This window comes from Zalophus californianus, chromosome 1 (genome assembly GCF_009762305.2).
Source record: "Zalophus californianus isolate mZalCal1 chromosome 1, mZalCal1.pri.v2, whole genome shotgun sequence".
NCBI classification, from domain to species: Eukaryota; Metazoa; Chordata; class Mammalia; order Carnivora; family Otariidae; genus Zalophus; species Zalophus californianus.
In genome coordinates, this window is record NC_045595.1 from 205,153,674 (window position 1) to 205,219,465 (window position 65,792).

General features: G+C 46.5%; 1 protein-coding gene across 1 annotated transcript; it reads left to right on the forward strand.

Moving 5' to 3' along the window:
* The first annotated feature begins 17,440 nt into the window (after window positions 1-17,440).
* On the forward strand, window positions 17,441-57,591 carry CLIC6 (chloride intracellular channel 6). Its single transcript, XM_027585143.2, has 6 exons — window positions 17,441-18,785; window positions 50,962-51,071; window positions 51,666-51,791; window positions 52,630-52,736; window positions 53,290-53,471; window positions 57,092-57,591. Exons 1-6 carry the CDS (start codon window positions 17,691-17,693, stop codon window positions 57,251-57,253), a joined length of 1,782 nt encoding a protein of 593 aa, XP_027440944.2. The 5' UTR covers window positions 17,441-17,690; the 3' UTR covers window positions 57,254-57,591.
* Window positions 57,592-65,792: the final 8,201 nt, after the last annotated feature.

Here is a 65,792-nt window from a genome sequence, read left to right on the forward strand (position 1 = left end):
TGACTTTCGATCTTGGGGTTGTAAGTTTGAGCCCCGCGTTGGGTGTAGAGATCACTTAAAAATAAATCTTTAAAATAGTATATATAAATATTTTATTCATAGATTTCATATATTAGTAAGAGAATGTTATACTATATAACATATGCAAAAATATGTATTAAAGAGTGTTGATGATAAAAAATGTCTTAATATGTGCTTATATTTACTTCCTTCACCCCTGGGGTGTGGACACCTTACTCCTTTGGGGACCACTGTCCCACTCTCGCCAGATCCCAGAAGTGAGTTCTAGATTGGCTGAAATTTCACCTTCCTAGACACTCCTTCATCTCATGTTCCAGACCTACAGGGAGGAGGTGGAGTGGAAAGGAGACGGATGTTTACTGAGTGTCTGTGATAGACCAGCATGCCATCAACTCATTTTGTCCCTGTTGCATGTGTCAGGTGAGGCTCGCAGTGGGGAGCAGGAGGGAAACCCCATGGTTGGCCTGCTGCAGGAAGTCAGGAAGCTGAAGACTGGACTTGGGGTCCAGCACAGGGGCAGGCTCATTTATTTTATGGTGTTCATTTTTCTGCTTGGAACATTTTTAGAGAATTGTTTTACTTTTTTGACTTTTTGAATTGAGCCTCTTGGGAGGGTCCTGTTCCTCCCTCATTGTCCCATGGGAAGCTTGCTCTGAATTGTTTACAAGTTGCTTTGTTTGGGTCATCTGTGCAGTAGTGCAGACTTTCTCAATGTGGGCACTACTGGCATTTTGGGCTGGATCATTCTTTGTGTGGGGGCTGTGTTGTGCCTTGTAGCACGCAACCCGGGTCTCTATCTGGTATACTCCCTCAAGCTATGACAACCAAAGATGCCTCCAGATTTTCCCAAATGTCCCCTGTGGGACACAGTTGCCCCCATTGGGAACTAGTGGTGGAAAATCACAGCCCTACAGTTGGGTGACCCCTTTTCAAATATCGCCAATCCCGTCACTCTTTGATGTTGAGCCCAGAACCACAGTCAGGGCCCCAGACTTCCAGGTTGGAGCTCTCCATGTACCAGGAAGCAGTTACATTAGACCTGTGGAGAGTGGACCCTATCCTGGACCATGGCCACCTCCTTCCAACCCGTTCCTGCAAGTGCTCTCTCTAGATGCATGTCAGTTCATGTTGCCCCCAGCAAACAATGCTTTGGGATGCTGCAATGCTCTTTGGATAAAACCCAGACTTTCTGATGGGGTTCACAGGGCCCTTCAATGCCTGATCCTTGCCTACCTTTGCACACCTCTCTGCCCTTCACCTGACTGGCCCATCCATGCTTAGCTCCATCCTCACTGTACTTCTTGCTCTGGGTTTTCTCTGCTCACTCCTTTGCCTGGAATGCTGTCTCCTACCTTTTTTTTTTGACCAGCTAAGTTTCTATTCCTCTTTCAGGTGTACCCTAGACCTGACCAAGCTTCACTCCACACCTTCCCAGTCCCAAGTCAGGGTTTGGCACCCCTCCTGCATGGTCCTAACAGAATATTTATTTCCTCTGTGTTGTAATGGCTTGGCTAATTGTCTGAGGCCTTCCAGGAGTGTGGCTCCACTTGGGCATGGGCCATGTGGCCTGGCTACCCCTATGTCCCCAGCCCTAGCACAGTGACTGGTACAGCGCAGGTCTCAGGGCATATCTCAGGGCTAAACACACGCCCACACTGTACAGTGCCTGGCACTAGGCACATGCTTCCCGAATTTTAAGAAGGGTTAAGATCATAGGGTTAAGTTCACAGACTCTGGAGCCAGGTTGTCTGGGTATGTTTCTGGGCTCTGCTGCTTTGTAACTGGGTGCCCTTGGGCAAATCACTTAGCCTCTCTGTTCTAGCCTCTCCATCTTTAGCATGGAGGGGTCATAACAGCATTTCCCTAGAAGATTATTGCAAGAATCACACGAGTTAATATATGTTATGTACTTAAAACAGTGCTCGGCATTCAGCCAGCACTATATGAGTTTGCTGTTGGTGCTTCCTAATGCTTTATTTTTTTTTAAGATTTTATTTATTTATTTGACACAGAGAGAGTCAGCGAGAGAGGGAACACAAGCAGGGGGAGTGGGAGAGGGAGGAGCAGGCTTCCTGCTGAGCAGGGAGCTTGATGCGGGGCTTGATCCAGGACCCCGGGATCATGACCTGAGCTGAAGGCAGACACATAGAACTTACCCACACTAAGAGGTAAGAGTTGAGGTTTGAGGGGGATGGTAGGTGGTTGGGATAAAGAGGGAAAGGTAGAAAGGGTGGGCTGGGAGTCCTCATGGTGTAGGAGAAAACCAAGAGCCTGAACTTCCCAAGAATAATGTTGGGACCTTGGAGAAGAGTGCAGGAGAGCATGGGAAGATTCTGGAAATGCATTCATTTTATCAGAATTTGTGGTAGGTTAATTCTGATCTGGGAAAGGAGAATGGAACTTCCTTTCTTCCTTCCCCCCTTCTTTGGCTCTCTCCCCAGGACTCATGTGAGGAAGCTTCTCTGGACACTGACTCTCAATTTATCACATCATTTCCATGGAAACATACATTTCACGTTCCTAGCTACTGGAGGTCAACATAATCACTAGAAAAGAGGGGACTGCCCGTTACATAAAACCATGATGGTTTCTTCCTATTCTCAAGCATTTGGATAAAATGGAAAAATTTAAACCTGCCTTGGAGGCATTTCTAACTCTCCAACCTATGCCCACTGGATAGAAGATGAAAACCTGAATTTTTCCATCCACCGTTTTCAGTTTGCACTCACAGGTCTGGAGTTACAGAGAAATAACCTGGTGTGGTGTCAAGACTGAGTTTTAAAATCTAGAAGGGAAATGACTTTGAACTTCAGAGCAAGGTCATCACGACTTGAGAACCAAGAATGGGAATGTTTTCTTGATTCCTAAGCCTGCGTTCATGAGCTCACACCGAAATTTACTGATTATTTAAGCTCCTGAGGTTTGAATGCAATGGAAATCACCAGGTTATTTGTCAGCTGCTGAGTTAATTTGGTTGTTTAAACAATTAAATCAAGCAAGAAGGTAGGCAGACACACGCAAACACGTGCCTGACATTGGCACTAGGTGCCCTTGGGTGAGGCAAGCTTAACTATGGCCAGATGTAGGAGTTTGCATGTTACCCATGCTGCCTGAGAGACCTGGTTTGGACTCCTGGCTCTGCCACTTACCAAGGATATTTGACACTTCTGAATCTCAACCTGCTCATCTTTAAAATGGGGATAGTCATTTCAGGTACCTCATGGAGGTCTCAAAGGTTGAAACGAGATGGTCCATTCTCATGGTGTGTTAGGTGTTAGTGTAATTGCCTCTGTTTTGGAGCTCAGGAGCAGAGAGACGGCTCCTATCAGGAGAAAGAGCTGATTCGCAGAAGCCTGTTGCTGGGCCTTTTTGGGACAAGTGTGAGCAAGCTAAGGGGGAGCATTCAGGGCGAGGTGGAGAGAGAGAGTGTTAGTTCTGCTATAAACAGCAGGTGTACCCAGCGACACCTTCTGGGGCCAGGAATGACCTAACGCCCTTAAGAATCCACATGTCAATTGTTTGGCATTTTTTTGGTCCTGTATTGCTCTGATGTCACCTACCGACTCACCCAGTGCCCATCATTAGCCCTGATTCTGAAGTAAACGTCTCCTGTGCCATGAAGCTGTGGGTCCTCATTTGCTGGGTCAGTCTTGTGGTTTACACCCGTAGCCCAAGCATAATCACCTTCACTTTTAAAAGTGCACAGGTTTGGGCTATAATTACGTCCTAACTATGCCAATTACCTTCTGTGCGGTGGTGTGTTTGGAAAATGAAGGAAAAGAGGCAGAGATGAGGAGAGGAGATGCAGCGGTGGAGACAGGCTGGGGGCAGGGCAGACATAGGAGCTGGGGGCCAGAGGGGACCTGGGGAGCCAGCTACATTGGGAGAAATGGGAGAGATGCATGGGTGCCCTCCATGCTCAGGATGGGGCTGCCAGCCACTTGCATCTTTAGGGAGAGCTGAAAGATAGGGGATATTAGGCAACTAGCAAATGGGTTGTATTTATAGCATTTTAAGGTAAATCTATATACATCAAAATACAAAAATTCCATCTCCAGAAATCCCCTTGCTCCTATGCCAGGAACACCCCCACTCCCTGCCCCCAGCCAACACTGATTTGTTTTCTGTCTGTATGGTTTTGGCTTGGAAAGAGTGTCAGATAAATGGAATGATATGTTATGGAGCTTTTTGAGTCTAGCTTCCTTCATTTTTTGTAATGCATTTGAGATTCATCTATGTGGTTGCATGTATTAATAGCTGGACCTTTTCATTACTGAGGTGTATTCCTTTGTACGGATATAACACAGTTTGTCTATCCATGTCTTGGTGTGCGGACATTTAGATTGTTTTCATTAACAATTTTGACAAATCAATATACCGGTGTAAGTGGTACCCCTCTTAAGATACACATATCGGTTTCATTTAAAATACCACTGAGAAACAAATTCTAGTTCAAGCCTTCTTGACCTTTTCTGAGCTATGGATCCCTTTGCTAGCTTGGTGAGCACTCTCCGAATGCTTTCAGTGCCTAAGATAAAATGCTTAGGATCTCAAAGGAAGCCAATTATACTGAAATGCAATTAGCAGACAATAAGAAGAAATGTGTGATTAAGAAGATATACAAGAAGAAATGAAGGAACAAGATATGTATTTCTTTATGAACTGATTACATAAACTCCAGAGGCAGGTCTGATAACTATTGAAATTTCCAAGTAGTGATGAACGGAAATGACACTTTATGATAACTCACTTCTGGAAGTGGATAAAAAATGTCTCTGATTTTTATTGGGGATAAAGCCCTGGCTACAATTACTGGAATAGTTTGTTCCTTACATTCATCCCTGGAAGAATTGCCAAATTTGACTGTCATGAATATAAAAATATGACTTTTCCTCAGGAACCTCCCGAATTCTATCCATGCGTCTTTTGGGGACTTCGATCATGGTGCCTTGTTGTAATTAGAACATCCAGCTAGCTCATTTTGTTGCTACAACCCTAAAAGGGAGATGGCGGGTCAACTTTTTTTTTTTTTTTTTTTTTTCAGACTTCTATATTCCCAGAGACAGAGCCTGGGTCTTTCTCTCTGCTGACTCCCAGCTGTTGACTGGTGCATAAGTGCCTATTTCAGGCAGATGCCTGGTCGCGACTTGCTTCTGTGACTTTAGAAACTGCTCAGCTTACAGCAGCATAACCATTATGCCTTTAAATCCCATGAAAGAAAACTGGAATTAAGCCCTCAGAGTCCTCAGGGAGGTGAAACATCTTTTTATCTCGACCTAGGAGAACTGCCACCTGAATTTATAGCAGTATACACACACTTAAAGCAGAAGCAAAAAACAAATGAACAAACAAAAAGGCAAGAATTGGTTAGCCGGGTTAGAAAAATACAACCCATAACCCACATTTTGTGAGCTCGGAGTTTCTATTGAAACATGAGCCAGTATGATTCCGGGAAAATTCAACTTCCTGGTGTAAAGACAGGCTTAGAAAACAGCTTTCAAGTTTGGTGTATATCGAATGCTCCGGCACTCACCCAACTGGATTTTTTCAGATGTAATGCACATAAGTGCACCAGAGACATGGAGACCAGTAATGTCTTATAAACCACCGAGATTTACAAGGTACAATAATTATATCCAAAAAATACGAAATCTTCTCCAAATAGGGTTGCTTTGAAATCTAGCTATTTAGCCTTTTTCTCACTCCTTCAAACAATCTAGAATTCCCTCCCACTCTGACTGCTGTATGTCTACATTTCTTTCACACCCACCAAGTCCCTTATTCACTCCTTCACTATAAACATCCATATGACCAACATAGACCTTCCTTTTATTCTTTCATCAAAGGTCCCAGGTGGGTTAACTTCAGGGAACTGTCAAAGACTCTCTACCTGAAAAATAGTTTCTCACTTGCTCTTGACATGTTCATGGGTGCAAAGCTTTTATTTCCCAAATAGAGGTAGGAACTTAAAGTATAAATGCTCTTTGGTGTGGTAGCTCATTGACCCAAGTTCACACGAAGGAGTAGATGTGTGATCCTCAAGGTGGTCTTCCTAAACCTGGAAGAACGTGAGACATTCCTACAGAAAGAATGGAACAGACACCAGGGCCTTCAGTCCAACCAGTTGGATAAATCATTTCTGGAGACAGGGCCAGGGGACCTTTCATTCTGACACACGCCCTGGGCACCCCTCTTATTGTAATGCACAGCTGGAGTTGGGCACCACTGCCTTTGAGCACTGACGGTCTGCTGTCGATGCTTTACCTTGGTTATGTCCACAGTTTCTGGGTTTTGTTTACACAAACTTCTTGTTTGGTCCCAAATAACCTTGTAAGGGCAGGGCAGGGACCTCTTCCCAATAGTAAGGTTGGGAAACTTGTCCAAAGACACCCAGAAACCAAGCACAAGTGAAAGAGGAAGAAAGTAGAGCTGGTCTGCCCTTGGCTTATTTTGAAATTTTGTTTAAAGACAATCTTGTATGTTAATAAATGCCATGAGTGTCATCTGTGAAACCAGGGACTTAAATATGAAATGGGCTTTTTAAGAAAAGCCTGTTTCCATTTGCAAATGGAGTTGGGAGCCCTCCAGAGGGAATCTTTCAGTCGGATGGTAAGGATGTATTTCTTTTTCTTTCTTTCTTTCTTTCTTTCTTTCTTTCTTTCTTTCTTTCTTTCTTTCTTTCTTTCTTTCTTTCTTTCTTTCTTTCTTTCTTTCTTTCTTTCTTTCTTTCTTTTTTTTCTTGGCGAGAAAGTTGCCATCCCTGTCCCAGTAGAGAAAGGGCTGGTCAATTATCTCGGACTTTCTTGATTTTTGGGTTACAAATATTGACAAGTATAAATGGGGTTGCGAATGTATACAAATAAAGATAAAAAGTTTTATGAAGTATTTGACTCCTCAGATAATGAGGATCGGCTATACTTTGTACAGATTGACTCATAACACTCCTAGTAGGAAGACCCATGTCCTTGCCCCAAGTTAGACAGCTAGGAAGAAGGAAGCCAGGGCTCCCCAGAGCCCCAACTGCTGCTTTTGGATAGGTGAAAAGTGCCAAGTGCCACGGAGACCCTCCACTCTGCCAAGAACACCTTGGGCACTGGGATCTTTCCAGAATATTTTATGGGTTTTGGGGCTACAGTACAGGGTCTGAGGAAGGCACTTGTGCCTCTCATCACTGCTTCTGGTGGGGCAATTGTTTACAAGCTAAAGAACAGGAAGGACCTCAGATTCCGGGCACTAATTGGCCCTATTTTCAAGAAGAAATAAACAAGAGAACAGAGAACAAGATTTAGCAGCAGTGTTGGGAAGGCTGGTAGGAATAGGGGTGGTATTTGGGCAGCAGCCTTCATGGCGAGCCTACAAGCTGGAGGCTGTGGCCTGAAGCCAACCACCTGCATGGAGAGGGAAGCAGGTTCCCAAAATAGAGTTCCACATTAAGGCGGAGCACAACCTCACTGAAACATAGAATCTACAAAAGCTGAACTCATAGAGACAGAGAAGACATTGGTGCTTTCCAGGGGCTGGGGTTGGGGAAATGGGGAGACACTGATCGTAGGGTACAAACTTTCAGTGATGAGATCAGTAAATTCTGCGGCGCTAACGTATAGCTGGGCGGTTACAGTTAACAAGACTGAAATATACTTGAACATATACTTGGAAGTATACTTGAAAGTTGCTAAGAGAGTAGATCCTAAATGTTGCTCACCGCACCAAAAAATGGTAATTAAGTGAGGTGGTGGAGGTATTAAGTAACCATGTTGTGGTGATCATCTTGCCATATATATATGTGCATCAAATCATCATGTCGTACATCTTAAATCTTACACAATGCGATATGTCACTTGGATCTCAATAAAGCTGGGGAAAAAAGTGGAACACAACATCTTATTTCACGACTGCCAAGGATGATTATTATGATTATATTTTTTATACAAGGGCCTGAAAGTGATCAAGCTATCCTCAGGGGAAATATTTCAGAAAAAAAATCATTTTAAAGAGTCAAATTCACAACTCATAATTTAATCCAGTTCAATCCCATGTCATTTCACTCTGTGGCATTCCCTATTTCTACTCCAGGACAGTGACCACTTCTCAGGGTTGATGAGATTATTAAGTGATTTAAAATAATATATTGTGTATAAAGAATACTCTGTATAGTGACATAATACATAACAATCTATTTAGAAGAGGGAACTAGACAGAACAATCTTTAAGGTCTTTGATCTTGCTCTCAGTAACCATACTTGCAATAGAATTATGGAAGAATTTTAAACCTAATTTAGACAGTCATAAAGGAAGTATAAAGGGCAGAAATTACCGTGCCATGTAAATTTCTAGTTAAATTTCTAATTGGCACTATAATGCTTTATTTGCAAGATGGATAATTATAATATATAATAAGTAGTTATATATAATGTATGTATATTAAATCACTGTACCTGAAATATTTAAATATGGGGCTTTGTTCCAATAATACTGTGCCATTTCATAAATAAATATAATAAAATAGAACCAAATGTCTATATTGTTTTTCCCCAACACATGCAACCACCAGTCTGCTTTTGAGATCTTGGTTCATTATTCTGTACTATGTGCTAGGCATATAGGGCTCTTCCTTCCTTTCTTTCCTTCCTTCTTTTCTCCCTTCCCCCCTCCCTCTTCCTTCCCCCTCCCCTTCCTTGGGTTCTTCCTTTCTTTCTTTCAATCAATACGTCATTTTCTTGGTTCATTTGAAATAAGGAAGTAAACCTCATTGCTAACTAAGACTTAAAACTGTAAGCACTTTTTTGCTTTTAATTTAAGCATTTTGTTTTCATGAAGATGACTGCTTCAGCCTTCCTAGTTTGCTGTTTGTGATGTGTTCTGGATTAAGATACCAGAAAATAGGTTAGATTGAATTTAGGATAGAGTCATGGGCTTGGAATGAAAGCTCAGTTGCTCATCCTTGGGGAAACCCTCACACTTTAAGAGACAAACTCAGTTATATTGTTTTTGGCTCGGGGAGACCTTTTCTGCTCACTTCCTGATTCTCAGCTTTGTTTTGCTCTGATTAGTGATTTCCAAGTATGTGAGATGTTAGATCATAGATTACAGATTACAGAACTGGAGTACTGAAGGAACCCCACAATCATCTGATTCAAGGTCCTCATTCAGGATGATGTCCCATCAAGTGAAAGGGACTTTCCAAGGTCACTGGATTCACCACTCTCCTGATCACACCGATGCATCTCTGGGGAGAGTGTGCCCACAGAGCTGAGGCTCAAGTAGACCCTCCTTCACAGCCTTTATCTCTTTCTGGTCCAATCAGATTAAACTCAACCAAATTAAAAAGGAAAGCTCAAATCTTGGTAAGATTTGGGAGGTGTTACAGTCATGAGCTAAATGATCTCATTCTAAGTGTGCTGAATAAATGAACAAAAATACATTTCAAACATTTGACTCCAAGTTTTTAAGAAATGTGTTTCAAAATATGAGCAGCAAAAATATTTTTACAAAGCATGGCCTTGGCATATTTGAGTTTATAGAGTGTGGTTAAAGATCTTCAAAATAAAAAATGCATAATCAAAGTTATTGATGAAGCAATAAGCCAGCATGAACATCAGCAGGTTTATAGTGTAGTAAGGTTTTTCCACAGCAGGGTGAGACCCTTGTTCCATTTGTGTTTATTTCTCCAACACTAGCTGAGTCTGTGCCACAGAAAGGTCCTCAGAAAAAAATTGTGGTGTGGTGGATGATGGATGGATGGATGGATGGATGGATGATGGATGGATGGAAGGATGATGGATGGGTGGATTGGATGTATTGGATGATGGATAGATGGGTAAGTTTTCTCAAAGCTCACTGTGAGTAGAATGGAAATGGTTTTTCTGAAGGACAATTTCATGACTATATTATACAGAGATGATAACTTAATTTTGTGATGTGGTATTCACTTTTTCATGAACCTGTAGTTAGGTAAAATGGTAAAAACAAAAGATTTGAAAGTCTCACAATGGCCAGGTTGTGCTTCACCTGGCTACTCAGAGCTTACCTGGTTCCCGGCAGATGAGAGGTATTTTTTTGATATGTGGGAACAAGGCATGCTTTAGTATCATCTTTTCTCTTTACCTCCATCTTTTTTCACTCTGACAGATAACTTTTATCCCCCAATGTTTCCTGAAAGGAATGGAAATTTGAAAAACTGAATTTTCTAAGCCCTTATGTGTCAGTGGATGCCCAGGGCCATGAAAGCTGGCTTTTTGACCAGTGTCAAGGGATTAATATTTTAGATAAATGTCCTGTGTTATAGAAGAAGTCCATTCCAATATCTGGACAGTGAAAAACAATGGGACCAGCCATTGGACCACCACCTGAAGGCAAATCAGTATCACTTGGTGATTGTGCAGAAACATCCAAGTTTACAAAACACTTTACACATTATCACTTTCAATGCTCAGAGGAACCCAGGGTGGTAGGTTTATCACCAAGAAGTGGCTTGCACAATACAACACAGCCAGTTAGCAGCAGAATTAGGTGTTGAGCCTAGACTTCTAGATGCAAATCTCATAATCTCTCTATCCTTTCGAAGAGCTTCTCATCAGGATTCATTAGTAATCTGTGAGGAGATGATTTGAGGAATGAACACCCCCGCCCCCGACACAACCCAGCACCCCCTCATCTACTGCCCACAAGCTCCTGGTAGAGTCAATATAGGAGATGAAGTAATTTTCTATAGAAAACCCTGTAATTAGGGGCCCGGAGGGAGGCTGGTCTGCCTCTTACCCAGCAATTGAGGTTATGAACTGGTTAATTCCTGGTGGTGGTGGGGCCGTCCTGTGCATGGGACAAGGTTTAGCGGCATCCCTGGCCTCTGTTCCCTAGATGCCCGGAGCAGCCTCTAATCACGACAACCCGAAAGTGTGTCCAGACATTACCAGATGTCCCACGGGGGGCATAATTGCCAGGATTTGAACCCACTGTTCCCACATACCTCCATCCATTGCCGTAGATTCCAGGGTTCTGGAGGACTGGAGGGAGGAGAAAGAAAACTTGGGAGTTTAGAGTTAAAAGAAAAGTGAGTTTCTACAAATGTAGAGAGCAATACAGAAGACTGGACAGTTCGAGGAAAATGCCAAAATGCTTAGGAAAAAAAAAAACTTTATAGATAGAAGTGGCAGGTTTAAAACTGGCTGTGAGTCTTGAGTTTTAGTGTTGTTTTTATCTGCAGTGGGATTGTTACTGCTCCTCCTGGGCTCAGAAGGGAAGGTGCTATGAGAATAAAGAGGCTCTGCTCCCAGGAGCCAGGTTGGCACAGGGGTCTGCACCCCTCCAGCCCTACCCTTCTCCCCAGACTGACCATGAGGCCTGCAACACGGCTTCGTCTTTTCCCTTCCAGACTGTAGGCTGCCTTTCCAGAAGGGCTTTCAGCGAGTGGTTTGTAATACAATTTTGGAGGCTTCTCTCCTCCTTCCCCTCCCCCTCCTCCTTCCCTTCCTTCCCCCCACCTTTTTTGTCAAAAATCTCTTCTCTCATCCAACAGGTATTTGTTCCAAATCTCATTTGTTTTGAGAACAGTGCAAGATCATGTGGAAAGAAAACAGAAAAAATCCTCACTAGCTAGGTGAGTTCATGGTAGGGTGACCATATGATTCATTGTCCACACTAAGATGCCTTTGAGAGTGACAGGGGGTGCTTTTGTGGTTATGCTCCTGAGTCAGCAGGATAACCCAGGACTGTCATGGGCTAAGTGGGATGAAGGGTTGTGGTTTTTCCCACACTTTAATACACTGTTCTATCAAGACGTGTCCTCTGAGACGATACTAACAGCGAGGTCACAGTGTCAACAACAATGCTGTGCTCCGTACGCTACAACATTGTCTGATTTATAATGGCCATGGTCCTATCACAATGTCTTCTGTTCTAGATGAAAAACTTAGTCAATCCCATGGTTAACACAAGATAAAGTGGGATTTAAATCAGGCAAAAATGTGACTTGAGAACCCACCCACTTCCCCACGGCATTATTCATGTTGATTTGCGTAATGTCCTTATTGACTTGTAAGACAGCCTATCTGTGCTCCAGTCCTCGCCTTCTAGTTTAGGCTGATTTTCAGCAACAACCGTCTTCTTTCTCTTCTTCTCCTTCCCCTTCCCCTTCCCCTTCCCCTTCCCCTTCCCCTTCCCCTTCCCCTCCTCCTCCTCCTCCTCCTCCTCCTCCCCCTCCTTCTTCTTCTTCTCCTCCTCTTCTTCTTCTTCTTCTTCTCCTTCTTCTTCTCCTTCTCCACCTTCTCCTCCTTCTCCTTCTCCTCCTTCTCTCTCTTCTTCTTCCTTTTCTTCTAGATTTTATTTCTTTACTACACCCACTATGGGGCTTGAACTCACAACCCCAAGATCAAGAGTCACGCTCCGCCGACTGAGCTAGCCAGGCACCCCAGTGATTGCCTTCTTTTAACCGAAATATACCTTTACAATTAATTGGGTAAATCCAGGGAAATTAAAGCAGGTTTGGGGCCACTCTAAGGTGAGGAGGAACAGTTGTTTGAAGAGAAATCAGTGCAAGGGGGACTTTCGCTCAGTCATAATGCATCCCGTGATCTGAATGTTATACATACATCGAAATCCCAAGGGTCCTTCTGAATGGAACAGACACCTGCTAGAGAAAGAGGAGATCTCTATGGAAGTGAGTCCTATTCATTCTGGAAAAACAGCAAAAGGACAAATCTTTACATTGTTTAGTTATAAGCCCTTGAGTTTTCCCTCATTAATCCCCGCGTTATCCTGCTTCATGATTCCTAGTAATATATGGTAGGCAAGCTCTGTAATTACTAAGAACTACTTAATTATCTATACATTTGCCTCTTGCCTCCCAGCCTCGAATCTGTCACCTCTGTCTAACCCTCCTTGGTATTTAAATAGCTAATCTGGTGCCGGCTGCCGAGTTAACGATGTGCAAACCTCTAAGCACCTTCACCTCGACCTTCACAATTGTGTTTCTTTGGTATTTCCTTTTGTGTTTCTGTGTATGAACTGACTTGGCCTTTGCTAATAATTAAAAGTATTTGCTGAAGTATTCACCAAAGTCAGTAGATAAGAATTGCTGTGGACAGTGTGTCTGTGACATTAGCTTGTCCCCCAAAGTATAAAACCAACTGAGGTGAGTATTTTTGAAAACTGGTTGGAGTCGATACATATGTATTTGAAAGCATCCATGTATTCATTACTCAGGGGGTATTAGGCTTCTGCTATGATGTGCTCAGTCCTGTTCTAGGCACTGACAACAAAAACCCCTGGCTTCATGCACCAGCATCCTAAGGGGGTGGGACTGGGGAGACAGATAATAAAGAAGCAAAATACATTATACGTCATGGGGAGATAACAACTATGGGAAAAATAAGGCCGAAAAGGCTGACAGAGAGTAGGAATTGAGCTTTAAAATAGGATGCTTATCCATTACTCACAATAGTCAGGATATGGAAACAATGTATATATCTTTTGATGGATGAACAGAGAAAGAAAACATGCTATATACACATGATGGAATATTATTCAGTTTTTATTTTATTTTATTTATTTATTTATTTTTAAGATTTTGTTTATCTATTTGAGAGAGAGAGAACGAGAGATAGAGAGCATGAGAGGGAAGAGGGTCAGAGGGAGAAGCAGACTCCCTGCTGAGCAGGGAGCCCGATGTGGGACTCAATCCCGGGACTCCAGGATCATGACCTGAGCCGAAGGCAGTCGCTTAACCAACTGAGCCACCCAGGCGCCCTATTATTCAGTTTTTAAAAAGAAGGGGAACCTGCCTTTTGTGACACCTACGGGACATTCTGTTAAGTGAAATAAGCCAGACGCAGAAAGACAATACTGCGTGACCTCACTTATATGTGGAATCTAAATAGTCAAATTCATATAAACAGAGAGTAGAATGGTGGTTAGCAAAGGCTGGGGAGAGGAGCAGGAAGTAGGTAGATGTTGGTCAAGGGCACAAAGTTTCAGTGATGCAAGATGAATACATTCTGGAGATCTAAGGTACCACAATGTCACCATAGTTAATATCGTATTGTATATTGCTAAAAGGGTAGATCTTAAATGTTATCACCACAAAAATAAGATAATAAAGTGAAATAGAGTGCTTAGAGGAAATAGCTTATGAAAATCTCAACAAGGTAAGGGGCGAGCTACAAGGATGTAGGGAGCATCCAGGCAGACGAATGCCCAGCAAATTCTGGCAACAGCAGAAAGACTGTGTAAGAAGCCAGTGAGACCAGAAAGAGTTTGGGGTGCCTGATTTTATAAGATACATACTTGATGTATAAGGATTTGACTTTTTCTTGGTGTGAGACAGGAAGCCTTTGAAAGGTTTCAAGCATAGGCATGCCCAGCTGGCTCAGTCGGTAGAGCATGTGACTCTTGATCTCGGGGTTGTGAGTTCAAGCCCCATGTTGGGTGTAGAGATTACTTAAGAAAAAAATCTTTAAAAAAAGAAATAAAAAATAAAAAAGGAAAGGATTCCAGCATAAAAGTGGCCTGGTGGACTTGTGATTTCAAGGGGGGTCATCTGATTGTGGGGTGGAGAACAGACAAGAAAAGCGAGGGGAAGCCAGCACCACATGGGAGGTAATGGTGGCTTGGTCCAGTGCGGAGCAGTGCGGGTAGAGAGAAGAGGTGAGAGTCTGGATATGTTTTAAAAAGCAGAGATAACAGGATTTATTGGCAGGTTGGATGAGGGGTGTGAGCGAAAGGAGTTCAGGTTTTCAGAATGTGCGTGTGTGAGTATAAGAGTGTAAGTCTATATAAAGCTGAACATTATCCAAAGGTGTCTGGCTTAATTGCTTGCTTATTTACTTTTGCTCCATCCCAAAGCCATGCAAGGCTTTGTTCGTTGCTGTATGCCCAGTGTCTAGAATAGTCTCTCTCTCTCAAAAATGAAGGAAGTATTTATTATAAGTAACGGAATTACAGAAAAATTGTAAAGAGTTCTGTTATTCTCCGTCTTCCCAATTTTTAGCTTGGAGTATTTAATGTATTTAAAAATAATACATTTGTTTAATTATAGAAAATAAAAAAAATTTGCAGAATTATGTGATGTAAACATTTAACAATTGTTTATTAAGATTATGATTAAAATGTGAAAGAGTCTACATTCTACAGATGGCCTGGTGTTATTTTGAAAGCCAATGTCAATGTGAGTAAATGAGTCTAAACAGTATACAGAAATAAATCCTAATCCTATAGAATAAAACAGCTTTGTTGGATATGCAGGATCAGTTGCTGGGACAGAATAGACTTTTTTATTGCTGTTTTTCAACAAGGACACTACCTGGGGCTAGCCTTCAGCCAGCCAGTCAACTGTACTGAGTTTGCATCCATGAGTTAATCGTCTCTTGATTATCGCTTGATTCAAAAGGAGTTTTTTTAGAGATGCCAACCTTCCCAAAACCAGGACATTTCTATAAACTTTGCTTGAGTTAAGGCTCATGGAGTATTGTTACTCACATACGTTAAGTGCCTTTAATTTGGTTCTTTGTGAAAACAGAGCACTGAAGACAGTTGGTTTGCTATTAAGAAGCAATGTATCGATATAACTAATCTTGGATGTTTCCAAGTAGAGCAAATAAACCTAGAGCCCTGCAGTGGGTCACAGGACCACACTACATGTTTACATTCTGAAATACAAAAAATTCTGAAAACTGCCAGCTTTTGGGGGGACCTCATCTGGAAGCAAAGCCAGACTGACCAGAACTCATTTGGTGGTGAACTTGACCTGCGGTGCCAGAAGCTATGTGTAGTTTTTACATATTGCATCTAATGTGAATGTTTGATGGTGCCACTGCAGAAATAATAATGTGTCTGATCATAGGGTCGTGTACCATGTTACATAATATACACTGGAAAGTATAATATACACTCAGCCATCTTTCTAATTCAAAGAATTCTGTTTTCTGAAACACATCTGGCCTCACAGGCTTTGCATCATCCTGGACTGTGTTTGCTGTCTGGGGCTGATGGTGCTGACTTTGTTCTTCCTTAAGAAATAAGGCTGTCTCGCTTTGCAAATGGTGCAGGATTTTCCCGGTGACAGGAGCATTTGCAAAGCAGGGTCTGTGTCTGACATTTCTGTCTAGTTTATATGTGTGAGTGCCGTGCTTTGTGGTGACGAAGCTTCTGGCCCCTTCCTTTCCTGACGGGGCATAAACTTGGAGAAAGGTAGCATGAATCTAGGTGACACTGGGCTCCTGTCTTGTCACCTGCCAGTGATGGAAAATGAGTATTAGAAGGAGGCATACTGGTGGTTGGCTAAATGGGTGACTCCAAGCCATATCAAAGATACCATCTGATCTTTTAGTGATGACAGAGCCCTCTGTGGACGTGATAGACTAACCTGTCTCAGGGCAGTGTCAAAGCCATTAAGAGCCTGACAACTCAAATCAGTCTTGAGTTGGGCTCCCTGCTCCATCACATTTAGACTGGGTCATCCGGGGCAGTGGGGTCCTCTCTGCAACCCATGTGATTCAGCCTAGCTTATAATAAACTTACTACATAATTTTCATCATAACTTCCTTTTCTTGGGGAAAAGGTGTCCAGTCTGGGATTCCGGGAGGTTCCTAATCCAGTGAATTCCACAGCTCCCCTCTTTAAATCTTGTATTTTCACCTCCCCATCCCCACCTCCCCAAGCCCTTAACACACAACTCAGGCTAAAACACTAGCCATGGGTTTATAATACCTAGAATCTGAAAGACTCTTAAAGGATCTAACCTTTCCCCAGTATAAGACCCCCATACTTGTCATACCTTGAGGAGGGGGCCCCTCATGCACAACAGAGCCCATCTCTGCTCAGAGCAGCTCAATTGACTCCTCTTGCTTCTATATGCGGGCCTCAGGAACTTTCAGAGAGGGCCTGCAATAATTGGAAGGTGGTCTCTCTTTCTCCTTTCTTCCAGGATTTACCCCCGTTGCTCTTGGACATTGAGGGAGGACATGGGCATCTGCGCTGGGTACTAGCTGAGAAGCTTAACGCTTGGGTCCCTGGGGAAAGTGGAGATTAGGTCTTTGGGTGTCCAGTGTGGGGTGTTTGGGGGGGGTGATTTAAACGGCTCTGGAACTTGATGCTGTTACAGAAAACACCCAAGCTGCCAGTAGAACCAGGATCTTTTCACTGAAATCCACAAGGGCCATGAGAAAGGCTGTCATTGGCCAGGCTCCCAGGCCACCCGAACAGGGAGAGAGGAGGGGGTGCAAACCCCGCCCAAGCCCCAGGGGGATGGCATTGGCACGGATGACTTCTGGTCAGCCCCAGAACGGCAGGCCAGGCATTTCAAAGGGTGCGGGAGCTAAGAGGCCACCCCCCGCCGCGCTCTGCTCCTCCGTGGCCCGCGCCGCCAGGGAACCCGGGTCAGAATTAGAGTCCGGGTGGGAAGCAGACGTGGAACCGGGGAGACGCAGTTACGGTGGAGGAAGATACCAGAAAGCTTAAACCGAGAGAACGGGCGCAGTGTGTTGGGGTCGAGCCCATTTTGCCCCCAGGTCCAGCGCTCCGCCCCGCCGGGCGGCCCCCTTCCCCCGAGCCCGGAGCGGGGCGTCCTCCTGGAGCGGACGCAGGGGGCCCCTGGCACCGAGCTCCTCGCCCAGGGCCACTTGCTCTATCAGCAGTGTCAAAGAAGGGTCTCCAGGGGAGGACAGGGATCTGCGGCCATGGCCGAGGCCGCGGAGCTGGAGGGAGGCCCCCCAGGTCCCCAGGGGCCGCCTGAGGCCCCCGCGCCTCGGGCGGAGAAACCTGGCGAGCTGGGGGCCGCGGGCCAGGAGGCGGAGCGGGAGGAGGCCAGCGAGGGCGCCGCGGAGGCGCCGAGGGGCGAGGGGGCGGGCGCAGCCGCGACGGCCGCGGTGAACCAGGCAGAAGGCCCGGATCCCGACGGAGGACGCCCCGGCGAGCCCGAGCCGGGTGCGGACAGTGGCCCGGGGGCCGAGACGCAAGGCGCGAGGGCAGCGCAGGGCGAGGCGGAGGCCGAGGAGGGCGCCCCGGGGTGCGCCGAGGTCCCCCAGGGAGAGGAGGCGAGCGGCGCCGAGCAGGTGGAGGAGGCGAGCCCCGGCCGCGGCGCGCAGGGCGAAGCCTCGAGGGAGGTTCAAGGGGAGCCCGGGGAGACCGAGGCCCCCGGGGAGAAGGAGAAAGCGGAGCAAGGGCCGGAGGAACCCGGAGGCGGCACGCCGGGGGCCAGCATGGAAGCCGCGGGGCAGGCGGGAGGGGCGCACGGGGCGGAGGGCGAACCCCGGGACGGAGGGGACCTCAGCCCCCAGCTTCAGGCCGAGGCCACGGAGGCCGCAGCGGCGGAGATTGGGGGGAACGGCCCCGGGGAGCCTGCAGGGGAGCCTCGGGGTGTAGCGGCGGGCGCCGCCGCCGACGAGGCGGGGGCCCCGGGGACAGAGGAGTCGGAGGGAGTGGCCGAGGGGGACGCGAGGGCGGAAGCTGTCGAGGACGGGGACCAGGGTGGACCCCAGGAGGAGATGGAGGAGGCAGAGGAGGATAGGCGAGAGCGCGGCCCAGAGGGGCCAGGCGAGCAGGCCGCAGCCGGGGGCGAGGAGGAGCCCCCAGACAGCAGCAGCGCGCCGGCGGAGGCGGCCGTGCCAAGCGGGGCCGCGGAGCCGGAGGCCGAGCTCAGCAACCACCTGGCGGAGGAGGGCAGCGTCGAGGGCGCGGATGAGACCGCGCGGGTGAACTGCCGCCGGGAGGACGGCGAGGCGTCGGAGGAGGGGGCCCCGCGGCAGGAGCACGACATCACCCTCTTCGTGAAGGTAAACGGAGCCGTCCCCCCAACTCGTAGCGCTTTTTGAGCCTTGGTCTTCCAGGTGTCCTGATTGTCCTTCTATTCACAGCCTAGGGGTCATGGGGAGTTTCAGGAGCGTTTTGGGGAGACAGGATGCTTTGGAAACAAAGAGGTTGGGTAAGGGTCGTAGGGGGACGTGGGGGTGCTGACCCAGCATCCCACTGTCCTTTGTTCTGAAAATCCTAACTGGCCCTTCTAGTCCGGAGATTACTGAAGAATCAATAAACGTAAATAAATAAAAGAAAGAAAGAAAGAAAGAAAGAAAAAGTGACACGCCCTCTTGATGTTCAAAGCAATTCTTGCCAAAGGAAGCTCTAATACTTGAAGTGGGAAAAAAGAACGCGAACAGGTTGTAATGTGAGAAGTCTCCCCGGGACTCAAACTTCAGAGGCCCAGAGCTGGCCAGTGTTTTCAGCTCCAAAAAAGTATCCCTCCTTAGTATTTGGAAGGAAAGTGGAAATTTATTTAAATATTATAATATTTGTTGAGCATTTTAACGTTGATTTTGGAAGAACACACAATGCTGGGTGACTTGAACATCATCTGCCTTTATATTGTATTTCAACCTTGCTTCAAATGGGAAGAAAGCAATGATTTTGTTAAAGAATCTGTAGGACACGACTGAGGAAGTTTGGAGTTTAAAGAGGCCTTTCTACAAGGCATCAAAAATAAGGGGCAAGGTCCAGCGGTAGCATACACACACGGGGATCTTTGTTTTTAAAAAAAAAAGCCCTTTCTGAGGACCTTTGGCCAGATCAGGAGAGCAGCAGATAATAAGGTCAAGAATGTGGATTGCATGTTCAATCATAATCCTTTCAAAATACTTTCAGGCTTATAGAAGCCAGTTAGGACCTAAAGCTCCTTGACGGGAATGTAAGCAAATTCTAATAAGCAAAAAGAGAAAAGTTTCCAAAGTGATTAACACTAGAATTTCAAGAATCATTTGGGGGGCAAGGGGGTTGGGGAAGAGAGGGCATGAGTTTGTTTCTTCACTAGTGGGAAGGTGCCGTTCTGAGCATTTTTGAAGACCCTGGAGCATATTAAGGTTAAGTGTTGGGATATAATCTAAGGGCACAGCCTCTAGGAAGGCCCCTGGGAGCTGGATGTCTGCAGGGAAGGCGAAGGGGAGTGGGAGGGGGGGAGGAAGGGGAGAGCTGAACACAGTGCTGGCTGTATGTACCCCAAATCTGCTCTTGATTGAAGCAATTCCCCGTTGCTTCGTCTCATGACCACTTGCTTCCAGCACATCTTTGCAGTTTCTTGTTATGGTTTTTGAAATACAGTAACATCTTCCTAACTCTTCTTCTTGCTTCCATTTCCCAGCTCTCCTGGCTAGGCCCTTGGTGATAGCCAGTGAGCTAGGAAATGAGATCCGATCACTTTGTTTCTGAAAGCAAAATTGCACCAGTTGCTTATTGTAGACTTTCAGACGAGTCCACCCTCCTTAGCCAGGCCACAGGCCACTCACGATGGCATCCCTGCCTCTGCGGTATTGCCTGGGTGTCTCCCTCCCCCCTCCAACTTTGTCACCCATGGTACCACCAGGCCAGCCATATTGAACTAGTTATCATTCCTTGAGAGAACCACATTCTTGCCTGCCTGGAAATTGTGCAGGTGCTGTATGTACCCTCTGCCCGAATCAAGTTTCTTCCCCCCTCACCCCACTCCCAGCCTCCTGCCTGGTTGTCTGCTGTGTGTCTAGACTCAGCACAGGCATCATCTCCTCCGGGGGGCCTTTGCCAACCTCAGTCCAGGTTGGGTGTCCCTCTGTTGAAGGTCCACTCACACATTGCATGTTTTATCTCTTCCCTTGACTGTGTGAAATTCATCTTTCATCCTCCATGTGGAGCCCAGGCTTGGAACATGATGGAGGTTTGAATGGGTGGCTGCCGGCACGAGGTAGTATATACTGTGGTGATCAATAGCAGGGACCTTAGAACCAGTGGGCTCAAATCCTGGCTCTGCTACTTTCTTGCAGTGTGACCTTGGGCAAGCTACGTGACCTTTCTGTGCCTTTGTTGCTTATGGGTAAAATGGGGATAATCATAGTACCTACCCCCAGAGGTTGTTGTGGGGATTCAAGAATTAGATTCCGTAAAGCACTTAGAAGAGTACCTGGCTTGAAATTAAGCGCATTCTTGTTGTTCTATCTGCTCAGCTCCCACCAACGTCCATTGATTTTGCACAGAAACAATCCCCTGCCCATTCCATCCCTGCCTCTTTTTTTTTTTTTTAAGATTTTATTTATTTATTTGTGTGTGAGAGAGAGAGGGCACAAGCAGGGGGGAGTGGGAGAGGGAGAAGCAGGCTTCCCACTGAGCAGAGAACCCAATGCGGGGCTCGATCCCAGGACCCTGGGATCATGACCTGAGCTGAAGGCAGACGCTTAACCAACTGAGCCACCCAGGTGCCCACTCCCCTTTTTTCTTAAGAGAAAATCTCTCTAGGTAGCTAATTGCCTCCATTCTCTGGGGATAGGAATGTTATGAAAAGTAAAAGTAAGTTTTTTTCCTCAGATCCTGCTCAGGAGAAGTTTGTGTGGGCAGAGGCAAGGGGCTTGTCATGGACAGCTTATCAGATTGTTCTATTCAGACGTGATCCACTTGGTGCTCAGTTGCCTGCTCCCACTCCACCTTTTTTTTTTTTTTTTTTTCCCTTTAAGAAAACAGATCTCCAAACCAGGAGATTGGTCTTTAAGCAACTACTACTTGATATAAGGTCTGAAGTTCACTTAAGATGAGCCTTGTAGGATTGTTAAGGCACCTCACTTTCTTTTTCTCTTACAAATCGCTCCCCTTAAAAACAAAAAGACCCAAAGCAGAAATCAGGCAAAAACCCTTTAGATGCTTCTATCTTTTGCGTTTGTTGTACTTGATTTAAAATCCTTAAATTAGTTTAAAATAGGATTTCTTTGCCAAAGTTAGCTTTCTTGAGGTTCCTTCTTTGGGCTCCACTTTATTTGGACCACACTCCAGAGTAGACATCTGACCTCCTGGGTTTTGTAAACACGTCGAATTTTTCTGTGCCATCACTGGAGTGCAGAATTCACAGATTTGTTCTGTAAGGAGAAGTACTGCAAACATTCCAGACGTTCCCCTCGCCTTCATCTGACAGCCTAGTAAACACAGTTGTAACTAATTAGCCCTTATTTTATTTGTCAATTTTTAACTTTTACATTTTCCCCCTATTTTTTAAAATAAATACATCAGCTACAAATACACCACACAGTGATGACCTATGACCCAGCAACAGGTGGAAATCAAATCTGCTTCTACTTTTAGCCGCCTGGTGATTTATAGTCTCCATCTTTGTGGAAATTGTCACCTTACTAATTTGTCATTTTGTTTTATTATATAAGTATGCGAGAATGTATTCTTGTAAAAAAGCCAAGCACATACAGAACGTGCCGAGGAGAGCTTCCCTGGATTATTGTATGGGGAAATTAATTGCTAATCATGCTAATTCTTACTTTTTTTTTTACAAAGATGTATTAATTATTTGTCATTAAATTATAGGGTAACCCTGCAGTATATTTAGTAAGAAAGATTCTTTTCGTCTTTACTCATAACAGAGGGTAACAACATAACATACCAACATAACAATAACAAACGACAAAATACTGACAACAAAGAATAAGGTAGGGACTTCACCAGCTGTGGGGATTCAGTCACTAAGGAAATCTTGCTTACAGATTTGGTGCTTCTGATCCAAGAGTACCTGGCGATTGTGTATACTCTGAGGCAAGGTCTAGGGGTGGGACAGTCTAAGATATGGATTTCCTGGCAAATTTTCACACGACCTAAAAAACCTAAATGTGACCAATGAATAATCCTGGGGCAGAGTCTAAGAGTTTCTTAAACTAGGTTTTGGACACATTTAACTATTAACATGCAGCTACCGTGGAGCTCAAAAACTTGCATTTGCCATCACATTTGGGTCTCTAGACAGGTGGAATTGGTGATGGAACAAAGTCCAACTCAAGAAAGACATGACCTCTGAGTAGGCATTGTCACTGAGAACTGCCCCCCAACATAAATGAGTACATAAATGGAGCCAGCCAAGCAGCGCCACACCATGTAGCCATGGCAGGATGGGAGGGGTAGATGTGTGTCCAGGAGCGGCAGCTGAGTGAATCCTGGTAGACCAGTTGGGGCTGCAGCAGTCCATGCACCTTTCTCCAGGAGAGAGCATACTGAGACCATTCTGTGGGGGCTTGGTGTCTGAGGAGCTTGTAAGGGAGGTGGTATTTTCATAACTATACGTGGACTATGACCATGTGCTCTGAAGGGAAATGAGCAAAGATGCATTTCTATGACTTTACCTCTCCCAGCAAAATAACATTTTTGTTATTTGTTTTCTGAGTGTCTTATACAACTTGCTCACAAACACATTTTTTAAATTTAAATTTGATTAGCTGACATAGGGGACATCATTAGTTTCAGATGTAGTGTTCAATAATTCATCAGTTGCGAATAACACCCAGTGCTCATCACATCACGTGCCCTCCTTAATGCCCATCGCCCAGCTACCCCATCCCTCCCACCCGCCTCCCCTCCAGCAACCCTCAGTTTATTTCCTAGAGTTAAGAGTCTTTCATGGTTTTTCTCCCTCTCTGATGACTTCCCATTCAGTTTTCTCTCCCTTCCTCTATGATCCTCTGCCCAGTTTCTTATATTCCACATATGAATGAAACCATATGATAATTGTCTTTCTCTGCTTGACTGATTTCACTCAGCATAATCCCCTCCAGTTCCATCTAGGTGGATGTAAATCGTAAGTATTCATCCTTTCTGATGGCTGAGCTTACAAACACATTTATGAAATCAGTAGAGTTAGTCGGGGTGGAAACTGAGGTCAAGCACCGTGTTCTGCTAACCTCTGACACACGTGCGTATGCACATGCACCCTGGGGGTCGTGGTCCCTCTCTCCACGATAAGAGAGATCCACGTCATAATTGCTTCTCCACATCATGTCCTCCTTCTTTAGCATGGCGGTGGCTTTGTTCCGAGCTCTCAGTCAGTGCTTTTTGGTAATGAGAGGTAAATAGCCTTGGATGCATAGTCCAAGGTGACTCAGCTAGTGAGAAGCTGGACACAAACCTGTTTCCCACTGGTCCCAGTCCAGCGTCCCTTCTGAAAGGGCCTGAGCCATTCTCCTCCATGAAGACGTCTTGGCAGCAGCGCTGCAAGATGCTGCAATTCCCTCAGGGCTGTGGGAATTTTTGGCTCTGCTTTGCTGGGTACACATATGCTACAGCTTCTGCCCCTCACTGGGCTGATGGGCCGTGTGCTCTGGACTCCTGGAAGTAAGTGAGCGATCATGCTTCACCCCCCATGAGCTCCTTCTCCTCACGGGGCGGGGGGGTCTCCTTTATAGCCTTGGTTTCTCAAGGTCGGCTGTTCTCCAGGAGGCTGCCTCTCAGATATCCTACCTCCCTGACTAGCTGGAGATCTGTAAGATACCTTCAGAAACACCACACTGGATTCTTGAAGCAGGTAAATTCACCCTTTAGTTTCATATACATAGAAAAATAAAACCTAGACTTTGAAGGAATGTATAAAGTACAAAGCTCTGAGCCATGGTTTAGGTTCAAGTGGGTCACAGGGCTGTAGATGAGTCTGTTACCTTAGCCCATGTGGATTTATCACCTCCTATGTGTTAGGTGCTATGCTAGAGTTTGGGAACCCAATGTCAAGCAAGACAGACAGGGTCCCGGCCCTTACAGAGCTTTACCATCTAGTGCAGAGGATGGAGACTGAGCACTGAAAGCGTGTGGTAGCAGAGACTGCAAAGATTTGCCCACCGTTGTCCTCCCAACCCCCAGCAAGGGTCTGGCACATAGTAGGCACCAACTTAATGCTGGCAGGAAGGGGAGGAGGGAGCGAAGGTGAGCAGGAGGCTGTAGGAGTATATAGCTGAAGGACCTACAGATACAGTGGTAGTCACTAAATTGTTATCAATTTGATTGTTTTTGGGGAGACACAGAGAGTGGGACTGTCTGAGAGTCCCTGGTACATATTCTTCAAGATTTTTGAAAATAGGTTTCCTTTGCTCTAGCCACTCTCTGAGCTCCTGTGAGATTCAGCAAAGAAAAGTTTTCTCTGAGAATTGGGGAGGTGGATGTTTAAATCTCCTAAACTCCTTTTCCATCATTAACGTCTGCTTTTTTTTTTTTTCCCTGACAGAATGCTGATTCATAAACTAGGTTTGGTATTTGGGCATAGTTGGGGGTGGAGGAAGATTCTTTTCCACAATACAGACAACTTCGAAAGACATCAACATGTCTTCTGGCAACCCATTCTCCTCCCCGTAGGGAGACAATATCCAATTCCATTTTCAGCTGGAGTCTGCAAACCTAAAATATTTATTGTCGGGCCCTTTAAGACAAGGTTTGCTGACCCATCGCTTAAACCTCCTTTGATTCATGACCTGGGACTAGATACATTGCCTCTGGCACAAAATTGGAGTTTTATTTAGCAAGGAAGAAGGGGAATGACTATTGAGGAAAGAATCAGCAGTGTCTATCACAGTGAAAAATATTTAAGACACTACACATCTTATACATGTTGTTGGAAATGTTATTTTTCTGTGTAGTCCCTGATCTTGATTTAGGTGAGATTGAAGTAAAATAGAGATTATAAGTATAAAAAGATACAATGCAATGCAATGAAAAGGAAGTCTTTTTCTGCCCCTGAGGTCCATCCAGCCTCTCGGTTTTTCTTCCTGGAGACAGCCACTGCATATCTTTCCAGAGATATTCTGTGCATATGCAAGCTTACATGTAAATATTCTCATTGTATTAGTTATCTAACACTGTGTGATAAATTACTCTAAGACTTAGCGCTCTAAAACAACAAACATTTGTTATTCACAGTTTCTCTGTGTCAGGAATTTGGGATCAGCTTGGTTGGGTAGTGCTGTCTCATGAGGTTGCAATCGAGATGTTGGCGGGGCTATGGTCTCATCTGAGGGATTGGTTGAGGTGGTGGTGGGGGTCCACTTTTAACGTGGCTGACTCACATGTCTGTGAGTCAAGAGGTTCAGGCAAGAGGTTCAGTTCTTTACCACTTGGGGCTCTGTCCCTGGGCTGCTTTGGTGTGCTCACAACATGACATCTGGCTTTCTCCAGAGCACAGATCCAAGAGAGAAGAAACCACACACTGTCACTTCTGTCTTATTCACTAAGTCCGATACTCAGGGAGATCGAAATTAAACTCCACCTTTTAAAGGGAAAGTCAAAGTCAAAGGATTTGTGGACATATTTTAAAAAAATACCACACCCACCTTTTTTTTTTTTTTCATATAAAGTACACTGGAAATACACTGGGTTACATCTTGCTTTCTTTACTTAATAGTATATCTTAGAAATCATTCCCTATTGGTACCTGTAGCTCTATCAAATTCTTGTTAAAAATTTCATAGTTTTCTAGTGATGGGCATACTCTATAGTCAGGTTCCTACAGGTGGATGTTTAGGTGGTATCCTCTTTTGGATGTTAAACCACGCTGTAGTGAATATCCCTCCACAGATGTGTAATCACATATGGAAACTCAGTTCTGAGAAATGACATTGCTATGAGAAAGGATATTCCTGTTTAAGATTTTGACAACTTTTACCAAATTTCCTTTTCAGAGGTTCCACCACATAATGTCCCCCTGACACAATATGGAGGCCATGTTGATTTCCCCAACCTTCCCCACTCAGAGTTTTCTCAAACTTTTTGAAGCTGAGAGGCGAAAAATGATGCCCATTGTCATTTAATTCACGTCTCTTTTAGTGTGTGTGAGACTGAGTATACTTTTATAGATCTAACAACTGTTGGTATCTTTTTGCCGTGAGCAACTTGTTTATGGCCTTTGCCCATTTTTCAAATCTACGTTTGGCCTTATTCTTCCTGATTTTTATATTAAGGAAATTAGGCCATTGTCTGTCATGTGGGTTGCATATATTTTTATGGGACTGCTTTGACTGTTTGTGCTGGAGTAATTTATCCTTTTAGTCTTAGTAACTTCTTGGAATTGATGCACGGGAAAACAAAACGTAGGCTGTGACAGAGCTCTTAGAATCTCCAGCTTCATTTACTAGAATCTTCAAATGCTCTGTTTTACTTTATCTTCTATAACTTCTTGAGTCCCGAGGGATTAGGTATTTCAAGTCTTGCCTTTCTCCTTTTCTTTTTAATTAGCAGGTTACATTTTTATCAAGCGCGTGCCCTTGGAGAGTTACATTCTCTCTTACATCATAAGAGTTCCTATTCAAAACAAGGTTTAAAATATATAGATAGCAGGATCATTTCATGCCACTCTGCTCCATCTGAACAGGTAAGATATATCACTTTGATCTTGGTGTGCCATCTATTGGGATGAACTTGAGTCCCACAAATAAAAACTATGGTGAAAAGTAACCATATGTGGTGCAGTGCTATCAAAATATTGTTTCTGAGGTTGTCTCTTAGCCAGATGTTCTATTTATGCCCTCATCTGTCATCATTTATAGAGAATGCTGACAAACCCTATTTGTAGACATCCAGTGAATTGTGGAAGACTACCCAGAGTTTATGTTTAATTAGTGGGCGGGTAATTGAAATACTCAAATACCAAAGATCATTCGGAGAGATACTTTGGCAGCTTCTCAGGGGATAGCTCTATGGGCAACAGTTGATATATACTTATTCAGTCCGCAGGGGTGAGTCTAATATGATATGTGTGTGTGTAAGAAATCATCAGATTAGAAATAGTCTCTAATTCCAGATTTTTACTAGGTTTATGGACTCTACCCTTAACTCACTGTTTCTTCTTCCTTTTGGGTTTGGTTGGCCACATGAACTCTGAGTCTTTTGCTGTGGGGAGAAGTAAAAGCTGCATTTCAGTCTTCCAAACTCCTGAGCGATGTTTTGAACCCAAGTGGCTATTTAAAGCAGATATTTATTGAGTGCCTGCCAAGTATCAGACATTGTGCTTGGGGCTGGGGTACAACAGTGACAAACAGTGATGAACACAGCCCCTGCTTTCCCAGAGCTTTCAGCCTACAGAGTGATCCAGAAGGAAATGGCTAGAGTGCAGTCTGAGGAAGGGGAGCACAGGGGTCGGGGCGCTAGAATAGGTGGGGGGTGCAGGATGGCAGGCTGCACAGTGAGCCTTAAAGGGGGCAGGGGATTTGGCCTCTAGATCTCTGATAGCCTGGGCTCTGGCCTTCTGCTGCAGTCCCTTCCCTTTGGAAGATTGTGCCATATATGATGGAGGGGAAAGTGAATGAGCCATGTACAAGCATGGCTACTGCATCGGGTAAAGAGAATTGGGTGGTCAGTTTTTAATGATGTATTTTGCAGAATGTAAATTTTATAATCTCATAAATTCTTTCCATCTAAGTTAGCAGTGCCTCACGCGTCATCACATTGCATTCACAGACCTTAGCTTGTGTCTGAGCACAGTAATTGAACAGCTGTTAAAGGTCCGAGCATGTTGCAAATCGTCTTTGGTTTCCTGTTTCTATGGCGGAGACTGTAGTAGGGAATATAGTAGAAGAATAAAGAATAAAGGGGAGAGAGACAGAGGTCACTGAGTGGTGTTCAGCTGGTGGATGGGCCCATCTGAAGGGTCCAAGGCAACTTCACACGCTTGTCTAGGGTCTCGGCAGCATGGCTGGAAGGGTGGGCTCGTCAGATGGAGCACCTACACGTAGCCCCTCCAGCTGGTGGCCTCCAGAGGGTCAGGGAACAAGGCAGAGCTGCATAGCCTTTCATAGTGAAAACCACACAGCATCACTCCCACCATATTCTGCTGGTGACCAGGCAGCTAAGGGGGGGTCTGGCCAGATTCAGAGGGAAGAGAGAGACTCAGACCCCATTTCTCAATGGGAAGAGGGTCAAAGAACTTGCAGCCACCTTTAACCCACCACATGATGATGGGATGTCAAGGTATGCCGAAATGGCTCCAATCGTTTGTTTATAGACAGTTCTTTACTAACTTGAACTGGTTTAAGAAAATTTTAGCAGTGCCTCGAAGCAGTGGAGTTATGTTTTTTATATCCAGTGATGGGCAGAGCGGCGTCTCTGCTGCATTTACCACAGCAAATGTCAATACCATATAATTACGGTAATTACAACACATGGGCAAGGAGGGCCTCGAGCTGAGATCTGGGCCACTCCATGTACCCTTTCTAGAGTCATTTCTCTGTCATCTCTATGAAGCAGCCATTTCTTCTTCTTCTTCTTCTTTTTCTTCTTCTTTTTTAAGATTTTATTTATTTGAGAGAGAGAGTGAGAGAGAGAGCACAAGAGGGGGTAGGGTCAGAGAGAGAAGCAGACTCCCCGCCGATCAGCGAGCCCAACGCGGGACTCGATGTGGGACTCGATCCCGGGACTCTGGGATCATGACCTGAGTCTAAGGCAGTCTCTTAACCAACTGAGCCACCCAGGCACCCAGCAGCCATTTATTCTTATGAAGGAGAAGAGACACTGTGCCAATTAAGTAGAGGCTCGCCCCGGCGCCCCCTTTTGTTTCCGAGTGTGGGGGTCCCGAGTGGTCCCAGAGTCACAAGAGACTTGGATCCCCTTTCACAAAGCTGTGCGATTCTGCTTTCTGGCCAGGAAGACTCTCCCCTGGAGGGGTGGCCAGCCACTGTGGAAGGAGAAAACCCGGACCCATCCTGCCCAAGGCTTTATCTTTGTGTTTTTCTAACCTTCCTGGGGGGCTTAGGATGCTGCGGTCCAGTAGGAAGAGCCTCCTTATGCACCCCCGGCAGCGCTCCCTGGGTGACCCTGGCCCACCCTTGGGCCCAGTGGGTGGGGGGAAGAGGACTTACGGCAGGAGGTCATCGTGGGCGTTCTGATGGGGCCCTTCGGACAACAGCCACAGGCATGTCTGACACACTCTGCACATCACAGACCTCACGTGCTTTAAAGGCCACACAGAATAAAACCGTTATTGGTTTGGAGATCCAGGGACACGGGGCTTTCTTCCTCAGTGAGGGAAATTAACACTTTTTGGGGTGCCTTGGGGTCAAGGAGGCAGTGAGTTCAGAGACTCTTGTACCGACTTATTCTTCACCCCATCTTTGTTCCCTTTGTTTGAGCTCCAGGCGGGGATGCCTTTGACTCTATTCCCATACATGGTCAGACTGGATGAAGTTTTGGGTTGCAACTCAATGGCTTCTTTGTGTCATTTAACTCTGCAGAGAATTCAATGCTTAAGAAAACTCAGAGGCATTAACACTCACATCAGATATGAGCGGCACATTTTTTTTTGTTAACTGCCACTTTAAGCAATATATTATGACTCTGCGTCCTAAACATCAGCAATAAAGTAAGATTGCTCTGTCACTCTCCAGATATTGATATTTGCTGTAGAAAATGCCGTGGAGATATCGCTCTGCCTATCACTGGATATAAAGAACATAACTCCACTCCTTTGAGGCACTGCTAAAATTTTCTTAAACCAGCTCAAGTTAGTAAAGAACTGTCTATAAACAAACGATTGGAGCATTTCGGCATACCCTGACATCCCATCATCATGTGGTGGGTTAAAGGTGGCTGCAAGTTCTTTGACCCTCTTCCCATTGAGAAATGGGGTCTGAGTCTCTCTCTTCCCTCTGAATCTGGCCAGACCCCCCGTGACTGCCTGGTCACCAGCAGAATACGGTGGGAGTGATGCTGTGTGGTTTTCACTGTAAAAGGCTATGCAGCTCTGCCTTGTTCACTGACCCTCTGGAGGCTACCAGCTGGAGGGGCTACGTGTAGGTGCTCCATCTGATGAGCCCAGCCTTCCAGCCATGCCGCCAGGACCCTAGACAAGCATGTGAAGTTGCCTTGGACCCTTCAGATGGGCCCATTCACCAGCTGAACACCACTGAGGGACCTTTGTCAATGCCACATGGAACAGAAGGGTCACCTAGTGGAAGGCCTTGTCCTGCTTCCTGACTATTGAAATCACGAGACATAAAAAAGCAGCACCCCCTACTACATTTGGGGTAATTTGTTACTTGGCAGTAGGTAACTGGGAGGTATGGCTTATGTCTCTTCTAAGCTGGTGAAATCTGGGTGGGTCAAAAGACAGGGCATGGTGAGAGGGACCGAGGGGTTTAAGGCCAGTCCAGGAGTGGGCAATACAAATGAAAGGAAGGCTCCCTGTGGCTGGGTCATCTGTTTGCTGCACACATTTTTTCCTTCTGCGGTCACTATAGGGACTGGAATATTCTCAGCCTTTCAAGAACGCAAACCACCAGGGTATATAAAAACAGGCTGCATTATTAAGCAGGCTTTCCAGAACAAGATGTTCCTTTGTTCTAATAATTCCTTGTGAGAATTTTACAAGGAAATAAGCTTTTCATGTCCGTGTAAAAGCTTCAGTTGGTATCAGGCCATATTATTAAATAAGGATTAAAATAGCCCTGGAGTTTTTAAAGCATAATTCATATATGAGGATAAGTAGTAAGTTCCATTTTGTTCGTCCGTGTACTTCTTATGACTTGATTTCACCTACTGTGACGATGAATACTAACACAACTAAGCCTTTGGCCAGAATTTAAAGCTAAGAGCAGTTTGATTCGGTGATTAGGCTACGTGGGTCGGGGTGGTCAACCACCTAATCCATCTAATAATACACTGATTGTCATGACGGTTGAAAAGAATAAATACTATACATACTTGGGAATGCATTCAGGATGAATAGGTTTTTGAAAGGTTCAGATCTATGTTTCAAAGTTTTAAGATCTAAAATATATTTCTTAGGATGTAGGTATAATGATGACTTAAATTGTTCTTAAGTTCTAAGTGTATGGAAGAGTGAGAAGCATGTTTCAAAATAGAGCAAATATATATATATATATATATATAGTGTGTGTGTGTGCGTGGCCTGGAGTGAGGGACTTCATAAACACAATATATTAATAAAGTACAGACAATGGGCCCATGTCTCCACTCCACTGGGGACGAACAGCCTAAACCGTTGGATGGGCAAAGTCAATCTTGAAAGCGTTACCAATGGTGCAGGCTTGTATTTAAAAAACCCTCAATTTTTCTTTTCTAAACTAGGCTTTGCTGCACTTATGATACATTTTTCCTTGAAAGGCTTACAAGAAGTGGGACACATAATCTTTGTGTCATATGCTGGTATAAAAATAAACTACCAACAAAGATCTGAGAACGGGGCGGGGGGGCATAACGGTCTTTCTCTTCAGTCCTCGGAAGTGTGGGGAAAGAGAGTATCTCTCTCTCCGAGGAGCCTTCTGTCCTAGGGTTTGTGGATTGTTGCCGTCCTCGCTGGTTATCTTGCTGCTCCGCTAGATGGCAGAAGAGGGAAGGCACGAGACTAGACAATGGGCTGGAGGGCTGGTTTCCCATCCAGTTAGCGTTCCCTCAGCCTTGGGAAAAGTTAAAGACCAGAAGCCTTGCAGATGGTCTCTACTACGCAGCAGTCATGGCAATGATACAGCTGGAATCATTGCAGTCATTGGCCTCTCGCCTGAAAGCTGCCGATACAGCCCTTTCTATTGACCTTGGCAGTTACCTTGGCACTGTAATCGGCGGAGATAACAGGAGTGCAGCAGGGCACGGTCCGGCTTTCTGCTCCGCTCCCCGTGGGCCCTCCTCCCTCCCATCGGCAGGTGGCCTGCTCCCCCGCCCCACCCTGCATGACTCTCTGCTGCACCAAGAGGTGGGGGAAGGACCAGTGCAGATTCTCCTTCGCTGGCACATGCTGTACAGGAAGACGGGAGGTGGTGATGCTGAGCTGAGGAAAGCTTGCATGGAATGCGCAGGCAGCAAAATCATCGGGCCTCCATAAAGGGCTCGTCTTGTGACCGAGATGCAGTAAGAATGGTTTCCCTTAGTTGAAGGGAGGCTTGAAAATAGGAATTCCAGCATTGGAGCCGGGGTATCAGATTCTGATGGCTGCAGGGTCAGAATCTCCCCCAACGAAAGCAGCGTTCCTACTTCCCTTGCACCTTACAGAAATAGGGAAATGAGGCGAGAGCTTAGTGCATTAGGGACTGGCACTCTCTCTGTCACATTTCTGTTGGTTTTCCCTCATGTCATCTCCATCGCCTGCCAAAGGGGTTTATATATCTTTTAGAATACTTTACCTTTCATAGGATACCCCTTCCCCGATTTTGTGGTTGGTTGGGCATTTCTGTAGAAGTTGTTCCATTAGTTCTTGGCAAAGAAAATAATCTTCTGTTGTATCATTGTTTCCGTGGGAAAATCAGTCAATATATCAATTCAACTCATATCATCTTTCCCAGGAATGAAATTTCCTTTTTAAGAATGTCCTTCCCCCTAAGAGGAATTGGTGACTCCTATTTCAGTAATGACTTTTTTTTTTTAAGCGTGTAGTCCAGATTTTCAGAGCTACAAGCCTGTGGCATTCCTTATTCTGACAAATTGGGTTGATGGTGCTCAAGGGTGAGCTGGGCAAGCTGGGGCATCCACTTTGGGTCCCAGACCTAAGACCCAGCAAATCCTTCCCCACCTTTAATTCCCCGAATGCTCTTCTGTTTCTGTGTAGATTATTTCAGCAACAAATGAGAGCCTACCCAGAGGCCTGAAAATAAAGGCATCGGCTTTTATTGCCATAGAACCTTTCTTTCTGATACCTTGGGGCACTTTTATGTATTTATGTATTTATTTTAATTTTTGTTTTTTAATTTAAATTCAATAAATTAACACATAGTGTATTATTAGTTTCAGAGGTAGAGTTCAGTGATCCGTCGGTTGTATATAATACCCAATGCTCATTCCATCATGTGCCCCCCTTAATGCGCATCTCCCAGTTACCCCAGCCCCCCACCCCCGCCCCTCCAGCAACCCTCAGTTTGTTTACTAGAGTTAAGAATCTCGTATGGTTTGTCTCCCTCTCCGGTTTCATCTTGTTTTATTTTTCCCTCCCTTCCGCTATGCTCCTCTGTTTTGTTTCTTAAATTCCACATACGAGTGAAATCATATAATTGTCTTTCTCTGATTGACCTACTTTGCTCAGCATAATACCCTCAAGTTCTATCCATGTCATTGCAAATGGCAGGATTTCATTCTTTTGATGGCTGCATAATATTTCATTTATATATGTGTGACATCTTCTTTATTCATCTGTTGATGGATGTCTCGGCTCTTTCCATAGTTTGGCTATTGTGGACATTGCTGCTATAAACATTGGGGTGCAGATGCCCGTTCGGATCACTACTTTTGTATCTTTGGGGTAAATACCTATTGGTACAATTGCTGGGTCATAGGGTAGCTCTATTTTTAACTTTTTTGAGGAACCTCCACACTGTTTTCCAGAGTGGCTGCACCAGCTCGCATTCCCACCAACAGTGTAGGAGGGTTCCCCTTTCTCCGCAACCTCGCCAACGTCTGTCGTTTCCTGACTTGTTAATTTTAGCCATTCTCACTGGTGTGAGGTGATATCTTATTGTGGTCTTGATTTCTATTTCCCTGCTGCTGAGTGACGTGGAGCATTTTTTCATGTGTCTGTTGGCCATTTGTATGTCTTCTTTGACGAAATGTCTGTTTACGTCTTCTGCCCATTTCTTGATTGGATTATTTGTTCTTTGGGAGTTGAGTTTGGTAAGTTCTTATAGATTTTGGACACTAGCCTTTTATCTGATAAGACATTTGCAAATATCTTCTCCCATTCTGTCGGTTGTCTTTTGGTTTTGTTGACTCTTTCCTTTGCTGTGCAGAAGCGTTTTATCTTGATGAAGTCCCAATAGTTCATTTTTGCCTTTGTTTTGCTTGCCTTTGGAGATGTGTCCATTTCTGGATTCTCCACCTCCACTTTGGTTTCCCGTCCCTCTAGTGGTCACGGTCAGACCCACTCTTGGGAAGAAGTTGTCGGTACTCAACCCACAGCCCCAACACAGGTGTGTTGCAAGGAAGGCGGCTATCCGCAGGGAAGGCCAAATTAATTGGTTTTAGCAAGAATTTCACTAAAGAAGAATGGTTTTCCTTTGGGGATTGGGAGGTGGCTGCAAAATGAAACCAGAGAGTGCTTCCGAGGTCTTTATGTTTCAAAGCACATGCCTTGCATTGCACCATCCATTCTGACTATCATTTTGTATGATCATTTTCTGCCAATCCTCATTTCTGGCTCATTTTCTTCTATGGAAGGTGCACTTGCAAGCTTCTCATTTGGTGCATTGAGGGGTCTGAAGTTCTTCTACCTTTTTCTGAGAACTGTCTGGGGAGGGGATTGATGTTGGTGTCCCCTAGAGTTGGTTGGCACCACTCCAGGGGCACTAAACCCCCAGCATAGAGTATGAAGTGTGAATGTGTCCATAACTGCTGTGCTATGCGGCCGTCCACGACCTTCTCTGGGGGTTGTGGCTACTAGAGATTTTTCTTTTGGGTTCACTTTCCTGGGTTTGGCAAAAGCTTTCAGACCAGTCCATTTGTTGGCTGCGATGTTTCCCTAGTGCTTTCTGATTTTTTGATTCACCTGCAGTGCAGCGTAAAATGATGCTCCTTGGTCTCCCCCCACCCTCTGAACAGATTCCCATATCCCCTTTGAGCAGCCACCCTGGTTCCGGCTCTGCGGTCATGGGGTGAGAGAAGCTTCTGCTTCCTTCTTCCTACAGAAGACTGTCCCCTTCTTTCCTATAAATGGATCACGGAAGCTTGTTTGGGGTTCCAGCAGGGGCATCTGGACCCTTGTTTGCTCCCAAAGGACAGACCTGGGGGCTGGAGCAGGGCGAGGGGCTACTCTGATCCTGCTCAAGCTTACGGTCAGTGAAGGTGGAACATGCCTGGATATCCAGGGGCCCAGGATCGACCTCTGGTTGATGGGTGGCATCTGCCATATCACAGCCAGATCATCTTCCCACTCTGTATTCTTCCTGAAAGGGAGGGCACCTGTGTTCTTCTGTGTAGTTAATGAGCTACAGACACCCTAGTGTGCAATATTTGCAAGTTATTCTATGCAAATAGGAGTATTTTGTTGTCTACCTTTCTGAAGTCCAGTTTCCCAAGCCTTACTTTGGCCCTCAACATAAAACCGAAATACAGCAATTCTTTTTTTTTTCTTTTTTTAAGATTTTATTTATTTGAGAGAGAGAGATTGAGAGGGCACGAACTGGTGGAGAGGGGAGAAGGAGAAGCAGACTCCCCGCCGAGCAGGGAGCCCGATGTGGGGCTCCATCCCAGGACCCTGTGGTCATGACCCCAGCCGAAGGCAGACGCTTAACCGACTGAGCCACCCAAGCGTCCCGAAATACAGCAATTCTTAAGGAACTGGACTTGCCTAGTTTGGATTTAGGACAATACGTGAACATCTTTAGAAAACCCCAGCCTCTCCTCTTGTGTCTGTCTCCATGGGGCGGATGAAGTGACTCATCACTTCGACACTGGGTTTCGGCGGCCACAGTACGATTTGCAACAAATTAGGGACATCGGTTTCCTGGCCGCTTACCATAACTGCCCCTTTTAAAAACAGGAGCCTTGGAAGGGTTTGCTCCTTGACTGGTTTGTGGACAACTCTGGGAAGCTGATCTCTGGCTCAGTCTTTTTTGAGCTAAAAAGTCAGGGTTAGGGAATCCTGAAATAGTATAGGCCCCTCCTTCTCTTTTCCCAGGGGTGAGGGTGGGGAGGGAGTTACAATATTTGCCAAAAAAAGCATGTGGCACAGAAAAGACTTCCTTATAATAAAGCCAGGGCGTTAGCCTCAGCCGTGGCCAGCCCGTTTGGTGTTTCTCCTTGTCTGGAGAGCAGCTGATCCCCCTGGGCTTAGGCCACCTGCCTTCCCTGTTGTGTGGGTCAGGCCAGGGCATAGAATATAGTCCTAGGGACTAAGAAAGCCTCCAGATAATTCTGTAATGTCTGAAGCCCCCAGGTCTCCCCATTTAAATTATGAACATCTGTAGATCCGTACTGTGTGTCTCTGCTCACTGACAAAGAACTTCAAAGTCCAGCACATTTATTATCCATGACCTAGGAACCCCTGAACTTGCATGGAGCTCATCAGAGCCTGCAAGGAAATGCAAAATAAAATCTAATTGTTACAACTGGAGCTGTTACCTTCCCAAGCATAGTTCCTGTAGCATTTTGTCATTTTACTAAATGCACTTTTTTTTTAATTCTTACTCTGATGTTCTTGCTTTTGAAGCTTAATGCCAACCCTTCCTAACTTATACCTGAGAGGATTTTGTGACCTCCTGGTTGATTCTTCTGTCTCCTTTCACCGATGCAAAATGATAGGCTGGTTTGAGTCCAAAGCTTGTGAAGCCTGAGATTTCTGTTTAGTAATGCAGGCTTACCTTCAGATCTCAGTGGGAAAACAGGGTGAGTCAGGGAAAATTAGCAAGTTGGTGTGGCTCAGGTTTCTTATTAACCAGGAAGATACAGGACAAAGTTTACTAAATTTGCATTTAAGTAAAAACACCATCCCATTATACCATTGGTCTGGTCTGGGGTCCCATAGTGCATTATGTAATCACCTCTCTCCTTTACGAGAAGTTGTATTTTGTGCTGGGAGCTGTTCATTTGTTTGCTATTCTTGTTGAAGTGCAAAAGCCATTCAGGGATAATCCATTATTCCATTAGGCAAGACAACTGCAGGAGACACTGATTACCTAATGCCTAGAAATGGCTCTGTTCTATTTGTCCTACTTGGTGCCCTCGGTTGCTGTTTTTCAGTATACCAGATTTTTTTTTTCACTTATTTAAGTATAATTGATGTCCAATGTTATATTAGTGTCAGGTGCACAACACAGTGATTCGACAAGTCTATACGTTATGCAATGCTCGCCACGCTGTGTAGTCACCACCTGTCCCCATACCTTATTACAATGTCAACTCTATTCCCCACGCTGGGCTTTTCATCTCTGTGACTTATTTATTTCATAACTGGAAGTTTGTACCTCTTCATCCCCTTCACCTGTTTCGCCCACTAGTTCCCTATATTTAAAAGTCAGTTTTGTTTGTTTGTTCATTTGTTTTGTTTTTTAGATTCTACCCATAAGTGAAATCAAATGGTATTTGTCTTTCTCTAACTTATTTCGCTTAGCATCATACCCTCTGGGTCCGTCCACGTGGTCGCCAAAGGCAAGATTACACTCTTTTATGGCCAAGTGATATTCCATGATAGTATACCAAATGATTTAATTTGAAATTCTGAATATCCTTCAGAACTATAGCTGTGGTAATTAATATGGCTTCCCAAAAGTACCTTGAAACTTTTGGAAGGCGCTCTGACAAGCATAACTTTACAAAATGACATTTAATAAGACGAGACAAGTGTTGATCTGGTTTTGCCACTGGAGTAAACACCTGTAGGAAGGTGCAGAAAGGGTCATCAAAGTGGACATTTTTGCGTTGTGTATGAGGAAACGGACCGTGTCATTTTGTGGGAAGGTTGGCGGTTGCTGGGGCCCGTGTCCTCCTGGGGAAGAGAAGAGTAACCACGACCACTTATCTTAACAGACTGTGGGTTTTTTTCTAGATGATTCTCTGAGATGTAGGATTTCATGGAAGGCTGGTATGGGCATCTTTAGCTCGGTGGGCTCTTCCAGATCTCACAAATCAAACAGCCCAGGTGATCTTTGCCTTCCACCTGAAATGGTAACCACAAAGCTTCTGGTTTCTGCCAAATATTAAAAGGAAAGCATCCTAAAATCCACATTCATCCTAAACTGTCTTTCAAGAATTCCCTTGGTAACCCTTAAGATATTTCCGATTAATTGGCTAGTTTAATCTGAACAAAAAGTACTATGGAATTCCTAGTCCCCTTCCCTGTCCCAATCAATACGACTTTGACTTGTTGGTCACTGAAACCAACCTGAGTGTCTTCTTCAAGGCAGTAAACTTTCTTCTTTGTAAATAGATGGTTCTAGGTCTTTGGCTTCCTTAAAACTTATAAACATTACAAAGAAAAATAAAGAGAAAACAAATACCTCTTTTGCTTTTCAGGAAGCTACAGGTTTCTAATGACTTTTGCAAAAGAGCTACAGAATTCTGAGCAAGTTGAGAAAGCTGAATCTGGACACTTCTAGAGATAATTAGATTTTTCTTCATGTTCTGTTCTGCCCAGCAAATGGGGTGACCCTGCTCTCCCACCCGCTGTGCTTCCTCCCTCCTCTCTCCATTGTTCTTCAGTGAGAATTGAGAAATAATTTACGAGTCATAAATTGCTATTTTCCTAACATGAGCAAAGTACACACAATTCAGCTGCTGATCTCAAATCAAGAGGCCTTTTTTAAAGCCATACTGTTCAGGTCCCAGTTGGGTTTGCCCAGTGCCTAGGACAGAGGGACAATGCACTCTTTGTTGGTTTTAACGTGGGGTCTAAGAGGGAGTCCAAGGGCAGGGAGACCAGTGCATTGTAGTTTATCCAGGACTTTACTGGTTTTAAAAACCGAAAATCTAGGTAGCAGGAAACCTCTGAGTCCCTAGCAAATCGGGAAGGTAAAGCCCCCTACAGGGGCTAAAAGACGAACTTGTGACATTTTCCTCCAACAGAATTTACTTAGGGATGGATGTGGTAAAAGCGAAGGTGGGAAGTCTGAAGATGCATCTCAGGACCACTAGGGGGTGCCATCAGCCTCTTGAAGTTGTTCTACAGCTTGATGCTCCAAAGGCCTTTTGAAAAGGCAGGTTCTAAGAACTGCAGTAAGGGACCAAGATTATAAGGGGCAAAATGTCCTGGGGGGACCCTCCATCATCTAGATATGATGATTTGTGACTGTGACCAGCTAGATTTTTGGCCGGATGAATCCTCAGTTTGGGTCTTACCAAATAAAAAATTGGGCAAAGGATATAGCCGGGTGAGTCCCGGGGGAAAAACTACCTTGGGGCTGGTCCATCATAGGCTGTGACATGGAGGAACACGCAAGATTCCCCACCATTCAGGTCAAAGCACTGTTGTCTCACAAGTCCGTATAGAGGAGCTGTGGTCTTGGCTTGGCTGTTGGTGGGTTCAACATGGGCCTTCTTCAGATGGTAGCCTTACTTATCCTCCTTGTGTCCGTGGCCATCACGCAAATCCCTGGCAGATGAGAGGGGTGGCTCCATGCAGGACGTTTCTAGGAATAGGCCGAGTGCCAATACTTCAGGATTTGTCCCTCTCCATGACTAATCTGTTGACTGATCCACTGAACTGTCTTGAAAAGAGGTTTAGCATTCTCATAAGGAACTGTTAACTGTATTCATTCCTATTGGTGTTGTAACCAGTTACCCCAAACTTGGTGGTTTCAAACAACTCAAATTTATTATCTTAGAGTTTCCTTGGTCAGAAGCTTGACCTGAGTCTCCCTGGGCCAAAACTAAGGCACGAGCCGGCCTCTCTCTCTTTCTGGAGACTCTGGGGAGAATCCAGGTCTCTGCCTTTCCTGGCTGCTGGAGAGCACCTGCATCCTTGGCTCATGGCCCCTTTCCTCCATCTTCAAAGCCAGCAGAATTCATCTCTCTGACCATTGTTCCCTTGTTAAATCTTTGCTGACCAGTCACATACCATATCTTGCAAGGACCTGTGTAATCAGATTGGGCCCACCTGGTAATCCAGGATCACTTCTCCATCTCGAAGCCACAGCCTTGATCGCAATGGCAGAGCTCTCTCTGCCATGGAAGGTAACATAACATGGGGCCGTTATTCTGTCCATGTGCACCAGTAAGTCATCTTCGTGTTTATGCTTCACCTCCTGTCACCATTGCCCCGGGCCATGGCCAGAGCGAGCTGTGGTCAAGAGTAGACCTACTTGGAAAGTTGGTTGGTGGGTACTTTCCTGTCTGCTCCTGAGGTTGCCCTCCTGGTCCTTAACCCATGCCTTCTCAGATTCTCCAGTGAGAAGAGCAAGTCTGAAGGTCCTTGGGCTGCAGCAGGAAATGGTCTTGCTTCGTGCTTAGGGCTCTCTGCAGGGTTTTAATGAAGGCTGTTCGTGGCCAAGATCAGGCATTTGGTTGTTATCTGCCTTAAGAAAATTCCAGATCCACACTCTTTTAGCCGTATGGCATGGGGCATGCTACATGGTCTGTGGTGGAGTGGATTCCAGTGGAAGCGACAGGATCTTTTCAAGGAGCACTTTGGCCTTGCCTGCCCTGCCGGAAGATGAGGTGGGACCGTCTGCGAAGGTGCATGGCTTTGCAGGACTCCCTAGTTTCTGCCGGCAGATGCCAGCCCTGGATGGGGGTAGGGGGGTTCTGGTGTTGATTGGGCAGAAGGACTGTTTGTGTTCCAGCTGTGGGGATGGAGGCGCAATGTCAAACTCATTGTCACCTCGAGTTCTAGCAAAAGTTTCTTAGAGAGGGAACAGAATATGTAGCACGTGGCCAGAGGGCACCCCCCCCCCGCCCCAGCCCACTTGGCCACCAAGATGTTTCCAGGACTGTCAAATGTCTTCTCCCCTCTGCCTCTATCCCTGCCCTGGCACACAGGGTATGCATTTTTGGTAGCCTTAACCCAGCTCCATTTTCTGTCCCAACCACTGTTTGTCCTTTGCATCTGCTTGTAATATGCATTTTATTATGATTATGGATTCCCCGAGCCACCTCCAATCCTTACTGAAAGAGATGGTGGTAAAACCAAGAGGCAGACCTTTACTCTGAGGAAGGACGTTGCTGGAGTTCCATTTAAACATAAGCCGGTGTCCAGAGTAGGATGAAGAAGATGGACTCTGGTTGATTCCTGGGTTCAAGTCCTGCTGGGTGACCTTGGGCAAGTTACTCTCCCTCTCTGTGTCTTAGTTTTCTCACCTATAAATGGAGCTAGTAATAGTACCTACATCTAATAGGGTTGCTGTCAGGACTGAGTTGATTTAAGTGAAGTGTTTAGAACGATGAGTGGTGGAGTGTAAATGCTAATTCTTAGTTGTCTTCATCATCACTGTTTGACAACATAGCCCTTCTGTTCTCAATGACCCTTGGAAAAGAACTGAGATCTGTGATCCTCTTAAGGACTCAGGTGAATTATTTGGAGAAGATGCATCTTAATTACGTGTCTTCTTGTTGGATTGACAGATGGGAGATAAATTCTAAGGTAACACTTCCTAATCAGTACCGATCTATCAACTCCAAATTCCCGTGAGGCAGACTTTCTCCCCAGCGGCTTCTGACGTAGGGGGTACCCGGAAAGTTTTCCTACTTGACTGGGATGGAGGTTCTTGCTGTTCCTTTTAATCCCAGGGGTAATAGGGAGGATTCGAGAGAAATTGTGGCCTTGGAGATCCTGGTTCCTGGCCCATGGTTCTGGGTTCCAGGGTCTGTGGTTCCCTTTGATCTAGAGCATCCATCACACCCAGAGTTGGGCGATTCTAGGGTAGGTTTGCCACCCAAACCCCACCACTGATTTTTAACTGCTTTTCTTTCCCAAGGGCTCCCCTAGCCGCTGGGAAGGTTAAGGCTGTCCTTTTATTAGCTGGTGCTGCATAACTTGGGGAGTTTGCCAAGCTGGGCGTAATTCCTACCTCCTTCCCGGACCCCTGCTGACCTCACCCTCTGTATATTGTCTGCTCTTCCAGGGCACCGGATAGTTCTGAGCACTCAAGGTATCAGCTACCTAATCTGATCGGTCGTTACACTAATCTATGCTGATGTTCTGGTTAGGGAGGAGCAAAGCCCTGCTTCTAGGTAATCTAGGAGGACATTTATTATGTTTTTCCTCCCCTAAAAAAATAAGGCTCTCATCTGGGCAGATGGTATGGTGACCAGCTGCTCCAATTTGCCTAGGGCCTGGGGGAGGGCGATGCAGAATTTCCAGCTTTAAAATCAGACCAGGATGAGTTTGTTACCCAGAGATAGTCATTTTGGGCGGGTGGGGAAAGGTGCCCCGGGACAGGCAGACTGGGGAGATGCTTGAGGGCAGATGAGGCTGGCCACACTGCTGGGTGTGGTGGATGTTCTCCTCAGGGAGAAGGTGGGGTTTCACTGGCTTTCAAGGAACTATAGCTGATGAGGAATTGCTAGAACTTTGCAGGACAGTGGCCATTTGACCCACCATGTGAGTTTTTGTAAAGTGACTCGCGCGGGCCTGGCTCAGTGCTGTGGACGCTGTCAGGCGGTTAGGCAGGAGATGAACGTGTTACAGACACTACAAGGGAGCAGACAACCCCCTGTCCGGCTCAGAAGGCTGACACGGTCTGCCATGAAGGAATGCAACTAACAGGAAACAATTAGTCAACAATTTGGTGCTAAGCCAGGCGGAGCCGTCTGTATTGCGAGCAGAATTCAGCAAAGGGCAAAAACAATGCCCAGCGGACAGTCACAGAAAGGGATCTAGAAGGGGAGCGCTCACTTACTGGTCTGGAGGCAGCAGTTAGATGGTAGCGAGGTGGACAAAAGGTCTTGTAGGAGGGTGACATGGGATAATTAAGGACACAGCAATTGGCCAGAGAGAGAACAGCATTTGAGGAGAATAACTGGGTTAACTGGCCTATAAAGTATCAACCTCGAAAGCAAAACAGCCAATTATTTCACCAGGAAAACTGGGTATGTTGGGGAATGGCAGAGGGATTGAAATTTGGGACGTGCAAGCTATGGCAAAACGGTAGGTAAGTCCAGAGCCCAAAGGAGAGGAATGGTACTTTAGAGAGAAAGGAGGGACTTGGAGGGGCTGCTTTGAATGAAAGTCTGTTGGAGAAAAGTGAGAGCTTGAGCAGGTGACGGTTTCTTATTGTCTGAGCTGTGACTGTCTCTCATTGGCCAGGCCATTGCCGGGTGAAGAGAAAATCTTCCTTCGTCCTGCTGGGATAGCAAAGCTGGCTTCTTCCTGTTGGAAGATGCAGGGGATGCTTCTTTCTGTTGGGTCTGCTGTGGAGTTGGTTGGGCAGGAGAACTTTAAATGAGGTTTCCTTCATTCAGTTTCACAAAAGGAGAGGAAAGAAGGAGGGAAGGTGCAACAGATGATCAAATGTTTCTGGGTATCAGGCATTGTTCTTTGTAACATCTAATGAATTCTCACCCAACTCAGAAAGGTAGGTACTGTTATCCCTCCATTGTAAATGAGGACCCTGGGGCCCTGAACGGGAGGTACTTTGCCTTGGTCACACTGTATGGAGAGCAGCCTCATTTGGATTTGCATTTGAACAACATTCCAGCTGAATGATCTAAGATATAAGGAAAATGGCGTCTTATCTGGATGGTCCAGGATTTAGAAAAGATCAGAGGGGCTAGCAACCTTAGGCTGGGAGACCCAGCAGGAGAGTGCTGCAGGAATTTGGGTGGGAGGCTCTGAGACCCTTGTTGTGCTGGGGACAGACTGATGTTCAGGTAAAGACTCTGGTTTCCGTCTTGAGGACCGGAAAGAAGCTGGGACCATTAACTGAATTCCATTTGGGAGAATAAGAGAAATCTTTATTCACCCAGTCCTGTCTGTGTCTTTGGGCAAGTTGCTTAGCTTCTCTGAGCCTCAGTTTTCTCCATCTGTAAAATGGGAGTAGTTCTAAGGCATCTTACAAGAGTTTGAGAGGATTAAATCCAATTAATGGCTGTCAGTGGTTTAGAAACATATTTAAAATTAGAGCAGGTATTCAATGACTCTTTGCTTTGAAAAATCACTGGTTTTGGAGGCATTTCCTTCAAAAACATTCTCATTCGACAAGAAAGGGATCAGTTAATTTATTTCTCTCCTCCTTGGTTGTAATAATCTTTCTTCATGTGGATCTGCAGGTCTGGCGTGTAGACCTTCAAATCCTGTTGGGGACTCTTCCACAACGTGCAATTCACTCTCCCCCAGTGACAGTGGACACAAGACAGCTCACAACCGGTCAGGGTCCCTTAGGGCAAATGGCAAAAGTCAGAGGAGATCCCCTTCACTTTTACAAGCAGGGGCCTTTGGTGCCATTTCCTGGGAAGAAAGCAGTCCCCTGGGGCTTGTCTCGCTTGCCATCAGTCAAGGTGGGCACGAGCTGTCCAGATGTTCTTTCCTCTGGACCTTTCCCCAAGAGGCTGGTGTAGCTCCCAGACATGAATGCGAGCCCAGGCCCTGCCCTTTTTTGGCTCCTGGCTGAAGATGTGTTTGCTTTTGCAATTAAGAAAACGACCTCGGTTGTTAATTTTCACTTGGAATAGATATAGGAGGCGTTACTTTTGGGCGGGGGGGATCTGTGGCTTTTTAAGGGCTATACAGTTTGGCACGAAAATCACACTAATTGAGCCTTGTTAAAAAGTTCCCTCAATTCCATAATTGTCTGTTCTGGTGCGCTCCCGTTTGGTGGAGTAATGATGTTGATGCTGCTGATGGGGGATAATGACAATAATAACCTACTTTTATTGGGTGCCTGGGAGACCCAGGTGTATCACACCAAGATCCTGCAAGGCGTGGCTCTCCTTATCCCTGTTTTTAAAATGGAGAAACTGAGGCTCAGGGAGAACACGTGAATTGCCCAAGGTCACACACTAGTCGGTAGTGGGGCCAGAGTTTGCACCGGCTCTCCCAGGCTCCAAGGCCTACGCTTATTCCCCTTGACCATGCTGCCTCAACATAGAAACTTCCATTTATCAGGCAAATGGAAAGAATTATACATTTTTTAAAAATTTACAGAATTACTCAAAAATCAGGACGTCTCAGATCTACTTAAATATTGCATTTTAGGTCAAACCATTAGATTCAAGAGGCTTGGGGAAGACTTTATAACCTGTAACTCAGGCCTTCCCCCCATCTCCCTCTCCCCCCCCCCACTTCCCTCTCTCCAGCCCCCTTCCTCCAGCCCCTTCTCTTCTCTTCCCCGCTGTTAACTGTCACTCTCCATGGCTGATATCTTAGTAGGAAGAATTTGGAGCTTCTGAAAGGGAAAAGTTTATGGAAGCTGGCCCAGAAAAGAAAGAATGGGGAGGGGCTGGAAGGCACTTTCTGAGGCCAGCCAGGCTCCGGGTGTATGGAAGCCACTGGACTCAGGCTTCTGGTCATTTTCCTGTGTACCAGGAACTCTGCCAGGGCTGATGGGAGTGGCCCTGACGAATGAAGATAGGTCCCTTCCTCCAGACACCCCCGTTTTGAGGGTTAGAGCGACCTGCTTCCAAATGGGAGCCGGAAGAGACCCAGGAGGATTGCCCCCACCTTTCTACTGCTCCCCACAAGGCCTTCTTCTTGGGGTGGCACAGTCTCCCAGTCCTCACCTGCTCCAAATGGCAGGTGCAGAGACAGGGTGGGTGCAGTCTGGGCGGCACGGGGAGCAGTCAGAGCTCCCACATTTCTCTGTTGCGAGCCCCGGGGATTCCAGGCGCCCCACGTCGGTGGTCGATAACTGTTGGGTCTTCAGGTACCATGAGAGGTGTTCATCAGACCCCAGAGTCAGGCGTCAGGAAGGGAGCCCCGGCCTCTGTGGAGACATCCAGTCAGTATAGACACACTGAACCTGCGAGGGGGTTGCCCGCGGCCTCCCACGTCACACGCAGCCTGCTGCCTCCTGCCCACCCTGGTCAGCTACTGTTTGTGTTTGGCCTGGGTGCCTCCAGCACGCTGGAAACAGGACAGCCTGTCGTGACTCACTGATTTTCTCCCAATCCCTGTGACGAGCCAAATGAGCTGTTTGCCCCCACGTCCCTTCTGGTTTCCTGTGGGGTCTGGAATACTTCCCTGAGCGCGGGATGCTGTCCTACCCCCTTGGGTGAAAGCCAGCTATCAGCTAAGGGACAATGAGAACATTAGTGATTGATTGCCTCTTCCTTTATCTTCCCTCTGCCTGCCCCAGTTGTCTTTCATTTTACATCTGGGTAGAGGAGGGGAAAAGGGCTTACTTTACAGAAAAGTTTAACTTTTAGGCCCCCATAGAATTTTCTAGAAAGAAGGTAGAGACAAATAGTTGGAGAATCAAGGTGGTGCGTGTGTGGCCTGCTCTGACAGAAAGGAGAGGGAACGGTGCTGAGGAGCTGCCAAAAATACCTTGAGGGAGGTTGTCACCCCAGTGTCAGGTCTGGACCGGGATGCCAGGGGTCCATTTGGTCCCTCAAAGGCAGTGGCAGGGCAGGAGGCATTTTAGTGGAAGCTGGGGGTGGGGGTCGTGCCTCTTCCCTTGTAACCCCAGTACAGCGCTGGAGAGGTCATCTGCCTGAAGCAAAAAGCAGTGAAAGGAAATTTGAAAAAAAAAAATGTATTTTCCCCACAAATTCTGAATGGCTTGAGTGTGCAGAGGGTAAATGGGAGAGGCTCCAGTTTGAAGAGGCCTGAGGTGAGGAGGGACGCCAGGCTCTGTGGTGACATGAGGACCCTTCGGCCTCGGGCCCAGGGGGCTCTGTGCAGGGCAGGTGGGCACAGGCCGGGACCCACAGAATTACAGTGCCCTCGAGGCCACAGCTGCTCTCCGTGGCAAAAGGAATGCCTCGGAACCTGTCGGAGGCATTTGTGTTTTCCTTTCGAGAATTACAGTTGCATTTGAAAGGCAGACACGCAATTCTGGGTTATCCAAGCGTCTGGGTCTTCACTGGAAACAAGACACCGATGGCTCACACCGCTTCATCTGATTTTTATCAGAAATGTATACATACAGAAATTTCCCCCCGTGGGCTGAGAAACTCTGCTGAGAAATTTTAGCTCAGAGTGTAATTAGCCCGGGAGAATTATCAGCAACGGAAAATAAAACTTGGTACCATAAAACATCTCAATTATGGCTACGGAGTCAGTTATTCACTCCTACCGTATGAGTAGGAGTGGGTAATGAACATGACCAAGACCATCCGCTCCCAGTGTTGCTCAATACCGGGCTGTGGAGACGGCCTAGCTCCGCCTTTATTTTCGCTGGCGTGTCCTAGCACTGAAAGCACATTAAAGTAATCAAGCCCGGCAGCGAGGCATCCTCGGTGCTCCACCCCCTCCATGTGTTCCCCCGAACCCCTCATTTACAACAGACCGCGAGACGGGAAAGTGTTCTCAAAGCCGTTTAAGATGAGGCAACACCGCGTATGTAAATCCTGCTTATTGGCAGCCAGGGCGGCTGGCTCATTCTCGAAAAGGCCGGACAGCCTCCAGCCTGCCAGCCCCGCTGGCTTGCAATGGTCCTGTTTTGGGGCCACATGGTGGGGGACGTGCAGAGGGCGGCTGTGACTTTCATCCCTGCCTTCGAAGCTCCTGGCGCCCTTAAGCCTGCAAGCGGCTGCGCCATCCTCCGGCCACCTGTCTGTCTCCGGTCCCTGTTCCAGAAAGGAGCCTGTTGCCAAGTGTCTGTGTCTGCAGAGCTGGGTGGCAAAGGCATGTTTCACTTTGAAAGGACGGATTGCTCCTAACCCCTTTATTCTTCCTGGAGAAGTAGTTTCTCCAGCATTCTGGAGGTGGCCCGAAGAACAATTTGGGGGTGGGGGGGGACAGGCCCCTTCCCAGACCTGGAGTTCTTTGTCAAGATGAGCTTTCGTCAATGCCCCAGGGGTGGCAGACACACACGGGCTCCGTGGGGATTTGGCCACATTCGGAATGAGTTATGACAGGATTCCCAAGGCTGCAGAGACAAGGGAGAAAGAGAAACACTTGCCCCACTCTGCAGAATTTATCTTAGACTTGACTGTGCTTAGTGTAACCACTCTAAAAATAAGAGGTTTAGAAGCTGCGAGCAAGTCAGGACTGGCCAAAATATGTGGCTTTCTGTCCCTGTGCTTTCGGGCCCTGCCCCCTCTTCTTGGCTTGATTCTGCCCCAACCTGCAGCAGTTAAGAAAGCACTGGGACTTAGGAGGGGTCCTTGCAGCCGGCTGCCCGGAGTTTTATGTAACTCAGCTCTGCTCTTCTTGCTCCAGAACGGAGTGAGGAGGAGCCCCAGTGGCCTTCAGAATGGCCGGGAGGGGGTGGACCCTGGGGCAGGGGATGGCCTCAGGCGGTCAAGCAGGGTGCTGTTTCAGGGCCCATCTGCAGGGGACTTGTAATGCCCACTCAGTGCGGGGTGGGGGGTCCTGCCTGTACACCTCCCCAACCCTCCAGCGCCCCCGGGAAGCTTCAGACTCCAGCTGGGGGAATCCTCAGCCCCTTCCCCCTGCTGGGTTGACAGGCCAGCACCTGCCTGGGGGGTGGGGTCGGGGTTGGAGAGTTGGTGGGGGTAGACGAGTGTGCAGCAAGGGCCTGCAACTTCTAGGAGTCTGAATCCAGTTCTCGAAGTCTGTTGGTGCCTCTTGATGTGCATTAAATCCACCTTCATGGGTCTCTGGCCACCAGTGTGACATCACCTCAGAAGAGCTTGTTAAAAATTCATATTCCTGGGCCCCAGGCAAGACTTACTGAATCCAACTCTCTGCAATGTTTTAATTCATATTTTTACCTTTTTTTTTTTTCTTAAGTCATGCAGTAACATAACCCAAACCTAAGACTCTGCCACTTGAATATACCTGTGTAGCCACCACGGAGATCGAGATCTAGAACATTTCTGCTACCAAGAAGCCTTCCTCCCATCCTTCCTGGATAATACTTGACTTTCCAGGGACAACTGTTCTTCGGACTCCAGTCACCCAGAGAAGTTCGCCTATGTTTGAATTCCCATGAGTCTGGTTTCTTTCTCTCAACAACCGTGTCTCTCGTGCACCTCAGTGCTCCCTCCCGTTGGGCGTGGAATTGGCGTGCTGTAGGGTTTATGTTTAACTTTGGTAGATGACTGCCAAACACGTCTCCAGAGTACTTGTGCCATTTGCCCTTCGACTGCAGCGAAAGGCAGTTCGGTTGCTCTGCATCCTTGTCCACACTTGGTATCGTCAGACCTTTTCGTTTTAGCCATTTTGGGAGGTATGCTGTGGGATCTCTTTGTGGCTTTAATTTGCACTGCCCTGCTGCCGAACGATATTGGGAACATTTTCATGTGCTTATTGGCCATTTGGATGTGTCTTTTATAAAAAGGCTGATCAAGTCTTTTGAAAACTGGGGGTCTTACCCTCTTAATTTCTAGGACATCTTATTATTAACAACCCCTCCAGGGGCGCCTGGGTGGCTCAGTCGTTAAGCGTGTGCCTTCGGCTCAGGTCATGATCCCAGGGTCCTGGGATCGAGTCCCACATCGGGCTCCCTGCTCGGTGGGGAGTCTGCTTCTCCCTCTCCCACTCCCCCTGCTTGTGTTCCTGCTCTCGCTGTCTCTCTCTGTCAAATAAATAAATAAAATCTTTAAAAAGAAAGAACAACTCCTTCAGGTGACTTAAGGACACAATCTCTCTAAAGGTCCAGTTTTCTTGGGATCTTTTTTTGCCTTTCTTCAGTTCCCAAGCCAGCAGCTCGCTTCCTGCCTCATGTGCTGTGAGGCTGGTTATAGACACGGTGCTTTCCTCTCCGGCTTCTCCTAACTATGTGCGGCTGGATTAATTGTGGCTGTTTCTGTCACTGAGGTCTGGCTGGGTGTGATGCTTGCAGTCTGGAGATGTGAAGAGCATGTCTAAGCCACCTTCTTGCCTTTCCAGCAGCATCTTATTTATGCCACGAGCTTGTCAGAGACAGGAGGCTTGGGGGCAAGAGGGCAGGAGAAAGAAACATTTGGGAGCTTCTTTTGTTGGCCTTGATTCTACTGCTCCACTTCCTAGGGGGTGTGTAGCACCCCCCCTTCCCCATCACCTGCCTTTCTCCTCTGCCAGGAGCCCACGAGAAGGACGTGTGTTCAGTATGAGTGTGTCTATGTTTGGGGGAGCTGTGTGTGGATGTGACCTGCTTTGGGTCACCAGGGAGGAGTCTCCCCACTCTCAACACCAACTGTGTAATAATCCCCCTTCTCGGTACAAATGCCCCCCAGCTCTCCACCACCCCATGAATCAGATGAGGGGACGTCCAAGTTTTATAGCGTCCAGGGATCTAGGATGCAGATAAGGCAACCCTCTCATTCTGCAGACAGGCACCGCAGAGACCATGAGGGCTGCTATCTCCGTGGGAGAGTCGGCTGGGGTGTTTCTAAGCCTGCTCATCCTGGAAAGAGGTGTGTTGTTTCTGTAGAGGATCTCGAGACAGAGGAAGGGAAAGAGCATGTCTTTCTTGTGTGCCTTGGGTAACAAAGGGAGTTCCCACTTGCCGCTCTTTCCCTGTGCGGAAGCCGTGCAGAGGCCCAGCGTGGCAGGAAGTGGTGAGTGGTGGGAAGGCAGAAGGAAATGCTCGGTGCAGCCCGCCCCTGTGTTTCCCCACCCTCACCCCAGCGGAGCTCAGTGGCTCAGTGAAATGGCCCCAGAAGGGTATGTACAGCGTCATGACCATTAACACAAATTTGTAATGGTTTTGTGCCCACGCAGTGCGGAATCTGGCGCTTAAAATTGTGAGGCTGGCTCTGATAAAGATTCCTTTTTCCACTTAGGCTGGTTATGATGGTGAGAGTATTGGGAATTGCCCGTTTTCCCAGCGCCTCTTTATGATTCTTTGGCTAAAGGGCGTTATATTTAATGTGACAACAGTGGACCTGAAGAGGTAAGATGCATTATTGAAGTAACTCTACTTGATTCCTGGCACACCCATTCATACCCACACCCAACTCACAGCCACACTCACACCCCACACTCATACTCCCCCCCACTCATGTAACACACACACACGTTCAAAACTCAGGCACACTCACAGGTGCACACACTCACACGCACACACTCCTAGGACCCACGGGCAATATCGTGGCACATCCATCCTCGATCAGGACTGAAGCCCAAGTCTGGGCTCATCAGTAATGACAGGATCGGATCAGAAATGATCAGGGAGGAGTTGGGGGCACCATAAGGAACCTGCACCCCCCCACCCCGTTCCTGGTCAGCAGAGAACCTCTCAAAAGCCTGTGTGTGCAGATCTCCTGTGAGGACACTGGGGAGAGTTCACTTTCTCTCACCTCTGCATCCAGAGAAGAGCCACACTTTCGTTGTCAGTAGGACATTTTGAAAACCCACGATCACTTTTGACGTTCTCAAGGGTTGCTCCTTGTAAACTGGGGAGGACCCGGCTAAGCTTTGGAAATGAGTCTACACCTTGCCAGCTATTTACAAAAGCTGCTGTTCACTACCGCCCCCCTCACCCCAGGAAACCCGCAGACCTGCAAAATCTGGCTCCTGGAACAAACCCTCCCTTTATGACTTTTGATGGTGAAGTCAAGACGGATGTGAATAAGATCGAGGAGTTCTTAGAGGAGAAACTGGCTCCCCCGAGGTAGGCCTCATAAAACCAGCACTCACAACCGGATTGTCACTTTTCCCCCTTCACAGACATTTTTTTTTTTTTTAAGATTTTATTTATTTATTTGACAGAGAGAGACACAGCGAGAGAGGGAACACAAGCAGGGGGAGTGGGAGAGGGAGAAGCAGGCTTCCTGCTGAGCAAGGAGCCCGATGCGGGGCTCGATCCCAGGACCCTTGGATCATGACCTGAGCTGAAGGCAGACGCTTAACGACTGAGCCACCCAGGCGCCCCTTCACAGACAATTTGAAAGCTCCTGGCTTCGTGTATTTGGTTTTCTGTGGCCACGGTACTTAACTTCCTTCGCTGTACTGTGGTGTGCCACAGAAAACACAGAGCAAGATCAGAAGCCTTGAGTGATGATAGACCTGGTTCTCTCTGCTTTGCACCTGCAGGTTGGCAATTATGGTTTGATGACAGGAAGTAGGGGGGAGGTGGGTCGATGTCTAATGGGTCGGCCATTTCTTAGGTCCACTGCTGGAAGGTAAGGTGTGCATGTTACCGTGGGATGTTGCAGAGTGCCGGACCTGGAAGAGAACCTTCAAGTGCACCACCTTTGTCTTACTTGAAAGGAAACTAAGACCAGCCGGGTCCAAGGTGTGCCAGGATGAGAACAAGTGCTTTCTCCCTAGACTGTTGCTTCCAAAGCTTGGAGATAAAAAGATTAGGAAAACATTCAAGGGGGAAGTTTTTTTTCTTCTATATCCTCTCAGAGAAAGACCTGCCTCCCCGCTCCCCCGCCCTGCCCCACTCGAATGAGCCCAACTCAAACATTACTTACCTGTGATACTCCAATCCTAAATTTTTCAAGGTACCCTAAGCTGGGGACCCAACACCCTGACTCTAACTCTGCCGGAAATGATGTGTTTGCCAAATTCTCCGCATTTATAAAAAACACCAAGAAGGATGCAAATGAGAGTGAGTACCTGCCATCTTCCCCTTCAGAGTTCTCCACTCAGAGTGCCCCTTGCTCAGCCTCTGGTGTGGCTTCTAAGATCCTGGGAGTTCTGACTAATGTCCCTGGGGGTAGGGGCCTGTATCTAGAAATAAGGAAAAAGTACCTCTAGTGTTGAATCTGCACGTGGGTTTCAGGAGATCGAGATTGGGAGCCCAGAAAAGAACATTTTGAGGGGAAAAGAATCCCCACCAGGAATCCCCTGCTGCACCGTGGGAATCAGTTTCAATGACGATCTTGCCAGTGCTTACTTCCTTATGGGCTTCCCATAAATACTTTTGAATATGTGGATGAGTTCAAGAAGGAGCAGTGTTGTGTAGACAGCAGAATTATTTTCCAGGGAGGAGTGAGTCCTTTGTGCAGATCTTAGAAATCTACATCCTTCCCTCCAATTCCCCCGTGCTGCCCAGCCATGTGCCACGAGGGAAAGGTGATTGACTCCTTCCTTGATATCTAGAGAAAGGTGACACTACTTTGTATGGCTTATCTTAGTCATTTTCTGCCTTTGTGTTCTAGTTTATGAAAAGAACCTGCTGAAGGCCCTGAAGAAGCTGGATAATTACTTAAATAGCCCTTTGCCTGATGAAATCGATGCCTACAGCACCGAGGACGTCACTGTTTCTGGAAGGAAGTTCCTGGATGGGGATGAGCTCACGTTAGCCGACTGTAACCTCTTACCCAAGCTTCACATTATAAAGGTTTGATGTTCCTCCTGCTGCAGGTGCTGAATACGCAAATGAGGCTTTGTTTTATTTTGGCCAGACATCAAAAATATCTAAAATGCAGACTCCTGAATTAAAAAGTCAGGTTTTTTTTGTTTTTGTTTTTGTTTTTTTTTCTGTTTGAGGCGGTCGAATCCCCAGTCTCAGATACATGGATATTCCCAGGTATTCTTCAGGTGGTCTCAAGAAACATTTGGGAGCTTGGCTCTCACCCCTCTATCCTCACTGCTTCTTGTTCCAAGTCTTACCCCCACAGCCTAAAGAAAAGTTATGTGAAGACAACTTGAGGGCAACGTGACTATACCCGGCCTTTTATGCTTGAGGCTTGGAGACGATGCGCCAAATCTGGGAGTACGGCAGTGTGAATTCAGTCAGTTGGTGGTGGTTGGCAGGGGAAATGGCTCTGCATAGGGATGACAGAGGTGTGTCTTCTCAGCTCTTAGTATTGACCCCCTATAGCTAGGGAGCAGCTCCTTGGCTGGGCCTTTGCCAGGTTTAGCATCGTGTCTTCCCAGAGAGTTGAATGGGAAGTCAGCATCATGCATCATATATTTTAGGGTTTAAAGGCTCTCTAGACCACTGGTTCTCCAGCATTAGTAGGCATAAGAATTATTTGGGGAGCTTTTTAGAATTGTAAATCCCCCATCCAGACTCTGGTCTCCTAAATCAGAACTTCCAGGGGTGACCCTGGGGGATTCCGAAGTAGATGGCCTTACACTTGGCCCCCGGAGTTATGGCTTGCTCTCAGTGGTAATTCCAGCCTTCACGTCACTTATAGATGTTAATTGTTATCATTATTACACCTGCAATGTTCTTGGCCCTCAGTAGCCTCAGAGGCCCCAAGAAGAAGGCCAAGCCTTGTTCTGGGGCACCTTTATGATTAAAATTCCACCAAGTCCAAACCTAGGTCCTTGGTAGAAGGATAGGGGAGTTGGGCAAGACACAGGGAAGTCCAAATCAAGGACCCGGTGGTCTAATAAAGTATGTCATTGGCATTTAGAAATTTACAAATTAGGCTCACCTGATCTGTGTTGCTGATACTCCTGCAGGCTACCAGCTACCCCCGGTTGCTCCTCATCATTGCCTTGCCTTTCATTTCTGCATTTCATCTTCCTTCCCGATTCCTTTCCTAATCCTTGCTCCATTTCTCTTCTTCTCTCTTCCCCAGTGTGCTTGAAGGATACTAACTTGAAATCCAAGCCTTGAAGATGTGTTTGAGCCCTCAAGTGAATGTTGTTTTCAATAACTTTGCCAGTTTCCCAACATCTAAAATGTAATGAAAGCATCTCAACTCATCAAAACCTCCTATGTTTGGAAACCATTTTCAACAAGATATTTATGTAGCTGTGTGTGGTTTAGTCCCTTCAGCGGATGTGTTGTAGTCATTGCCATGACCATTATATGGTCATGGAGGTTGGGGAAGAGCAAGAGAAATGCCCCAGCCATACACCGTCAATTGCCACTTGTTTAGCTCCTATAAGAAAAGAGTTTTTTAAATTTCAGGAGATGGGGTAAACTTCAGAGTAAAATAAAGCAGTCCCTGGCTCCAATATAAGACTGGAGAGCAAATTCCTCAAAGCCATTGAGCACTCAAAATACCAAACAGCTTAATAATCTTTCAGGATGGAGCACCTTCGGAAGGGAAATGAGGCTCGGTCTAAAGGAATTTATGATAAAAGATGAGAGAGTAAAGGAAATTATAAACCCGCCAAAAACAATATGAAAAAAGTAGAGTAAAGCTTCATCTTTCATAAAACCAGAAAAGGACAGAATACCAATCCAAAGACAGAAACTTTGTCTGATGTGAGGTGTCACAGAGCCAGTGTATGCTTCCCTGTATATTTAGCCAAGTTCAGATGTCTATAAAAGTACATAGTACAGTCCTGAAATGCCCAACACCAAACCTCTTTGAGGACTGGGGCCATGAGAGGAGAATCAGGGAACAGCCCCACACAGATCACTTTTGGGCTGAGATCTCTGGGGAGGGAGAGTTAGGGAGGAACCGTACAGAGGCGTCATCTTTGTATTCTGGTGCCCATCCCTTAATCTGAAGGAACAGGGAGGGGAAGTGGAGAGAAGGGATGTGGCATTCTGCTTTGTGCCTGCTAAGTAGAGAAAAGAAACAGTCCTTGAACCAGTCAAGAGAGAGACTGTAAATTGCTTGGGCTTCATTTTTAGCCATGGTGACCTCTTGCCTCATCTGTGAGCCTCAGAATGGAGGATGCTCTAACCCTAACCTTGACTTTTTGCAAACAAAAGGAAAGAATTCTTAACGTTAATAGCAATAAGGTTGAATTAAGGTAAAAGATGTCAAACCATTTAGGAGGGTTTCTGACAGTTATATTGTCTTGTTTTGCTGCATCGGTGGCTTCTGGCCTGCAAGATCTGAGTAATAGGTCCCAAAGATCTCCTAATTTGCTTTGTCCCATGTTCCACTTCATCCAGACAACGGAGGCGACAAAGCAGAACTGACCTTTGTAGCGCTGGGTCTCTGTTAGGGGATGGATTGCATCCCCCCAAATTCATAATTTGGACTTCATTGAAGTCCAAATTCCCAGTACCTCAGAACATGACCTTCTTTGGAAATAGGATCTTTGTAAATGTAATTAGTTAAGATGGGTTGTATTGGAGTAGGGTGGGCCCCTAATCCAATAGGACTGGTGTCCTTATAAAAAAAGGAAATTTGGACACAGACACACACATAGGGAGAATGCCATGTGAGGATTGCTCTTATGCTGCTGCAAGTCAAGAAACTCCCAGAAACTGGGGAGAGAACAGATTTTTTCCTAGAGCTCCCAGAGGGAATGTGCCCTGCTGACACCTTGATCTTAGAATTCTGGCCTCCGGGACTGCGAGAAAATAAATTTCTGTTCTAAGCCACCCAGGTTATAGTACTTTGTTACAGCAGCCCCAGGAACCTGATAGAGTGCCCAACAGAATATACTCTCCTTTCTGACAAATTCCTCACCGACACCCCACCAGCCAAAGAAAACATCTCACACTGTTGTTTCCCATGAAGTTCACTCACAATTGCCCCGTCCTCACATCCACCATTTCCATGAGGAGAGGGATTTGTGTTCCTTTGTTGACAATGAGATGATCTGTTTAGTGACAGAGTGATGGAAATCTGTAGGAATAATATACACAGATATCTGGGATTTTAGGAAGTGAGGCTCAGCAAGTAGGGAAAAGAGAGCACTTCACAGTGAATCAGGCACAGTCTAAACTGAAGATCCTCATGAATCTTTAGGCACCAAATAACAGAGCAGCAGAACACACAAAGCCCAAACTGCTGGCAAGACAAGGAGAAGTCCACCGAAGTAGAGACCAAATTCATGCCAGTGGATCCCAAGGTCTGTCTAAGATAAATTGGTGGGCAGGATTGTGTGGAGCCACTCTTTTGAGCCCAGTACTTTCATGAATTTTCCTGTTGCAAAGTTGAAGTGAAATTTGGGGCAGCCTGGCTGGCTGTAGGAAGAATACATCAGGACTCGAGAAAGAGAATATATTACACACCTCAAAAGAGTGGATTGTCTGATCTAATTGTCTACATTAGTGGGCTTTTCCTTTGCTGATTACTTCCTCTTGATTTTCAGATCGTGGCCAAGAGATACAGAGATTTTGAATTTCCTTCTGAAATGACTGGCATCTGGAGATACTTGAACAATGCTTATGCTAGGGATGAGTTCACGAATACGTGTCCAGCTGACCAGGAGATTGAACATGCATATTCAGATGTTGCAAAAAGAATGAAGTGAAGCCAGATTGTTTTCAGTCTTATTTCTTGGCTGTATGAACTAAACTATGATGAGAGTGTGGTCTTTGTGTGTCCTTTTTTTCCTTCCAAAAACCATAATGCCCATATTTTAATAATACTGTATCATAGTGAGAGCCACTCAACACCAAATGGCACATGGCCTTGTGATTTGTCAACTCACTTGTGTAACTGAATAATACGAATATCTATTGTGACACCCACCACTTGTCCAACTGACTTCTTAATTTACTTCTTTGGCATTCACGGATCCTGTAAACCATGATATTAGGACATGTGTTTTGCAGTTTAAGTTTCAAGACAAATTAGATTTGAGTTCAATTCCTCCTTTAATTAAAAAAAAAATCATCTGTCTCTGATAGTTTTCATAATCATATACAGCTTATTTTTCTCCTCTAAAATAGTAGTTTAAGTTTTTTTTTCAGAACGAAAATACTGTTTTTATAGTCACAAGATGATTACATGCCTATTTTAATATTTTAAAACAATGTGAGAGAATATAGGGAAGAAAAAAAAACACTACCTAAAATTTCACTCCACCTAGATAATTGCCGATAACTTATTGGTGAACATCTTCCCCTTCCTTAGTCTCTCACAGATGCTCACACTGCACACAACTCCATTCCTATGAAATTGGTGAGGGGACCTGTGGGTGAAGCCTTGATGAGCATCCATAGAGGATCCAAAAAGATCCAGCACTGCAAAGCTAGAGGCTGCTTGCGATCAGGTTTCACAGGTGGAGACCTGGAGTCCACAGATCCGCAGTGACCCGCAGCGATACAGAGGCTGGGAGCTATGGGAGGTCCCCTCTCTGCCTAGTTACCACCTTGGTGATGGCGGCTGCCTCTAGGTCCCAGGGCAGGCAGCAGAGGAGAGCGCACATGGTCTTTTGTTCCAGCTTCCTTTTGGATGCCTTCTCCCACTCCCTCCCCTCTCATGAGACCATGCCTTCCTGTGGATGCTCAACATCAGCTGCACATTGGAGGATCCTCCCGCCTTGTGATGAAATGTGAACCAAGCACACTTCGATTCCTTCTAAGGGCTGCCCTCTCTCAGACCCAGCACTGCGCTTCTTCAGCGATGATGGGGTGTGGGGCTAGCCTGGTTCTTGTTGCTTTTCTGCCCTCTACAGTGTCATTTCGAGGTCAGGCAGGGAAATTCCAGGGGGATTGAATTCATGGTGACTACTCTTGGGCGGTTCTGGTAACCAATCAAGTTGGGGAGGAAGTGGAAACTCAGGCTCGAGAGTTTTCTGGTTTGTCTGTGGCTTCCCTGCCACCTTGCCCTGCAGCCAGCCTCTCGTCTGTAGTGTGTCTGGGCTGGGCTGCCGGGCTCCAGCTGACGGCATGGAAAACGGTGTAGAAGGCTGTGTAGATACGCATCACGATCCTTCTGGGTTTGAGCATTCTCGAGCATTCTCGGGGCTGCATTCCTTTGATGTTTACATACATCTTATAGAAACCCTGTTGTCCATTTGGTGGTAGCCTGTGGTTGATGCCAAAGGCTCATTTAAAAAATATATGCATTTGCTCCATGGGCATTTATTTAGAAAAGAATTTATTGCATTTATTTGGAAAAGAATAAGATGCGGGTGGGTGGCTCAATCGGTTGAACATCTGACTCTTGGTTTCCGCTCCAGTCCTGGTCTCAGGCTTGTGAGACGGAGCCCCGCATCAGGCTCTGCGCTCAGCACGGAGTCTGCTTGAGATTCTCTCTCCTTCTCCCTCTGCCCCTCATGCCTGTGCTCCCTCTCTCTCAAATAAATAAGTAAATCTTAAAAAAAAAAAAAGCATTAACAGCAGCTCTTCTGGGATTTAGTGAGAAATTGTCCAGTAAGAGAAACAAAGTCCACGATATGGTGGCTACTTTGTATTCCCTCTTACTGGAGGCTCCAGTTTCATGTAGGGGCTGCCCACCCAGCCGTCTGCTCTCTTTGTTAACTCTTCACATTTTTGGAGGTTGTGTCTAGCATTCTTCATCATGCATGTTTCACATCTTTTTTGGAGTCAGATTTTCAAGTCTAGTGTTATAATAGTACATCTAAATGTGGTCAAAGAATAGACTACCACTTGTTACTAGTGCAAACTTTGTATTTTTAGATGTTGACATGATCAACATAAACTCTGTGTGCCATAAAAATTAAACACATAAAGATGTTTACATGAAACCAAGATTTTTAATTTTTTTCCACATTCCCTTCCTCATTTAGATTTAAAGGAAAAAAATGAACAGAAATGGCTTCCTTTAAAACAACAAGAGCAATGTCGAAGCAGGGATTATTGGTAATTGAGTTAGAAATAACCCGTATTTGAATAGTGAGCCACAAAGACATTTTAACAGAGACTTAAAGAGGTCAGAAAAGACCTGTCCTTGGGTGACCTGTCCTTGTCCAGGTGGCTACAGTAGAGGTCATCAGACCGTTTTATTTTCAGTTGTCAGTGTGGTTGTAGGAAAGTGGGTGGTCCCTGGCCAGCCTCACCCTGGGGTCCACCCTTACATCCTGTTCACTGGCCCCTAAAAGGCTATTTCTTTGGGGAAGGCAAGGAATATTCCAGGGCTGTTCACTGGCTTGAAGTCTTTATTACAGCATGGGTCTTGAAACAAAATGTGTTTGTTCTTCAAAACATACCGTATAGGATGCAAATACGGATGCTCAGTGAATGAATCCCCGCTTTGAGGCTGGCTGAGAAGCTTTCTCCAGGTGGAGAGGATCCCATTCTCACTTCTGGTTGCCCAAGAGGCCCTACAATTAAAAAAAAAAAATCAGCTTTTCTTCTGAACACAGAATTTCCACCTGGAGGCTGGAATGGATACAGGAGTGTCGCAAAATTATACTTTCTGGGTACTGCCCAGGCATTGGGGATGGAATGAGGACATTCAGTCCAGGAAAGGGATTCTAGAGATCAGAGGTCTCAAGAGGTAATTTCTGATCTACGGGGTCCATCTCCAGGCATTGAACGTATGCCCAAGCCCTCCAGACAGACACACACACTCACGGACGTACACACAGAGACTCACACCATCACACACAGAAACATGTTTACGTATAACGCTGTTCCAAGCACAAACACACAGACGCACATATAACGCAATACGCTCACACATGGGCACACACTCACATACATACACACACTGTGGGTGAGGTCAGCATTGTTCCCTTTCATGTGTCCTCCAGTCAGTGACCATAACATCTCTTAGCACCTATGCCTCACTCCCCACCTCCAGTGGTTCATAATTAGGCTTTGGAAGAGTTTTAAAAGAATGTCTTTTTATTTATTTATTTTTTTTTTAAAGATTTTTATTTATTTATTTGAGAGAGAGAGAATGAGATAGAGAGAGCATGAGAGGGGTGAGGGTCAGAGGGAGAAGCAGACTCCCTGCCCTGATGCGGGACTCGATCGCAGGACTCGATCCCGGGACTCCAGGATCATGACCTGAGCTGAAGGCAGTTGCTTAACCAACTGAGCCAATGTCTTTTTTTTTTTTAAATAAGAAAAATCCACCATTTATTTTACAGTTAAGAGAACCCAGGCGTGCATCATCCCGAGAATATATAATTCACAGAACCCTGGATACATACGATGGATACATTGGTATACATTTGTTTGCATTCCAAAATAATTTCTCTTTCCACACAGAGCTTTAATTCTGAGTTTTTCGATATGGTCAGTTTCCCTTCAGACATTTACGTTTTGGTCTAATGTGTTACCACATTTCAGGGCACGGCCACTTGATAAGAGCAGATGCACGCGTGTGGCCCCTAGTCCCAGAGGGACTGTCGATCATTGTGACTCGAGGTGGTGTTTGCAGGGCAGGGGGACCCTGCTGCTGCCTGCCTGTGTGCTCAGGGACCCAGCGGGGCGGCTGCTTGCCATTGTAGCCTGTGCCCTGACAATATCATTTTCCCCATCACAGAGAGTTTGGGCCGAGTCTCTGATGACCTTTGCCCTGGAGAAGGCCGTTGAGTCAGGGAGCTACCCCAGAGCTGCGGTTTTGGGGTCCCTGTCACCGTCCAGGGGAAATTGTGTTCAAGAGCAGGGAGTTGCAGATTTGGAAGTGAAAGGCATCTATTCAGGAAGTCAGGCCTGGCAATGGGCCACCAATGGCCCAGTGATTGGGGATGGAATCTTATTCGACCTGCTGTTCATTTCTTCCCTTTCAGGGACACTGTGCACATTGTCCTGTCTCAGTGCCTCTCCTGCAGTGCCTGAACATTTAGCGGTCCTAACAACACTCTGGAAGAGAAGCCAGTTTCTGGATGACACTCCACTCCCATCTCTTTCTCCCCCCACTTCTATAATAGGTTCCCTGCTGTCCTCCCGGGGGGTGGACAAGGACAGTGGCCATCAGTGACTGGCCTGGCGTTACCCATGACTCTGTTGACCTGCTGGACTCCGTCCCCTGCAAAGCTGCCTTTCCAGGGCCTAATACTTGGGAACCTGAGTCAGGCCCCTTTCTGAAGCCCCAGCCTTCTGCTACTACATACCTCACCAACACCGCATGGAGTCCTGGGAAGCCGGTAAAGCGTGCAGATCCCTTCAGAGTCCAGGATAATCGTACCCGGAAGAGGGTAATGGCCACTGCACAGAACATTCCTTGGTTTTGTAAAAGGGAGTTCAAATAGCATTAGGGTTTTTGTTTGCTTGCCTGCTTTGCCCTTACCTGGCATTAAGTGCTAACAAGTTAAACCTGTTACTAGCCTCTTCTCTGTGAGGAACTTTGAAGTGGCAGGGATGTTTTAAAAAAAAAAAACCAAACAACTGCAGACACTGGGTCCTAAGTCTGCCCTCGATACCTCTGACACGTCTGAATAATCATGTAATCTCTCTGAGCCTTGCTCTTCTCACCTGGAAAATGGGAACACTAGCTCATGGTCAGGTAGAAATCGGTGTACTTAGAAGTTGTCTGTGGCTGGGTGCACACACGTGATTTTTGCCTGTATTTGCGCTGCTTATATGGGTCATGTCAAAATGGACAGGTTTACAGGACCATGAACTTTTCTCCGGAAGTGGAACGCAGTTACACCCTGACCTCCTGTTTCCCTGCCATGAAGCACCACCTGGGGGATGGTGGCCGCTAAGTGCTCCGCTGTCCCCTCTGGTGGGTCTCTGCGGGTGGGGCCAGTCGTCTGTCACGCATCCTGTGAACGGACAGACTCCACAGCGGACCGATGGCTCCATCGGGACCCCTCCCATCTAGCTCGGAGACACAGTTTTCAGTTGTGTGACACGTCCTTCAGGCTCAGAGACGTGGGAAAGCGGATGCGTCAATGTGAGTGATGTTCGAGCCAGAGCCCGAGGCCCCCTGGGGCCCAGCTGTCCTTCTCCCCTTCCTTCCATTTCCTGAGGTGTGGGGGTGTCACCCCACCTTCCGCAGGAACTGGGCTTCAGGCAGGTGGCAGTCGGCGCCCCCCGCCCCGGGCCTGATGCCGATTCAACCTCAGGGCTTCATACAAACCCAGTCCAGCTTCCTTGGTGTCGTCCAAGGTCAGCCCACTTGTCAGAGGGTGGCTTTTCAGGGCCAGAGAAGCAAAGCCTAAAATGCTCCCGCTGGTCTCAGCCCAGCTTCCAGAAGGCCCCCACCCAAGCCGGGCTGTATTTTCTGATGGGCTGCTGGCTGTCCCTGGTGGGGCTCCCGCTCTCTCCTGTGGCTTTCTGTCTGGCCGCGGGAGGTGCCCTCAAGGACTGGAAACTCCTGTTCAAGACTACCCCTAACCCAACTCAGCCACTTCCTGCTTGTGAACCCCGACGGGGGCGGGGCGGGCACTGCCTGTGGACTTCAGGAGCTAAGAGCCCTTGGGCCACTCGTTGGCCTCTTCCTCTCGGAGCCGATAAGCCCAGCACTCCCTCCTGGAGCCCAGCACACTGATGGCTCAGGGACGCATGAGGGCTTTCTGGACGGGGCAAGTTCCTGGATCCTGAGAAACCTGGAGCATCTGGAGATTTGTGCCTCCTCTTCCCACCAGCCTTGACTCCTGGGCCTAGCACACCTCCCTGAGCTGCCCTGGGCTCTGCTCGCAGCCCCGGGCCTGGAGGAAGGTAGTCGTGGCTGGTGGGGAGGCACTGTCTCTCCTCCATCCTGTGTCTGTGTCCCCACAGACTTTTTGACCCCTTGCCTGGCCCAGAGGGTGGAGGGGCTGCTCACCGTGGGGTCAGAGGAAGGGAGAAGAGGGTCCTGCTCCTGTGAGGTCGCTGCCAGATGTCCTCAGGGCTGGGGTGGAGTCTGACAACCTACTTAATTATTCCCCAATCAGTGGCCAAGCAATCGATAAATCCATCCATTGATTTCACTGTAGAGCTAGATCAAAAAGCAGCCCTGCGGTGCTCACCTTTGACCCTGACCGAAGCCCACCTCTTTGCTGGCTCTTTTTTTTTTTTTTTTTTTGCATCCTGGAGTGCTGACTTTTCCAGTGCGTTCCTTGGTAAAAGAAGGACAGCCTTTCATCAGCCCAGAAGGCAGCTTCCTCAGGACCCCACAGGAAATGGACCTAGAAGATTCTATCCACATCTTTCTGCTCAGAAAAAAAATTAAAAAGCCAAAATAGAGAGAGACCTTGGATTTTCCTGGAAGAGGCCTCAAAGAAAGGGAGAGGGGGAGGGGAGGAGGCAGGTGGAGGGGGAGAGGCAGGGGCAGGAGGGGAGGGAGGAGCAGGAGTGAGGAGGGGTGGGGGACTCCCCACAGGGGTGGAGGCGACTGTGGCTTACACCACAGGTATGCAAGCACTTTCTGGTGCCCGAGGGACCTTTCAGGAAGCCCATGGAGTAGATGCAAAAATCGAGTGTAGCCGCACTTACAAATTGCCTGGAGTTGAGGTCCGCGGGTGGCACTGTGTGGCCTGGGGATTTGGGGCAGTGGCAGGCGGCCGCCAGGCCCTCTCCAGTCACATCACGTATCAGAGTTTTTGAAGTATGTGCATACCGTGGTCTTAACCATGTGCACACACTTTCCCCACAGTGTGGACTGAACGAAAAGGAGTAAAAGAAAAATGTAGGTTATTTTAACAAGGATCTTTGCCTCTTGGTTCTTAAGTCCGCGCCAAGCTGAGGTGTTGGGGCCTGGTCACGTCATTTCATGGGGTTCCCTTTCCTCGTGGTTTGGGGTTCTCCCAAGTTTGGAGCCAAGAGGAAGGAGAAACTGGGTTAGGGAGGGATCTAGGATTCTAAAGGAGACTGAGCAGCAGGACTGGTCTTGCCTCCGTCTGAATCTTTCCATTTCTGTTTTATTTCATGCATGCATGCATGTATGTATGTATTTAGTGCAGCTCACAAATGATTCACTGTTGCTGAAAGAGAATATTGTTTGAAAGAAAATCTTAGGGTCATTTGACAGTGGTTCAGGTGTTGGGAGGGCTCTGGTGCATACTTTGGTATTTTTTGCTGGCTCATGCAGGGGAAAGAAGAATTTGTTGTATTGAATGTGATACTGGAATACACAAAGATTAAAAAGAAGTAAAAAAAAAGTTTCTTGCTTTTTAAAAAACGTGTAGTTACAATGAGAAAATAGAATCGTGGCCAGAAAAATGCCCAAGAATACGTATAATGGAAACCAAGCGGGTAAGTGGGCAAGGGATACACTTAAAGATTTTTACAAGGTTGCTGAGGGGATGCTACCACAAATGAAGTCATAGAAGCGATTAGGCACATCGGTGGATCACTTTCCAGTTTACAAGGCCTACACAAGTGTATGTGGTCCCGTAGGCCATGGGTGTGAACTGTGACAGCGGCGAGGTGGCTGCCATCTTGCCTTGTGGTCCTGGAGGAGCCTTACTTGCTTCTCTCTCATGAGTGGAGGGTGTGGGCCACCACAGAGACCTTGCTCTGTCAACTTCAGGGCCTCGGACCATCTAGAGGGGGGTGGGACATTCCAGTCAGAGAATTGGCAGCTTACAGGTTTGGAGATAGCAATAAATGGAGGGGAGGGCGATAGGTAAAGGTTTGTCTGCTCCAACTCTTCACCTGAGAACTAAGCAGTTGGGCTAGATTGGTGGGTTTTCGATCTTGACTGCATATTAGCATCATCTGGGTACCTTTAAACATTATCAGTGCGCAAGCCATACCTCAGACCAACTGAATTGGAATCTTTAGGGTTAGGCTTGGACATTGGTGTTTTAAAAATATTCCCAGGCAATGGGGCACCTGGCTGGCTCAGTGAGTTGAGCGTCTGACTCTTGATTTTGGCACAGGTCATGATCTCAGGGTTGTGAGATAGAGCCCTGCTTTGGGTTCCATGTTGAGCATGGAGCCTGATTGGGATTCTCTCTCTCCCTCTGCCCCTTCCCACTCTCTCTCTCTCCAAACAAACAAACAAACAAACAAACAAACAAACAACTTCCCAGGCAATTCTCTTGTACAGTCGGGATTAACAGCCAGTGGCTAGATCCTCCTTGAGCTATTTCCAGAATAAACTCTCTCTAATTTCTGGGTCTGGGTTATGAGTCCTGGTGGGGGTGGGTGAGGGAGAGGAGTGATGGAAAAGGTTGCACGTACAATCTGTCTCTACTCTTAGGGCAGTTGGTTGAGCCA

Excerpts from the sequence above, each read along its gene's own strand:
- CLIC6 (XM_027585143.2), top strand. The coding sequence starts at position 17,691 with ATGGCCGAGGCCGCGGAGCTGGAGGGAGGCCCCCCAGGTCCCCAGGGG. Across the intron at positions 18,786-50,961 it reads ACATCACCCTCTTCGTGAAG|GCTGGTTATGATGGTGAGAG; the intron begins GTAAACGGAGCC and ends TTTTCCACTTAG. Across the intron at positions 51,072-51,665 it reads ACAACAGTGGACCTGAAGAG|GAAACCCGCAGACCTGCAAA; the intron begins GTAAGATGCATT and ends CCCTCACCCCAG.